The sequence below is a fragment of the Protopterus annectens genome, chromosome 11.part0 (genome assembly GCF_019279795.1).
Source record: "Protopterus annectens isolate FY-2018-M chromosome 11.part0, PAN1.0, whole genome shotgun sequence".
Taxonomy (NCBI): domain Eukaryota; kingdom Metazoa; phylum Chordata; order Ceratodontiformes; family Protopteridae; genus Protopterus; species Protopterus annectens.
Window position 1 is genome coordinate 18,442,153 of NC_056745.1, and position 72,089 is coordinate 18,514,241.

A 72,089-nucleotide genomic window follows, 5' to 3' on the forward strand; every position below is an offset into this window, starting at 1 on the left:
CGAAGTTAGCCTTGGATGATTTTATGAGGGACCTTAGTTTCTTACTGATACTGATCAGGGATGTCTTTCCTTCTTGGGATTTGCTTTTTTTCTGAAGTAGTTTCCTCCTTCTATTGTATAGCCTGTTTATGGCAGGGGTCCACCAGACTGGTTTCCTTCTCTTAGGGGAGTGAGTCTTGGTTTTGCTAGGGATGGCATGATCCATGCATCCTTGAAGTTGCTAACAGAGTGCATTTGTAAAGGTTCCTGCATCTTGGACACTGTTATCCTTTAGCGTGGGGGCTGTGAAACTTACCATCTCTGTCTTAAGTAAGGTGAAGTTTGCTATAGAAAGGTTTTTCACTGTGGTTTCCTTGGTTGGGGATGGTGGTGTGGACATCCAGAGTGATTAGTTTATGGTCTGATCTAACAAGTGCCGGGTTGACCTCCGTTGCGGAACACCTGTCGCCCATCTTGGTGATGACCAGGTCCAATATATTTTCACCTGTGGTAGGGGAGTTTACCAGCTGATCCAGGGCATTTGAGTTGATAAATTCCAGGAAGCGCTGGACCTGGGAGTTTGTACTTGAGTAGTTTTCCCAGTTAACAGTAGGGTAATTTAAATCACCCAATATCAGGGTGCTCGGTAGGACCTTCATGTTTTCCAGTGTCTCCAGAAAGGCAGAGTGGTGGTCCTGGGTCATGGAGGTGATCTGCAGCAGGCCACAATTTGCATTCCAGATTTGCCTGATGTTAGTTGCACATGGATGATCTCTGAGGTATCATGCTGTGCCACTAACCTGGAGGTGTAGGTATCCTTGATGAATATGGATACACCCCCTCCTTTTATGTTTTGGTCCATATTCTGTGGCCGAAATGTGTGGTATGAGTTGTAGCCCAGTAGTGCTGGGGTGCTCTGTGGAACCTTGAACCAGGTTTCAGTTACTGCACAGATGTCAACGTTCTCCATACTGAGGAGTGCTTTGAGCATGTGCATTTTGAGATTTAAACTCCTGGCGTTGAGTAGCATAACCCTCATTTTTTTATTTGTGCTGTTTACAGGGGTGGGTTTGACTTTTGAGCCATGCCTAAAAAAGGCACTATGGGGGCAGCAAGAGCCTTGGCCTGTATTCAAAAGCCTAGGGGTGACAGGTGCAAACCGTCTCTTGCAAAGCAATGAGGCTTGTCGAGCATGTCATCCCAGGCTGACAGACACTGGATCCCCTTTGAATGACACCAGAAGCTTAGCCAATTGTTGAAATTTATCATTCTTTCTTTATACTGCGGTATCATTCTTGGTGAGGGCAGGATGCTACTCAGAGTCAGGGTCATACCCGCCTGGGCTACATGATCAGAGAGCTCTTCCATGTCTCTTTTCATGTAGTCCAGGGAGGTACATCTCAGGTCATTCACACCAACATGAACAATGACAGAGTCATATTTGTACTTGTTCTGGAGTAACCTGAGTGCTTGTGTTATGTGGTGGATTATGGCTCCCGACAGGCAGATAACAGTAACCTTCTCCTTGTCCAGCCTAGTGAGTGTGACATCAGTGTGCTTGACTATAGAGTCACCTATTACTAGTGTGTCAGGTATGTTATTTCGCCTTAAGGGCTGTGATTGTGCAGCACACTGATTTTGTGTTTTATGTGTTGTCTGGTTTGTGACGGGAGGTGCAGGTTTTTTGGGTGTCTGCTTTGGAGGTCTCTGATGCTTTTGCAGGTTTTTATTTAGAGCCTCCATGTATGATTTTGTGTATTTATGTGTATTTTTTGCCAGTGCTGGTTTAGTATGTCTGTGTGAGGCTGGAGGTGTGGTGCAAGTTTTAAACTTCTCCTCATGACTGCCTGTTCCAGTCTTGAGTGGAGAGAGCTTAGCCTCCAATTTAGCTATATAATTGCATGTCTCGCATATGTTAATGTTTTGTGGTAGGAGGAGAGGGTTGTCTGTGTACGTGAGGCAGTTGTAACATTGCCTCAGGATACCCAGGTTCACCAGCTGGACTGGAGAGTATACCTGAAATTGCCCTTTGGTCATGCCTGAATAGTAGGGTGAGCTGCTTAGTTGCTTTGTTAGTGAGGGGTGAATAATGAGCCTTGCCCTGCTGGGAAATCAAGTGTCAGGGTATATTAGTGCTTGCTATTAGGTCTGAGCAAGTGCTGGACTGTAGGATGCTTTCTAAGTGCTTAGGTTGAGCGTTAGACTACTTTCAAGGGAAAAACTGAAGAGGAGACTTGGTGGAGCCGGGAATACTTTAGCCCTAGCTAACTGGTGCTGCCTGGATGTGCAAAACCATGCAAATGCGTTTTTTACAGCAGGGAAGTGAAAGAGATAGAAATTAGCCCAAATGGCCTATAAACTACTAACTTCTGTGCTGGAACCACTCCGCCAGGAACAGATGGCTGCTCAAAGCTCCCTCTCTCACTGGTGAACAGAGAAACCTCCTTCTATCAAAGTAAGGTATGGGCAACTCAGAAACTTGTAACACAACCCTGAATTCAGCACTAGCCTGAAAACTGGACTATACTAGCTTAGAAAGGTGGGAAACAATGAAAAAAAAATTTTTGAAAAGATAAGGCAAAAACAGTAAAAAATACACTTAAAACAGCTTTAAATGACTACAAACAGTGAACAATACACTTAAAACAGCTTTAGATAACTACAAGAAATCAGAAAAGACATTTAAACAAATTACCCAATTAACCAGTAAAAAGAAATCTCAAAACCGAGCCCTGTTCCTGTAGTCTTCAATCAGACAAGTTCTAACTGCACACTCCTGCCACTGGGGTGCAGGTGAACTTTCTCCAAAAAAGAAGGTCTGGATTAGTGCTCAAGTTATACAAACAAAGCTACATTCATCAGGCCTGAATATAGTTAATGCAACGGCAAACAAGGCACACCAATTTCAGTAAGAAACAGTTAAAATGTGCAGGCACTATAAACCTCTAACCAGAAATTCCCAGCTCAGAAGGGCAGAGTCCAGCATATCCTCCCACAAGAGTGCAGACCACAAACCTTAGTGTAAAATAACTGGCCTGAAGCCCAAGTGCTTAAACCACAACTAACACACTTTTAGAATAACAGACACTGAGCCTTCATTCAGCAGTTCCCAACTTAGAGGGATGTAAGCTACCTGTCCTGCCACAACAGTGCAGACCACAAACCTTCTTAATGTAAAACAACTGGTCTGAAGCCCAAGTGCTTAAACCAAAAGGCTTAGAATGATAGCTACACTTTAATCAGGTTACTACCAAGTAGAAATAAATACAATTGAATACTTTTAAGAAGGGCTGGATTAGTGCTCAGCTTATATAAACAAAGCTAGATTCAGCAGGCGTGGATCTAGTCTATCCTACAGTAAACAAGGCGCACCAATTTCAGTAAGAAACAGTTCAAATATGCAGGCACTATAAGCCTTTAACCAGAAATTCCCAGCTCAGAAGGACAGAGTCCAGCCTCTCCTCCCACAAGAGTGCAAACCACAAACCTTAATGTAAAATAACTGCCCTGAAGCCCAAGTGCTTAAACCAGAACTAATACACTTTTAGAATACTAGACACTGAGCCCTCAATCAGCAGTTCCCAACTTAGAAGGGTGTAAGCTGCCTGTCCTGCCACAACAGTGCAGACCACAAACCTTCTTAATGTAAAACAACTGATCTGAACCAAGTAGTAATAAATACAATTGAGTACTTTTAAGATGACACAAAAACAAAATAAAGTAATAAAGTAGGAAGAAACACAAATACAGTGAAAGCAGATGAATAAAGTGCATTTTTTTAAGTGAGCAAATGAGATGGGCCGAGGAGGAGTATCCAAATGCAAATTTACAAGAGTGGCAGGCAGTTTCAAAGCCACCAAGATGAACACCAAAACAAAAGCAGGGAGGGTGGGTGGGAAACTAACTGAAAAAAACAGAGCCACAACTTCCAGTTAGTATTCAATGCAACACAAATAAATCAATTTAAATGCTGTATTATTTGAAAAAAGTGCAGATAAAGAATTACTTAAATTCACTTATACATCCAGTTGATTGCAGGTAGGTCTTAGCCGGCCAAAGCTCAGAGTTTAAGCAGAAAATAATCCAAAATGTACCACTTATATAAGGCAGAAACCGAATATCAATGAAGTGAAACTTCCCCACACTTATCACATGCTATGCAGAAATTCTAACTAGCACTAAATTCTAATAACCATAAACTAAAAAAACAGTGCCACAACTTCCATCTAGATAGTAGTCAGTGCAACACAAATAAATCAATTTAAATGCTGTTTTATTTGAAAAAAGTGCATATAAAGACTTACTTAAATTTACTTATACGTCCAGTTGACTGCAGGTAGGACTTATCCAGCCAAAGCTCAGAGTTTAAGCAGAAAATAATCCAAAATGTACCACTTATGTAAGGCAGAAACTGAATATCAATGAAGTGAAACTTCCCCCACGTATCACTGCCAATGCAGGAATTCTAACTAGCACTAAATTCTAACAAGCATTAACTAAAAAAACAGAGCCACAACTTCCAGCTAGATAGTATTCAATGCAAAACAAATAAATTTAAATGCTGCATTATTTGAAAAAAGTGCAGATAAAGATTTACTTAAATTCAATTATACATCCAGTTGATTGCAGGTAGGTCTTAGCCGGCCAAAGCTCAGAGTTTAACCAGAAAATAATCCAAAATGTGCCACTTATATAAGGCAGAAACTGAATATCAATGAAGTGAAACTTCCCCCACATATCACTGGCTATGCAGGAATTCTAACTAGCACTAAATTCTAACAAGCATTAACTGCAAAAACAGAGCCACAACTTCCAGTTAGATAGTATTCAATGCAACACAAATACATAAATTTAAATGCTGTATTATTTGAAAAAAGTGCAGATAAAGATTTATTTAAATTCACTTATACATCCAGCTGATTGCTGGAAGGTCTTAGCCGGCCAAAACTTAGAGTTTAAGCAGAAAATAATCCAAAATGTACCACTTATATAAGGCAGAAGCTGAATATCAGTGAAGTGAAACTTCCCCCACTTATCACTGCCTATGCAGGAATTCTAACTAGCACTAAATTCTAACAAGCATTGACTGAAAAAAACAGAGCCACAACTTCCAGCTGCATAGTATTCAATGCAACACAAATAAATCAATTTAAATGCTGTATTATTTGAAAAAAGTGCAGATAAAGATTTACTTAAATTCACTTATACGTCCAGTTGATTGCAGGTAGGTGTTAGCTGGCCAAAGCTCAGAGTTTAAGCAGAAAATAATCCAAAATGTACCACTTATATAAGGCAGAAACCTAATATCAGTGAAGTGAAACTTCCTGCACTTATCACTGGCTATGCAGGAATTCTAACTAGCATTAAATTCAAACAAGCATTATCTGAAAAAACAGAGCCACAACTTCCAGTTAGATAGTATTCAATGCAATACCAATATATCAATTTAAATGATTTATTATTTGTAAAAAGTGCATATAAAGATTTACTTAAATTCACTTATACGCCCAGTTGATTGGATATAGGACTTAGCCGGCCAAAGCACAGAGTTTAAGCAGAATATAATCCAAAATGTACCACTTATATAAGGCAGAAACCAAATATCAATGAAGTGAACTCACCCCACTTATCACTAGCTATGCAGGAATTCTAACAAGCACTAAATTCTAACAAGCATTAACTGCAAAAACAAAGCCACAACTTCCAGTTAGATAGTATTCAATGCAACACAAATCAATTTAAATGCTGTATTATTTGAAAAAAGTGAAGATAAAGATTTACTTAAATTCACTTATATGTCCAGTTGATTTCAGGTAGGTCTTAGCCGGCCAAAGCTCAGAGTTTAAGCTTTTTGTTTTTTAACAAAAAATGGCTAGCGAGAGCAAAACAATGAAGGAGTACGAAAATAGCATATAGCATACACTATCAAAATGGATAAAACCAGTAATCCAACGGAATCACTAAAGCAGTCAGCCAAATTAATGATAATCGAAGCAACAAATATGATGAAAGACGTAAATATATTTATTGAGTGCACATCAGGTGAGCGCTTTCGCCAGTAGCTTCATCAGACCTGAATAAAATTAAGACATAATTGCTTAAATACCCAACTAGGCGGGAAATTCAAGCTATTAAAAAACAATGATTCTATAAAAACAAAGGGCATTTGTCATAACACATATCACATAAAAATTCTCAAAAAACAATACAACATCAATATCAGAGACTGCAACGTATGTAAACAAGATATGTATATAATGTATATAATGACAAATGACGAATAATTTAAAATCACGTAGAGTCTCATCATTTATTCGTCATTTGTCACTGAAGATAGAGGTTTCAGAGCGGTGATATAGTTATTGGACATGAGGTAAGGAAACCCAGTACTTATGTGCCACCTGTCCAACCTTTAATAGCAGCTTATAGCAAATTGGTTGAGGATGACCTATATCACTTGAGTCAGAAAGATGTGAGATATGGAAAGAAGTTTACCAATATCACATATAGGGAGAGACAGGCATTATTCATGTTACGCAATAATCCTAATATTGTTATTAAATCTGCTGATAAGGGTGGCGGGTTGGTAATTATGGATGCTGTGAAGTATAATGGTGATATGATTGCCATGCTTAGAGATGAGAATTTTTATACCCCATTGTCCCTTGATGAAGTAAGACATATCACTGTGAGGGTATATAATATGTTGGTAGACCTTTTGAGAAGTGACATGATAGATTTCAAATTGTTCCAGTTTTTGGAAGTATTACATCCATTAGTGCCCGTGATACAAGGCCTGCCCAAAATACACAAAGATAGGTTAAATCCACCATTGAGACCGATTGTTGCTGGGAGGGGTTGGACCACTGAACCATTTTCAGTGCATATAGAGCACAAGTTGAGGCCAGTTGTTAATGACAGTATATATGTGTTAAGAGATACTAAACAGTTTTTGTTAGATCTCTATGGTTTTTTTAACACTGTGATAGTTGATAAAAAATATATATTTTTGTAACGATGGATGTCCAGTCCCTGTTTGCGGTCATCCCCAACTCAGTCGGTATTGAAATGGTTGGCAGTTATTTGGAGAGGGCGACAAGTTTTACAGCAGCTGATATAGAACTTATAACATGTTTTTTGGAGGTAGTTCTAGAATCCAGTGTTTTTTGCTTTGGTAATCATTTATTTCTACAGAAGGATGGTGTAGCTATGGGCACTCCTTGTGCCAATAGCTACGCCAACCTAGTTATGGCTGAATGGGAGCACAGACATATGTTTAAAATGAGTCACTACATTAGGTCTGTTCCCTTCTACAGGCGTTTTGTGGACGACCTGTTCTTTTTATGGTCTGGTACCCCTAGTGACCTGGAAGATTTTGTCAGAGATATGAATTCCACTACAAGTTTTCTTAGGTTTACCGTTGAGTGGGCCGAGGTTAAAATCCCATTTTTAGACATTTATGTTGAAAGGTTGGCAAATGGCATGGTTAATACTGGACTATACAGGAAATCTTGCCATAAGAACATGTTGCTACATCGTGAAAGTATGCACCCGGGGTATATCTATAGGAACATTGTCCGAGGACAAGCTATGCGCTTGTCAAGATACACCCCAGTAGAATCTGATTTTAAAGAAGGGATGATAGACCTTAAACAGAGGTTGAGGAAGCGTGGTTATAGTGATTTAGATCTGGAGAGAGGCATGGTGGATCTGGATCAGATGAGATTTGGAGCAGCCGCTCCTTATTTTTCTGATAGAGTCCCCAACCAGGTGAGACAGGAGAGTGCTGACAGAACAGGTGTTGGTTCTAATAGTATCGTCTATCCTATTTTTTATACTCGTGATGTGGGAGTTATTAAGGATATTATTAAGACACATTGGCATATCTTGTCAGTAGATCCCAAGATCAGGCAAGTTGTAGGGGATAGTCCGAGATTTGTATATAAGAACAAGATGCATCTCAAGAGGTTATTATGTTACCCTAGAAATAACCCTCTTGAAACACCTGAAGGTATATATGTCACCTCTCCTTGTAATTCATGTAACTTTTGCTCTTTTATAGATTCAGACCAGATATTTGTTCATCCATCTGGTCTTGGGAATTTTTAGCATATGCCAGTGGTAACTGTATGTCCCATGATGTGGTTTATTTAGCTTCCTGTGTGACGTGTCCTGCATTCTATGTTGGCAAGACCAACAGATGCCTTAGAGATAGGATGCGGGAACACATCTACCACATCAGAAAGGGTTCAGCCTCCAATGCATTGGCCAAACATGTTAGAGACTGTGGACAGGAACATCTATTTAAGTTTAAAATTTTAGAGAAGATATATACTACTATTAGAGGAGGAGATGTTGGTACCTTCACTGAGTCGAGGGAAACAACTTGGATCATGAGATTGAGATCTGATATGCCTCCTGGTTTGAATGGGAAAGTCCCGATTCAACCTTTTTTAAAAATGAGAAAATTGAAAATTTAGACACCTTTCATTTTGTATTTTTCTTCCTTTTTATTTTAATTAGTTATAGTACAGTCTTAACAATTCCATATATATATGTTTACATATATACATATACATATATATATATATACATTCTTATTTATTTATTTATATTGATTTATATATGCATTTTACATATAGGGTATTATATCATAATATACCCCTTATTTTAGTATAGGTAGAATAAGTGGTTTCATGTATTGATTCTTAAGTATTGTGTTTATATACATATCTTGTTTACATACGTTGCAGTCTCTGCTATTGATGTTGTATTGTTTTTTAAGAATTTTTATGTGATATGTTTTATGACAAATGCCCTTTGTTTTTATAGAATCATTGTTTTTTAATAGCTTGAATTTCCCGCCTAGTTGGGTATTTAAGCAATCATGTCTTAATTTTATTCAGGTCTGATGAAGCTAATGGCGAAAGTGCTCACCTGATGTGCACTCAATAAATATATTTACGTCTTTCATCATATTTGTTGCTTCGATTATCATTAATATGGCTGACTGCTTTAGTGATTCCGTTGGATTACTGGTTTTATCCATTTTGATAGTGTATGCTATATGCTATTTTCGTACTCCTTCATTGTTTTGCTCTCGCTAGCCATTTTTTGTTATTGGACTTGGTTACTGCTTTTACTAGTGAGAACATTAACTCCGCGTGAATTTATTTGTTTATTATTATTATTATTATTATTATTATTATTATTTTTGTTTTTTAAGTTTTTTGTGACTGGGAGGACTACAGATGTTCCATACATCAGTACTTTTGTGTGTTGTGACTGGGAGAACTACAGATGTTCCATACATCAGTGACATCAGTACTGTTGTGTGTTGTGACTGGGAGGACTACAAATATTCCATACATTAGTGACATCAGTACTATTATGTTTTGTGACAGGGAGGACTTCAGAAGTTCCATACAACAGTGACTTCAGTTCTGTTGTGTGTTGTCACTGGGAGGACTGCAGATGCTCCATACATCAGCACTGTTATGTGTTGTGACTGGGAGGACTACAGATGTTCCATACATCACTGACATCAGTACTGTTGTGTGTTGTGAGTGGGAGGACTACAAATGTTCCATACATCAGTGACTCAGTACTGTTGTGTGTTGTGACTGAGAAGACTACAAATGTTCCCTACATCAGTGACATCAGTACTGTTGTGTGTCGTGACTGGGAGGACTAAAAATGTTCCATGCATTGGTGACATCAGTACTGTTGTGTGTTGTGACTGGGAGGACTACAAATGTTCCATACATTAGTGACATCAGTACTGTTGTGTTGTGTGTCGGGACTTGGAGGACTACAGATTTTCCTTACATAACATAACAAAGTTTGCAGATGACTGCAAACTGGGAGCCATTATTGAATCCCCAAATGATGTGGATACTCTACAAAAGGGCCTTACAGAAACAGATGCTTGGTGCCAGAGCCATGGGCTCAAGCTCAATGCCAAGAAATGTATAGTTATCCCCTTTGGGAAAAAACATGTATCCGTGACTTACCATATAGGTGGCAGTACACTAAACACCGAAAGTTTGATAAGAGACTTAGGGACACAGGTGGACAGTGGTCTCACCTTCGATAACCACATCGCCACAACAGTCAGGAAATCCTTCTATGTGGCACACCTCATCACTAAGGGTTTTTCATCCAGAAAAAAGGAGGTCATTGTCCCACTGTACTCATCCCTCATTAGACCCATTATAGAATACAATGCCTCGTTTGGTATGTACCTCTCAAGACATCTGCAAAAACTGGAAAGGCCACAGAAATACCTCACTATAAGAATCACAGGCCTAAAGCGGATGCCCTACGCTGACCGCCTTAAAAAACTCCAGCTATACTCTGTTGCATATCGTCTACTCAGAGGCGATCTTTGCTTAACATACAAGGCCATGTCAAACCCAGAGCTGTTGGACATGCTGCACTTAAAGAAATCCCAATCCCTCAGAGGCACACGCTCCAGGGATCTAAACCTTGTCACCACAATAAGCAAAACATGCTGGAAGGATAGGTTCCTGACCCAGAGACTCCCCAGACTCTGGAATAGATTGCCCATACATGTCAAGCAGAGTGCCTCTTTGGTCCTCTTCAAAAGGAACCTTGACAATTGGATGGGAGAAAGGAAATTCACCCCGAGGATCACGTCAGTCGCACTTCTAGACAGGGGTCCAGGGAAGTAAATAGTGTGGGAAGAAATAGCCAGGGAATTGTTATGGCTAGGCTTGTATAGGCCCTAGGGCTGATAGCCTAGAACCAACCTATGAACATCGGTGGCATCAGTACTGTTGTGTGTTGTGACTGGGAGGACTGCAGATGTTCCACACATCAGTGAAATCAGTACTGTTTTGTGTTGTGACTGGGAGGACTTCAGATGTTCCATACATCAGTGACATCAGTACTGTTGTGTGCTGTGAATGGGAGGACTACAAATGTTTCATACATTAGTGACATCAGTACTGTTGTGTGTTGTGACTGGGAGGACTACAAATGTTCCATACATCAGTGACATCCAAATTGTTGTATTGTGTGTTATGATTTGGGAGGACTACAGATGTTCCATACATCAGTGACATCTGTACTGTTGTGTGTTTTGACTGGGAGGACTGCAGATGTTCCATACATCAATGACATTGGTACTTTTGTGTGTTGTGACCTGGAGGACTACAAATGTTTCATACATCAGTGACATCAGTACTGTTGTGTGTTATGACTGGGAAGACTACAAATGTTCCATATATCAGTGACATTAGTACTGTTGTGTGCTGTGACTGGGAGGACTACAAATGTTCCATACATCAGTGACATCAGTCCTGTTGTGTGTTGTGACTGGGAGGACTACAGATGTTCCATACATCAGTGACATCAGTACTGTTGTGTGTTGTGACTGGAAGGACTACAAATGTTTTATCCATCAGTGACATCAGTACTTTTGTGTGTTGTGACTGGAAGGACTACAAATGTTTTATCCATCAGTGACATCTGTACTGTTGTGTGTTTTGACTGGGAGGACTGCAGATGTTCCATACATCAATGACATTGGTAATTTTGTGTGTTGTGACCTGGAGGACAACAGATGTTCCATACATCAGTGACATCATTACTGTTATGTGTTGTGACTGGGAGGACTATAAATGTTCCATACATCAGTGACATCAGTACTGTTGTGTGTTATGACTAGGAAGACTACAAATGTTCCATATATCAGTGACATCAGTCCTGTTGTGTGTTGTGACTGGGAGGACTACAGATGTTCCATACATCAGTGACATCAGTACTGTTGTGTGTTGTGACTGGAAGGACTACAGATGTTCTATCCATCAGTGACATCAGTACTTTTGTGTGTTATGACTGGGAAGACTACAAATGTTCCATATATCAGTGACATTAGTACTGTTGTGTGCTGTGACTGGGAGGACTACAAATGTTCCATACATCAGTGACATCAGTCCTGTTGTGTGTTGTGACTGGGAGGACTACAGATGTTCTATCCATCAGTGACATCAGTACTTTTGTGTGGTGTGACTGGAAGGACTACAAATGTTCTATCCATCAGTGACATCAGTACTTTTGTGTGTTGTGACTGGGAGGACTACACATTTCCATACATCTGCAAACTGGGTGCCATTATTTAATCCCTAAATGATGTGCATAATCTACAAAAGGGCCTTACAGAAACAGATGCGTGGTGCTAGAGCCATGGGCTCAAGCTTAATCCCAAGAAATGTATAGTTATCCCCTTTAGGAGAAAACATTTACCCATGAATTACCGCATAGGTGGCAGTACATTAAATACTGAAAGTGTGATGAGAGACATAGGGACACAGGTGGACAGTGGTCTCACCTTCGATAACCACATCGCCACAACAGTCTGGAAATCCTTCTATGTGGCACACCTCATTACTAAGGGCTTTTCATCCAGAAAAAAAGGAGGTCATTGTCCCACTGTACTCATCCCTCATTAGACCCATTATAGAGTACAATGCCCTGTTTGGTATGGACCTCACAAGACATCTGCAACAGCTGGAAAGGCCGCAGAAATACCTCACTAAAAGAATCACAGGTCTATAGCAGATGCCCTATGCTGAGTGTATAAAAAAAACTCTACCTATACTCTGTGGCATATCATCTACTCGGAGGTGGTCTCTGCTTAACATACAAGGCCATGTCAATCCCTGAGCTGTTGGACATGCTCCACTTAAATAAATCCCAATTCCTTAAAGCCACACACTCCAGGGATCTAAACCTTGTCATCAGAATGAACAAAAGAAGCTGGAGGGATAGGTTCCTGACCCAGAGACTCCCCATATTCTGGAAAAGACTGACCATACAAGTCAAGCAGAGCGCCTCCTTGGCCCTCTTCAAAAGGAACCTTGACGATTGGATGGGAGATAGGAAATTCACCTCGGGGATCACGTCAGTCTCCCTGCTAGACAGGGGTCCAGAGAAGTAAATATTGTGAGAAGAAATATCCAGGGAATTGTTATGGCTAGGCTTGTATAGGCCCTAGGGGCGATCGCCTTGTACCAACCTATGAACCTATAAATGTTCCATACATTAGTGACATCAGTACTGTTGTGTCTTGTGAATGGGAGGACTACAAATGTTCCATATATTAGTGACATCAGTACTGTTGTGTGTTGTGACTGGGAGGGCTACAAATGTTCCATACATCAGTGACATCAGTACTGTTGTGTGTTGTGACTGGGAGGACTACAGATGTTCCATACATCACTGACATCAGTACTGTTGTGTTGTGTGTTGTGACTGGGAGGACTGCAGATGTTCCATACATCAGTGACATCAGTACTGTTGTGTGTTGTGACTGGGATGACTACAGATGTTCCATACATCAGTGACATCAGTACTTTTGTGTGGTGTGACTGGGAGGACTGCAAAGTTCCATACATCAGTTACTTCAGTACTGTTATGTGTTGTGACTGGGAGGACTACAGATGTTCCATACATCAGTGACATCAGTACTGTTGTGTGTTGTGACTGGGAAGACTACAAATGTTCCTTACATCAGTGACATCAGTACTGTTGTGTGTTGTAACTGGGAGGACTACAAATGTTTCATACATCTGCAAACTGGGAGCTTTTATTGAATCCCCAAATGATGTGGATATTCTACAAAAGGGCCTTACAGAAACAGATGCTTGGTGCCAGAGCCATGTGCTCAAGCTTAATGCCAGGAAATGTATAGATGTTAAGTTGTCAATCTCGCCTTCATTCTTGCTGGATGGGTTCGGAGCCGATCCTCGGCTCCGACTCGGCACTTGCTAAGCTCGAGAGCTAATTTTACCAGCTCGAGGCAACCCTATATCCCATGATGCAAGGCGGAGATTACTCAGATCTCGTTTGCCACTTCGCTAACGAGGTGCCTTCTTTTACTAGCTCTAGGTAAGTGAACTTTTTAGAGACTTTTTGTCTACCCCCTTTAACTTTATATATATAAATATTATATTTTGTTAATTACCGACTCACTTTAACCCTATTCCTGTCAGTGTTCCCTTCTTTTTGAGTAAATATTCCCTTGCCCCTAGTTAGGCCTTAGGCCTTCCCCTCCCTACATTTTTCCTGTCAGGGATTTTTTGTGTGTGACTGTCTGTTATCCCTGTTTAATTTAATTTAATTTAATTTAATTTGTTGGACTGAGTGTTTTTGTGTGTGAGTGTGTTACTGGTGTTTCATCGACACAGTTATGTCGAAGGACACTAAGGTCTCAGACTTCAAGAAGTGTGACTCGTGCTGTCAGAAGATGTCTCTGACAGATGGTCACACTTCTTGTGTTTATTGCCTGGGACTTTCGCACCTGCAGGACTCTTGTGCTATCTGTCATGCTTTCAGCCCAAGAGTCCTGCAGGAACGAAAAAATAAACTCATATTAAGGGGCTTATTAAAGCCAGAGAGCTCCCTGACTAAGTCGGCGCCGGGGAAGCCCTCGAAACCTGTTAAGCCTTTGGCTCAGGCTTCCAAGCCGTCGGCTTCAGGTTCTTCCTCACCAGGCTTGAGATCGGCTCCGGCCGGAGCCGATCTTTCCATACCAGTCTCAGTATCGGCTCCATCCGGCGCCGATACTGTCAAGTCCAGACACTCAGTGTCGGCTCCAGCTGGAGCCGAAGTATCTTCGGCTCCGATGGCTCCATTGATCTCAAAAAAGAGATCTCGATCCCCTTCAGTGGAATCTATTCATTTGACTCCGAGATCACCCTTGCTCTCGGAGCGGAGCCATCGGAGCTGATCTTCTCGGTCATCCAGGCTATCTGATCATGACCTTGAAAGAGTGGTGAGTAGACTATTAAAGTCTCAGGCATTGGCCCAAATACTCCATAGCCCATCTCAACAGACGGTAGCTATATCACATCCACCGAACATTCCTCCTTCGACTCTCTTACAGAGCTTGGAGCAGGAGCTCCTCAGAACCGGTACCATTGTGACTTCAGAGCCGATACCACCCCTTTCGGCTCCGTCGTCCTCTGCTCCGATTTCCTCCTTGAGACCTTCATTGGAGGGATCCGGGCATCTAGTCTCTCTCATCGGCTCCGAGGGGGTGAGTGGCATTGGACCCTTGTCCGATCCCGTTCTCCCTCTCGGAGCTTCGGTGTTGGTGAGCTCGGCCCCGACATCTGCCTCGGAGCCTTCCCTCTCGGTGAGGCCTGGGGTTCCTATCTCTTCGGAGCGGGAACTTTCTGGTCTCTCTGACGGGGGAGCCTTTGAGATGATGAGGAGTGTACTAGCCCCTGGGTTTAGTCAACGGACAGTTCCATCAGCTCCTCCCACTACAGTGCCTGTTGACGTCTCTTCCCACTCTCTTGCTCCCGGACCCAGAGATCCAACGCCTCAGATTTCCCCATTGGGAATATCTTCCTCTTCTGAGGCTTCTCCTGATCCATCAGGAGAACCCCCCCCTAAGAGGACATGTAAGAGGAAACATTTAGACTCCCCTGAGTCTACTACATCAGATACTGACTTGGATGAGTCGGAGGGATCCCCAAGGTCCTCCTCTGAGGATGTCTCATTTTCAGACATCCTTGAAATCCTTAAACAGAAGGGGAACTGGCCTTCCCTTAATCCCTCCGAGGACGAGTCAGTATACCTGGAGGCGTTCGGATCTCAACCCTCCAGCTCCTGGGTGTCTCCGCCTTTCGACCCTCTCATGGAGGTAGTGGCTCGGAAGGAGTGGATGGCTCCAGATTCGGTGGAACCTATCCCCAGGAGACCTTCAAAATTTATTACTGCCCCACAAGATAGACAATATTTAACAAAGGGTGTCCCAGTTGATGCCATGGTGGTGGCTGCTTCCACCAAGAAGGAATTAGCTGATCCTTCAGTACCTGCCCATCCTCCTAATAAGGATTCTAGGACTATGGACAGATACGGTAAGCGGATTTTTTTCTTCAGCGACTTTTGCCATGAGATCGCTGAACTACTTATGCCACTTCACCCGCCTTCAAAGAGATGTTCTTAAAGAGTTGGGAGAAGTTTTACAGGATCCGTCAGCTGCTGGGTCTCAGGATAAGATTAGCTCACAGCTAGGAATCCTTAACTCCATTGCTAACTCCTCCATGAGGCTCATTTCTTATGCAGCCAATGGAGCGAGTAGGGCCGCAGGCACAGGAGTGGCTTTAAGGCGTCAGTCCTGGATGCGGCTTTGTAATTTTGCAGACCCCTTCAAGGTGTCTTTCACAAACTCCCCCTTTGATGGCTCGACCTTGTTCGGTCCTCAAGTAAAAGACACTTTGACTAGATGCGAACAAGATGGCAAGATTCTTTCTGCCGTAGGAGTCTGTTTCTCCACCCCTTCTAGACCTTACCCCAAAGGACAGAAGGGAGGGAAAATGTGGTTCCGCAAATCTCAAGGAGTCACGCCTGACACACGAAGTCAGTTTACCCCCAGAGTCAGAGGGGGTAACAATAATAGACACCACCCTAGGGGCAGAGGTGGTCTGCAGAATCAGGGTAGCAGAGAGCCTCTTTCTGACAAACCCTTCCAGCATCCCTGAGATGTTGCCCGATTGTCCGCCTTCGGAGGCAGTCGGGGGAAAATTATTGCTGTACCCAATAGCCTGGCTTTCCCTTTCTCAAGACAAATGGGTACAGTCAATTATATCCGAGGGTTACAAAATTCCCTTTATTCAAACCCCAATTCAAAAAAAGGGAAGGAACCCTTCCAGACGTTCCACCCGGTCTAAGGGAACTAGCAGTACTAGAAATATCAAAACTGCTAGTAAAAAGAGCCATCCAGCCAGTCCCAGCGGACCAAATAGGATCCGGAATCTACTCAAGGTTCTTTTTAGTTCCAAAAAAGACAGGGGACTGGAGACCAATATTAGATCTGAGCAAACTCAACAAGTTTGTAAAGAAATCAAGATTCCGGATGGTCACGCTTCAGTCCATTCTGCCCTTTCTGGGCAAGGACAATTGGATGTGCTCGATAGATCTTCAGGATGCGTACTATCACATAAAAATTCACAGACGCTCCAGAAGATTTCTCTGCTTTCAGCTGGGGACCAGTCACTTCCAATTCAGAGCCCTGCCCTTTGGACTCACTACAGCCCCCAGAGTGTTCACCAAATGCATGGCAGTGGTTATGGCTCACCTGTGATGTCAAGGATTCCAGGTGTTTCCATATCTAGACGACTGGCTCCTCACTGCCACCACCAGGCATCAGCTTCTCCAAGCCAGAAATTACACTATTCACACTTGCAGAGGGCTAGGAATTTCTATAAATTTCGAAAAATCTGCCTTGTCGCCTTGTCAATATATTACTTTTATAGGCGCAAGATTGGACACCGTACAACTTTCAGCAAGGTTGACAGACCAAAGGATCTTGGACATTCAAAGACATGTCCAAGTGATTCTATTCAGCAACAAAATTCAGGCCAGATTTGCTCTGAAAGTACTGGGTCTTATGGCGGACACCATAACACTTCTTCCCCTCGCCCGCTTTTACATGCGGCTTCTACAATGGATGCTATTCACCCAATGGTCCTTTCAACAACTTCCCATGCGTCATGAGATCATAGTAACTCCAACTTGCAAAAGACATCTGACTTGGTGGATATCGTCCCCTCAAATCCATCAAGGCAGACCTCTTGCCCCGGTTGCCACGGTTACATCGGACGCCTCCCTGATCGGGTGGGGGGGGCATTATCAGGGCAGAATGGTCCATGGCACTTGGCAACCTTTCGAGTACCATCTGCACATAAATGTTCTGGAGATGAGAGCAGTGCTTTTAACGTTGCAAGCCCTCAACGACTCTCTTCCTCTGGGAACTATTGCAGTCCAAATGGACAATATGTCCGTAGTGTGGTACATAAACAAACAGGGCGGAACCAAGTCCTATCCACTGTGTCAAGAGGCTCTCAGACTTTGGCAATGGGCAATCTCCTCTCACCGGTTTTTGATAGCAATGCACATCCCCGGGAAATCCAACATCATAGCGGACAGATTGAGCAGAGCTATTCTCATGCCTCACGAGTGGTCTCTCAAACAGTCAGTGACGGAAGAGATTTTTCAGAAGTGGGGCCTTCCTTGCTGCGACCTTTTCTCTACACCTCAAAACATCAAATGCCCAGACTTCTTCTCTCTCTTCCCCCTTCCAGGCCATCCCCCCAGAGACGCTCTAACCCAAGATTGGCCCCGGGGACTTCTTTATGCTTTTCCTCCTTTTCCGCTGATACCTCAGCTAATTCAGAAAGCAACCGCCTTGAGAGCCAAGTTGATTCTCATTGCCCCTTATTGGCCTCGACAGATATGGTTTCCATTCCTACATCATTACCTCTTGGTACAGCCATGGCATCTGGACCCGGTTCCAGATCTTCTGACTCACCAGTCGGGTCAACTGCACCAATCCATACCTTCTCTCAACCTCACTGCTTGGTTGCTCCACTTCCATCCTTAGCCAGGCTTCCTATGATTTCTAATTCTGTACGGGATATCATAGTAGCTTCCCTAAAATCTTCTACCAGAAAGATCTACACTAGTAAATGGCGACGTTTCTCTTTCTGGGCAAAAGCTAGGAACATAGACCCCTATACTGCTTCAATTCATTCGGTATTGGACTTCCTAGCTGACATTTTTAATTCAGGATCCTCTTCTTCCACAGTGAAAGTTCAACTGGCAGCCATTTCAAATTTTCATATAGGCTTTTTGGACCACAACATTATGTCACATAAACTTTGCAAGGCATTCCTTCGAGGTATCTTTTTATTGAAACCTCCGATTAGAGACCCCCCACCACAGTGGGATCTAAATTTAATTTTAACATCCTTGATTCTTCCCCCTTTCGAACCTGCGGCTGCCTGTTCTTTGAAATTGCTTTCTTGGAAGACACTTTTTCTAGTTGCCATTACATCTGCCAGGAGAGTATCTGAGCTTCATGCTCTCTGTGTTCGCCCTTCCTATCTAATATTCCACAAAGATAGGGTATCCCTAAGAACTAATCCGTCCTTTTAACCAAAGGTGGCATCACAGACTAACCTAAATCAATCCATTGATCTTCCAGTATTTTTCCCGAATTATTCTGATAGAGCTGAACAAAAGTTACATTATCTCGATGTTCACCGTCAGCTCAGATATTATCTGGATAAGACAAAAATTTTCAGGAAATCTGATCAACTTTTTCTATCCTATGCAGAGAACAGGAAATGCCTTCCAGTTTCTAAGGTAACTTTATCTAGGTGGCTGTCTTCCGTGATCACTTACATTTATCAGCTCAGAGGCAAAGAGTTGGTTTCTAACCCAAAAGCTCATTCTACCAGAGCTCTAGCTACATCTACAGCTTTTCAAGCTAGACTTCCAATAGACACTATTTGTGCAGCAGCCACATGGGCCTCTCCTCATACCTTTGTTTCACATTACAAATTAGATTTGGTCTCCAGAGACAGAGCAAATTTTGGTTCCACCGTTCTCAAGAGTCTGTTCCATTGAGCCACCCAGGATAGAGGTGCTAGGGACGCGGTCCCATCCAGCAAGAATGAAGGCGAGATTGACAACTTAACATTTAGAAGTTATGTACCTACCATAACGTTCCATGTTAGTTGTCTTCTCTCACCTTCTTTCTTGTGTCCCGCCCTCCTTCCCCCTAGCCTGGTCAGACCGAGAAGATTATACATCTTCTATTAAGAGGTTATTACCTTTTTCTAGCTGTTTCAACTCCTAGTGTCACTAGATTATATGGATCCTTTCTAGAGGGTTATGATGTTATTTAGTATTTCTTATTTTCTTCCTCCTAAGTTGGAAGAAAATACTGCTATTTCTTTAGCTACCAAATGAGATCTGAGTAATCTCCGCCTTGCATCATGGGATATAGGGTTGCCTCGAGCTGGTAAAATTAGCTTTCGAGCTTAGCAAGTGCCGAGTCGGAGCCGATCCCATCCAGCAAGAAAGAAGGCGAGAGAAGACAACTAACATGGAACATTATGGTAGGTACATAACTTCTAATTTTCTCCTTTGGGAAAAAAACATGTACCCATGAATTACCACATAGGTGGCAGTACACTAAACACAGAAAGTGTAATAAGAGACTTATGGACACAGGTGGACAGTGGTCTCACCTTCGATAACCACATCGCCACAACAGTCAGGAAATCCTTCTGTGTGTCACACCTCATCACTAAGGGCTTTTCATCCAGTGAAAAGGAGGTCATTATCCCACTGTACTCATCCCTCATTAGACCCATTTTAGAGTACAATGCTCCTTTTGGTATGTACTTCACAAGACATCTGCATCAGCTGGAAAGGCCACAGAAATACCTCACTAAAAGAATTCCACGCCTAAAGCAGATGCCCTATGCTGACCATCTAAAAAAACACTTATACTCTGTGGCATATCGTCTACTCAGAGGCAATCTCTGCTCAACATACAAGGCCATGTCAAACCCTGAGCTGTTGGATATGCTCCACTTGGGAGGACTACAAATGTTCCATACATGGGAGGACTACAGATGTTCCATACATCAGTGACATTAGTACTGTTGTGTGTTTTGACTGGGAGGACTACAAATATTCCATACATTAGTGACATCATTACTGTTGTGTGTTGTGACTGGGTGGACTACAAATGTTCCATACGTCAGTGACATTACTGTTGTGTGTTGTGACTGGGAGAACTACAGATATTCCATACATCAGTGACATCACTACTGTTGTGGTTTGTGACTGGGAGGACTACAAATGTTCCATACATTAGTGACATTACTACTGTTGTGTGTTGTGACTGGGAGGGCTACAGATGTTCCATACATCAGTGACATCAGTACTGTTGTGTTTTGTGACTGGGAGGACTATAAATGTTCCATACATTATTGACATCAGTACTGTCGTGTGTTGTGACTGGGAGGACTACAAATGTTCCATACATTAGTGACATCAGTCCTGTTGTGTGTGTGACGGTGGATTATGTTAGGAATGGAGGAGAAACAAATGGCAATATATTTTGGCAGTGCTTTACTTTTATTGTAGGAGTGTCAAGGGCAATGTTAAATGTGTGGGTCTAGGAGGGTCAGGGTCAGTGTTAAATGTGTGGGAATAGGAGGGTCAGGGTCAGTGTTAAATGTGTGGGTCTAGGAGGGTGAGAGTCAGTGTTAAATGTGTGGGTTTAGGAGGGTCAGGGTCAGTGTTAAATGTGTGGGTCTAGGATGGTCAGAGTCAGTGTTAAATGTTTGAGTCTAGGAGAGTCAAGGCCAGTGGTAAATGTGTGGGTCTAGGAGGGTCAAGTTCAGTGTTAAATGTGTGGGTCTAGGAGGGTCATGGTCAGTGTTAAATGTAGTACAGGAAATTCATTACCTAAAAAGGTTGCGCATCCCCACAGGTGGGTGGGTAGGGGTGTGTATTCAGTGCTTCTACTATTCTCTGCTGTACAAAGGGGGCTGTTTATACTGATGTAATAGATGGGGGTGACAATGAAGAACACCTTTCAATTACTTAAAATTTTGGGCTTAATAAAATGTTTGAAATTCTTGTATGAACAAGACATTCAAGGACTATATGTGATACTGTGTCCCATTCCTAAAAAAAAAAAAGATAAGTAAAAATAACCATGAGGGGCAGAAAAATCTAGCGTGACAGAGTACAAAGGCTTGTTCATTCTATTCATTCCTTAAGAATAAACAGAGATCATCGGTTTTTGAAGTTGAAAAAGCTTAAATTTTTGAAGTTAAAAGAATTAGTGTCCATGTTTCAATACAGACTGTTTCTAACTAGTACCAAATGTTAAATTTCAAGGCAAACTTAAAACAGCTGCACCTAATCATGGTTTGCTGATATCCACAGTACCTCATGTCAAAGTAATGCTTGGAGTAATGCAACATTCCTCATAAGGACAATCAAACAAAAAACTGCTACACCTATTTTAAATTCACAAGTTTCAAAATACCAAAAATGAATGCATAAAATGGAAATATGCTTGTGCAGGCCTGTGCCAGATAGTAGTGAGGGGAATGCTGTTAAAACACAGACGGGAAGTGCAGAAATGAGTTGCAATTCCCTTACTTCATTGGCACATTGGTGTTGATGCTGTGGGAAAGTCCACTTCAATAAGGATTATCTAAATCATTCACACTGATATTAATCATAATGCCACTCTTTGCCAAGAAATGAAACAGACAGTTCATGAAGGGACAAGTTAACAAAATAAAGAATGCTAAACATGCATACGTTGCACAAAAATGAAACTCGCACTTAATCAGTCACCATCCTAAAAGAAGCGTTGACAGATCTCACAAAAAAAAAAAAAAACAACTTTGATTTAATGGAGCACATCGTACTACAGAATGCCCTCCTTTTTACATGAAATAGCCCAACAGGCATCCTCTAGTTTAATACTTATTGTCTGCGACAGATACGGCAAGTTAAGGATAGGAATCTTCTCCTGCAACCCATCATATCTCAGCCAAGCCTCAGTCCCTTAACCTGTTACTTCTTCCATCTTCATAAACAAATTTCACACTGATTTTACAAACCTTCCTTGGATTCTTTATTCAGATGCTGTGGTCACCTACACATACAGCCTGTCTCACTCATGCATAAAGGAAGAGCTTGAACATAATCTTAAAATAACCAAATCCTTGCACTAGTTTCACATTACTGCCATATACGGCCAAATGTTTATAATCAAGGAAAAACAAAGCATTCTAATACCTTGGCTTCTAGCTTGACCCAGTACTAAATTTCAGACCTATACAAGGAATACACAAAATGTAAAATAAATAAGTTTCTATACTGGCCTTGGAAGAGCTCACATTTCCTAAGAAACCACTTGAGGCATTGCGCAGATACTAAAACAGTGGGTTCTTACATACATGCACTGGTTGACTCCAGAATGCTTCATTTTTCTTTAAGCGAGTACAGGAAAACAAATAATTAGGGCTGTGTGAATGTTAGTCGATATTAGTCAGTAGGTCAGGCATATATTACTAATCTATGAACCTATGAAGCACTGATATAAATGAAAGAGGTAGAAAGGAAAGGATGATATCAAAATAATAATGGGGTGGCCGTGAATACAAGAAAGCATTAAGGAAAAGGCCAGAAATAGTTAAATCGTTTAGGGTTGGGAGGGTGGCCTAATGGATAAGGTGTTTGCCTTACAAACACAAGGTGCAGGGTTTGAGTCTCACAAGGGATAATTGGCTAGGCTTACAATGGCCCGCAAGGGCAGTTAGCTTAGTACTAATCTATGAATCTATGAATCTATGAATCTATGAATCTATGAATCTATGAATGTTAGAATAGCATAGAATAGCATTAAGCGTTGGTCAGTGCCTTTTTATGTGACTGAGTTCCTGATTTTTCTTCAAGAAATTAGAGCCATGAAAAATGAGATCAGAAATGATCTACAGATCTGAGCAGCTTAGACTGCTTAAAACTTAGCAAACACAACATAATATTTTTAAACTAAACAAAGTAGTGGCACATAATGTTAGGCCAAAGCATGTAATAATATAACAGTGCAGTTAAGCTGACTTCAGAGCACGTCTGTCATAGGCTGGAGCATATGATGTATATTATAATGCAATTAAATTCACTGAGGTGAATGTCTTGATAGACTGGAATATGTGACACAACAGAATGTAATTAAGTACGCTGAGAAGGGTGGCTCTCATGACAGGGAGAGAGCACATGATATAACAGAATGTAATGAAAGTCAGTGAGGCAGGATCCTGACATAATAGGCTGGAGCATGTATTACAACAGAATGTAAGTAAGCTAATGGGGAGGGCTGTCACAATAAGTTGGGAGCATGTGATACAAAATGTAATAAAGCTGAATTTGATGGATTTGTTATGATAGGCCAAGGCATGTGTGGTACCGTAAAACAGTGCAATTAAGCTGACTGAGGTGGATGCCTGTCAGCATGGGTCAGAATAAAATTAAATTCACTGAGGTGGATAGTTATTATGATAGGCTGGAGCATGTGACATAACAGAATGTAATTACACTGGCTGAGGTGAATGCTCATCATGACAGGCCGGAGCATGTGACATAACAGAATGTAATTACACTGGCTGAGGTGAATGCTCATCATGACAGGCCAGAGCATGTGACATAGAATGTAATTACATTGGCTGAGGTGAATGCTCATCATGACAGGCCGGAGCATGTGACATAACAGAATGTAATTACACTGGCTGAGGTGAATGCTCATCATGACAGGCCAGAGCATGTGACATAGAATGTAATTACATTGGCTGAGGCGAATGCTCATCATGACAGGCTGGAGTAGAAGGAGGTGGTAGTGCAACAGTTGGGAGAATGTGCCATTAAAGGAAATGTTAGATGGTACACAGAACCAGGCCTGGCAGAATAATTCAATATTATGGTTGCCAGAGGGAGAGAGGACCATTACAAGGCTGTCTACAGCACTGATTTAAAGATTTTTTTTCTATATAAAAAGTTGGTACCTCTTGCTAAAGAAAATACCCACTGATTGCTTTCTGAGATAACCCAGATCTCAGAGAACAATTACAGTGTTATTCAGCACCTACCCAAGAAGGATATGTATTTACTTATGTATTGATTGATTTAATGTACTCACATTTGATGATACAGCATCCTACTGGGCAGTGCCCATTTTCAATGGAGTCATGGGGAAAACTCCATTGTTAAACTCAGTTTTTACAAAGGAATAATCAGAAACAGAATATAAAGAGATTAGATATAAACATCATGAGTCAAGTTAAAAGTTTTAATCACAAACAGTACATTCACAGTATAACCACAAAGATAAAATAAACAAATTATGTACTTAATAGATACTGGAAAAAGTCACCAACTAGTAATGAAACTCATTAGTGGAAGTTTTGTTAACAGAAAACAGAGCTCACTAAAGAAGAGTGGCTTTGCTGTTTCATTTTTTATTTAATACAAAATATTTCAGATGGATTCTTTTAATCTTTTTTCATATTTTATTAAAGGTCACACTTTTCAGAGTTATACTACTACTATCCGTCTATATATAGATTTGTTATGAAGCAGCAGTTTCAAACAGAGCCATGAGGCATGCTTGGATGTGACCTTGTGACTTTGAAGAGCCATTTAAGTCTTCATTCATCGACGGATCATCCTTGTTTGGCCCAAAGATTAGAGGAACATTATCCAGGTGTGAGAAGGATGGAAAGACCCTTTCTGTTGTGGATGTGTGATTTTCCACTTCTCAGGGATCCTTTTTCAGGAATAAGAGAGTTGGTGGGAAAATGTCGTCCAAAAAAACCAAAGGGGCTTTTCAGGACACACATGTGGAAGTTCACCTAGGGGCAGGGGGACTCTAATGGAAGACACCGCCCCCATGGTAGAGGTGGCCCACAAAAGCAGAGTTTAACAAATTCCTTTTCTGGAAAACCTTATCAGCATTCCTAAATGGAGGCAGTCAGAGGGTGCTTGTCCCTGCACCAAAACACCTGGCTAGAAATCACATCAGATACTTGGGTGCAGACAATTATATCCAGAGCTTATACCATTCCCTTTTCTTATACCCCTCCTATTTTTAAAAAAATTCCTGATGTTCCACACAGTCAGAGGGAACCAGCAGTCAGAGAGATCCAAAGACTGCTAGAAAAAACGAGTCATCCAAGAAGTCTCACCAGACCAGATAGAGTTTGAAACTTAGTCAAGATTATTTTTAGTGCCAAAAAAGACGGAACTGGAGACTAATTTTGGATCTCAGCTTATTGAACAAATAAGTTCGGCAAACAGAATTAGAGATGGTTACAGTACAGTCCATTCTTCTGTTTTTGGAGAAAGCCAACTGTATGTGCTCAATAGACCTTCAGGATGCATATTAGCACATAAAATGGACAAGCACACCAGAAGGTTCCTACACTCTAGGCTGGGAGCCAGTCACTATCAGTTCAGAGTTCTGCCCTTTGGTCTCACCACAGCCCCCAGGGTGTTTACCACATGCATGGCAGTAGTAGCAGCTCACTTGAGATTGCAAGGATTCCAGGTATTTCCATATTTGGATGACTGGCTCATTATCACTGTGACCAGACATCTGTTGACAATAGCAAGAGACTATGTTCTCCAGACTGTCAATTACTGTGAAGTACGAAAAATCTCAATTGACTCCAACTCAAAGTTTAGAGTTCATAGCAGCAATGCTAAATACGAAAACTTTCTTAGCCTCCCTTCCACCAGTGAAATAACAAAAAAATCAAGGAACAAGTTCAAAAGATACACTGCAACAAGAAAGTACCTGCCTGTCTAGTCTTACCAGCCCTAGGCTCAAAGGCAGCTGCAATAACTTTAGTTCCCCTGGCAAGATTTCAGATGCAAATTCTTCAATGGCTACTTGCATCTCATTAGTCAGTACTTCACCAGCCAATGTTGGATCAGATTTTGATCACCAATCTTTGCAAAGATCTAGCTTGGTGGATGCACTCAGAAAAGATTCTTCTAGGCAGTCCCTTTGTCCCACCACAACCCAAGGCCATAGTAATCATGGACACCTCCCAGATGGAGGGGGCATTATCTGGGCAAGATTGTCCAAGGCACTTGGTTCCCCACTGAGTCCAGTATGCATTCTAGAAATGAGAGCAGTGCTTTTAGCGTTGCAAGCCTTTCAAACTGTTCTCCTTCTAGGAACTATTGCTATTCGCATAGACAACATGTTAGTAGTTTGATGCATCAGCAAACAGGGAGGAACCAAGTCTTACCCTATTTGTCAAGAAGCACTAAGAGTGTGGCAGTGGCCAATTTCTTCCAAGCAATTTCTGATAGTAACACATATTACAGGGAGCTCCAGTGTGATAGCAGGCAAACTGAGCAGGTCTGTTCTTCTACCTCACAAGTGGTTTCTCAATCCCAAAGTGGCAGAAAGGATTTTTGATCAATAGGGTCAGCTGTGTTGTGACCTTTTCACCTTGCCCCTGAACAACAAGTGCAACAACTACTTCACCCTAATCCCCCCACCATGGGAGTCATCCTGGGATGCTCTTCTGTACAACTAGTCCCCCAGACTTCTGTATGCATCCCCCCCCCGATTCCTTTAATTCCAAAATTCCTACAGAGAGCCATCAGATTGAAGAGCAGAGTTATCCTCATTCCCCCTTACTGGCATGAACAAATGTGGTTCCCCTTTCTCTGACCTTACCTAGTACAAAAATCTTGAACTCTGGATCCAGCTCCAGACCATCTCCGTCATCCAGAGGACATGATACATCCAAACCACCTGAACTTCAAGCTGACAACATGGTTCCTCCAGTTCTGTTAATTGCCAGGCAACTTAATCTTCCTTCCCCAGTTCGTAGAATTCTCTTAGCCTCTCATAAGCCATCTACCCGTAAACTCTATACTAGTAAATGGAAGAGATTCACCTTTTGGTCCTCCAAAAGGAATATTGACCTCCCTTTCAGCACCCATAGAAAAGATCTTAGAATTCTTATCCACTTTTTTGAAGCAGGAGCCTCTCCTACTATTAAAATCCAGCTGGCAGTGATTTCAAATTTTCATAATGGTTTTGGGGATAATTCCTTAGCTTCTCAAAAGCTTTGTAAAGCATTTTTAAAAGGAACTCTTTTGTTGAAACCCCCTTTAAAGGATCCCATTCCTCCCTAGGATCTTACCCTAGTATTACAGTCCATTGTTCAGTCCCCCTTTGAACCTTTTGCCGAATGTGACCTGAAATATTTATCTTGGAAAACCTTATTCCTCGTAGCAATAACTTCAGCCAGAAGAATTTCTGAAATTCAAGCTTTGCCTTGTAAGTCACCATCCTTGCTTTTTCATAAACACAGAGGACGAATCCCTCTTTTCTTCCTAAGGTAGTGTCAGACACTAATATTAATCAACCAAGCAAACAATCCGTGGTGAAGTACAGCTGACCAGGTGAAAAGAGACACTGTTGATGTATAAAAAACTTTTAATCCAACGTATTGTAACACACACAATACATATATAGATGCAGTCGATAAGCGCTTTCACTCAGAATGAGCTTCCTCAGATCGTAATACTGCTACTCATCAATTCTATATTTATAGTAACACAAGCATCTCAATTACTCAATAATTCAATGAAACAATCATTCTCCTTAAAGGTATATATAAAACATTCAACACCACATCACTATACTGCATTATAACTGTTATGTGGAAACTCTCTGTCAAAGCTTAAGTTTATGTACACTTAAAAAACTGTTTATGGTGTTGAAAATAAAACAGACATACATAATTGTAAATGTATATATGTTCATATGAATATATATATATATATAAACAAACATTGTGTATTAGTTAAAACTTGAAACATCTATCTATCTATAAATGTATGGAAATATGACACAGATATCAATCTCCTTATTAGCATCACTCACTATTCATACATTATTATATGACATTGTTGTCCTAAGATATCTCCTAAAAAATGTGTGTGTACACATTAACAAAAGTCTCCAAAGGATCAATAGTTAAAAAATCAAAAATCGAAGAATCAAACATCTAATAATATTATGCATGGTACCAAAAAATGTATAAAATGTATTAGAAACATCTATTAAGATAAATCCAACGTATAAAAAATGCATAAGAGACATATTTAAAGAACATATAAACCTAACATGAGACTACCTTAATTTAAGATTGATGTTCCTCCGCTTCTTCAGAGCCGGTTTTATAGAGGCTCGCTCATTCAACCCTGAGCCCCTATCAGCTCTGAGCCTCACAATCCATTTGCTCTCTCTTTCTTCGGTGTGATTTCTAATGTCCCCACCTCTACTATTAGGTTTAATAACTTCTAATACTCTAAAAGAGAAGTAATGTGTGTTACCTGCCTCTACTACATGCTTAGCAAGAGCATTGTATGTGTTACCTTTCCTCATGTGATACACATGCTCACGTATTCTGTCTTTAAATTGACGATTAGTTTTTCCAACATAGAATGCCTTGCATACTTGGCAAACTGCCAGATATACGATATGCATGGTCATACATGTGGCCTCTACCTCAGTTCTAAATAACACCTGTGAATCAGGGTGGGTAAATGATGTTCCATGGTCAATATACACGCATTGATTACAATGCCCGCAGGCCTTCGTGTGACTTGTTACTGTTATATGTTGATCTTTCTTTGGATAACATAACATTCTCCTGAGGTTTAACTTATTTCTAAATAAAAATCGTGGTTCTTCTCCTATCGTTTGTCTGATTCTATCATCTGTGCACAGAATTGACCAATGTTTATTAAAAATCTCTTTAAGAGCCATGTGATCATTAGTGTATGGCATAGTTATCTTCAAATCTTTCTTAACAGTTGGCATTCTCCTAACCGTCTCTCGTTCAGGCCCATAATAGGGTGCTGCTCTCTCTTGTCTCAATTCATATATCAATTCATATATATCAGATAATTGGTTGTCTATCTCTCTATGATTGTAACCACGTTCCATCAACCTATCCCTTAGGTCATCAATTCCTGAACTAAAGCCTGTGTCTGTGGCATTTAGTCTCGAAATACGCATGCCCTGCCCTCTTATGATGTTTCTAATATATATGTTGCGGGTGCATACTATCCCTGTTTAGCATGGTGTTATGATGGCAGGACTTGCGATAAACACCTGTGTTCACCAAGCCATTTCCTAATTTCTCAACAAATAAGTCCAAAAACTCTATCTTGTTTGTGGAGTAGTTCATTGTAAAAACCAGATAGCTGGTTAGATCATTAATCATCTCATGAAATCCCTTCAACAGCTGTATATCACCTCTCCATAACAAAAAGACATCGTCTACAAAACGTCTGTAGAATACTACAGAATCGTTGTATTCGATGGTTTTAAACAATACCTCATTCTCCCAATGGGCTAAGAACATATTCGCATAGCTGTTAGCGCATGGTGTACCCATGGCAACTCCAGCTTGCTGTTGATAGATCACGTCATCAAAGATGAATACATTATTGCCCAATACTATGTCCATGAAATGTACTAATATATCAATCAGTTTCGATGTATATGTACTATGTTTCAATAGGTACTCTTTGATATATAGTTCAGGAATTGATGACCTAAGGGATAGGTTGATGGAACGTGGTTACAATCATAGAGAGATAGACAACCAATTATCTGATATATATGAATTGAGACAAGAGAGAGCAGCACCCTATTATGGGCCTGAACGAGAGACGGTTAGGAGAATGCCAACTGTTAAGAAAGATTTGAAGATAACTATGCCATACACTAATGATCACATGGCTCTTAAAGAGATTTTTAATAAACATTGGTCAATTCTGTGCACAGATGATAGAATCAGACAAACGATAGGAGAAGAACCACGATTTTTATTTAGAAATAAGTTAAACCTCAGGAGAATGTTATGTTATCCAAAGAAAGATCAACATATAACAGTAACAAGTCACACGAAGGCCTGGGCATTGTAATCAATGCGTATATTGACCATGGAACATCATTTACCCACCCTGATTCACAGGTGTTATTTAGAACTGAGGTAGAGGCCACATGTATGACCATGCATATCGTATATCTGGCAGTTTGCCAAGTATGCAAGGCATTCTATGTTGGAAAAACTAATCGTCAATTTAAAGACAGAATACGTGAGCATGTGTATCACATGAGGAAAGGTAACACATACAATGCTCTTGCTAAGCATGTAGTAGAGGCAGGTAACACACATTACTTCTCTTTTAGAGTATTAGAAGTTATTAAACCTAATAGTAGAGGTGGGGACATTAGAAATCACACCGAAGAAAGAGAGAGCAAGTGGATTGTGAGGCTCAGAGCTGATAGGGGCTCAGGGTTGAATGAGCGAGCCTCTATAAAACCGGCTCTGAAGAAGAGGAGGAACATCAATCTTAAATTAAGGTAGTCTCATGTTAGGTTTATATGTTCTTTAAATATGTCTCTTATGCATTTTTTATACGTTGGATTTATCTTAATAGATGTTTCTAATACATTTTATACATTTTTTGGTACCATGCATAATATTATTAGATGTTTGATTCTTCGATTTTTGATTTTTTAACTATTGATCCTTTGGAGACTTTTGTTAATGTGTACACACACATTTTTTAGGAGATATCTTAGGACAACAATGTCATATAATAATGTATGAATAGTGAGTGATGCTAATAAGGAGATTGATATCTGTGTCATATTTCCATACATTTATAGATAGATAGATGTTTCAAGTTTTAACTAATACACAATGTTTGTTTATATATATATATATATATTCATATGAACATATATACATTTACAATTATGTATGTCTGTTTTATTTTCAACACCATAAACAGTTTTTTAAGTGTACATAAACTTAAGCTTTGACAGAGAGTTTCCACATAACAGTTATAATGCAGTATAGTGATGTGGTGTTGAATGTTTTATATATACCTTTAAGGAGAATGATTGTTTCATTGAATTATTGAGTAATTGAGATGCTTGTGTTACTATAAATATAGAATTGATGAGTAGCAGTATTACGATCTGAGGAAGCTCATTCTGAGTGAAAGCGCTTATCGACTGCATCTATATATGTATTGTGTGTGTTACAATACGTTGGATTAAAAGTTTTTTATACATCAACAGTGTCTCTTTTCACCTGGTCAGCTGTACTTCACCACGGATTGTTTGCTTGGTTTTTTATATATGTGACATTTTTGCCGTGTATCGTGAGGTATTTATCCGTTTAGGACAATCGTTGGTATTTTTATTTGGACTAATATTAATCAGACTGTTAATCTTCCAGGATTCTTTCCTAACTTTTCCCATAAAGGAGAATACTCCCAACATTTACTAGATGTTCACAGAGAGAGATATTTTTACCCACACAGAACAAAAGATATTTGAAAATCAGACCAATTGTTTGTTTTCCTTCTCAAGCACCAAAATTGGCAGACCAGTCAGCAAACTAAATTTAGTCAGATGGCTAAAAGACTGTATATCCTTCATTTATGACAAAAAGAAAATTGATTTGCCTAGATCTGTAAAGGCTCACTCTAGAAGATCTGGGTCTAGGACTATTCACTGAAAGCACATTTCACTGAAACTCAAATGACTGTGCATAAATCACTGAACGCACAATTCACTGAAAACACAATTCACTGCAACACATTTCACTGAAAGTTATATATGGCCTTTTCCCCACTGTAGTGTGACCCTGGAGTTAGAATATATAGTAAGGGGGGATGAGGGGGCACCGCCCCCCACATTGGGAGGTGTGGGGGTGTAGGCCCCCACATAGTTTGGATATATATTAAATTTAGAAAAGAGTAAGTTATTGAAATTACAACTATCCATGTGCATAGTTCAAAATATTAAAAATAGGTCCCAATGTGGGGTGCGGTGCCCCCCCTTACTATATATTCTAACTTCAGGGTCGCACTACAGAGGGGAAAAGGGCATATATAACTTTCAGTGAAATGTGTTTCAGTGAAATGTGCTTTCAGTGAATAGTCAAGATGTATGCCTACATGAGTAGTTTTTTAATCTCGAGCTTCAATAGATGACATTTGTGCAGCAGCAACTTGGGCTTCTCCTCATACCTTTATTACTCATTACAAATGTGGCCTGATCGCCAGGGGAAGAGCAGCATTTGACTCAATGGTGCTCAGGAATATTCTTCCTTGAGTCTGCCCAAGATTTAAGGCAGATGGGGCCTCTGTCCCACTGGTTAAGGATAAAATGAAGATCGACAACTTCAGATAAAGAAGTTATGTACTCACCATAACATTCCATCTGAGTTGTCCATCTTCAGTTATCCTTGACTCCCCTCCTTCCCCTGGCTTTTCGAATACCCTTTGGTGGAATGGATATGGCACATACCTCTCTGTTTTGACTTGTGTTACTTAGCAGACATGGTTTTCATCGGGCATTGTTTTCTTAAGTCTATTTATCTGTAATGCCCAAACTCTATCTGAGGTAACTAGAAGAGATGCATTACAGGTAGGGTTGAAGCTTGGTGAGTTTTGGTCAGCGCAAGCTGTAGAAATGGTCAACTCAGTTCTGATTCTCTGAACCAAACCCATTGGTGAAGGATAAATGAAGATGGACCACTCAGATGGAATGTTATGGTAAGTACATAACTTCTTTTTCATCACTTTTTATGCATATGCAAACCTTTTCATTCATATTTTCATCAGTGAAAACATTACATAAGATTGGGAGACAGAAAATATGGCAACCATCTGAAATGCTGTGACCAGCATGAACAAATCCCGAAACATGGACACTGAATGGCTGAAAAAACAAACTTAGATATGCCATATGCAAGATGGACATTTCTCAGAATGATACTTTTTCTCCAAGGTATGGTGATCTTGGAGTTGGTATATGTTTCGGGGTGTGTGTGGGGGGATTGCCCCCTGCATAAGCGAAGTTTACAGGAGAAGAGCAATGTTAGAGACTCGTTCTTCTCCTGGAAGTTCAGTTTCCACTACTTCTTCTGAAAAGGAAGCCATTTAATGATTAGCGAGATTAAACATTCATTGAAATGTTATGTTTCAGCCTGGGCAGTAAACACGATTACAAAGACTGGGAAAAATTATAAAATGAAGATAAGAAATGTTGTCACAATGAAAACAAATGAGGTATGGAATAACAGCCACATAGGTATGTAGAGGGCTTAAAAACATAAAGGATTTACAGAAATAAAAATGAAAATGTGGCAAGAGCCCTCACCAATCTTTTTCTCTGTTGAAGCTGATTGCAAAAGGTATTTCACCTAGAGCCAAGGAAGTTCTTACTCATCTATATTCTGCATTTGTGATTAGCTTCACTATCAAATACAATGCTCCCTTTTGGGATTCATCTTACTAGGCTGATCACGCATCACAGTTTTAAAGGACAAGAGCTACCAGGATAGGCGGGAAGCACTGTCCCTTTATTCTGTGTCCTACAGATGCCTTAGGCACAGTCTGTGCTTTGCCTTTTAGGCCAATAGGGATCCAGCATTCCAAGACCTCATATCCTCATAATTCAGACAGCCCCAGTAACATGCTAACCAGGAATCTAAACCTGCTTCAGCAAACCAAACAACACAGATTTGTCATGTAACATTTACCCCATTCTCTGGTACAAATGTCCACTCCAAATTAAACAGTTTAACATGCCGTCTTTCTTCCATTCTTTAACTCTTTCTTTGTGGCTTCTTCCACCACCCAGGCCTTTATAAATCTTTTATTTTTCCCGTTTTCCCCAATTCTACTATGGGGTTTCCTTTCACTTCTCTCCATTTTTTTTTCTTTTCCTCGGTTTATCTTTCCTCCCTCTTCTCCAGGCATGTTTTCTTTCAGTCTAGTACATGTCCAGCATTCATTTTGTCTTAATTCAAATTCCTGGATTAATTCTTCCAGGGTCTTAAATATTATTTGTCCTCCCACTTTTCTCTTATCTCCTTTCCTTTCCATTTACTTGTTCCTCTCTGATTTTTCACAAGTAGTCCTTCCTCTAAATATGACTTGTTTCCACTGCACGTGTTACCTTCCCCTTCTAGTTCAGTTTGTATTACCAGTCTCTGTCCTTAGTGTTTCTCTGTTTCCACCATTTTTTCCTAAATTCCCTTTGTATCTTGCTCAGTTCTCCTCCCATCCCCTCCTCATCCTGTCTCCCTTACCACCCATCTCTCATTCTTTACTCCCGATTGCTATTTTGATTCCATCCTACTAGTACTGCGTCATATCTGTCTTGTCTGTAGTTTTCCCTTCCACTGTCTCCTCTAACAGTTTTTGCAACTGTTACTTCCTTTCCTGGTCTTACTACTTGCAGTTTGCCTATCTCCATCCCAAACCCTCCCATTGTTGCCCCTCACTGTTATTCTCACTGTTATCACGGTATGGTTGTTGACAAGTATCTCATGTATTTTAGCTCTCTCGCCCTTTTTACACAGTTTCCTCTTTCCCCTAGTATCCCATCTCGTTTACTGACTTGAAACAAGCAGTTTCTGGTAAATCTGCACTCCCTCTTTTCAGGGTGTGTTTCCCCCCATATATCCTTCCACTCTCTCTGTTTCATGTAACTTTCTAAGTCCCTTTTCACCTTTATACAGTGCTCTCCTTTACCCAAGAGCCTGTCTTTCTTGGGATCTTGTTTGACGCTCTGAAGATTCTCCCTCCATCTGTTTTCATTGGATTCCATGCAGAATCTGTTGTAAAAGTCCTATATATCCTTGTTTGGGGTAAACAGGTTCCCTGTTGTTCATCTCCTTCATGTCTTTTTCACTGTGAAATGATTCATCTTCAGTCCCCACTTTTCTGCATTATTTCAATCATAACATGTACTCCACCTCTAGAAAGGGTGGTCCATCCCCTCTTGCCCCTCCCTTACTTTTTTGTTTGTTTTTCCCTTGGGGTACTGTGGAATCATCATTGTCTCTTCCTCTGTTACCTTTAATTTTGTGTACAGCAGTAACACCACATCCCCTTGCATCCTATTCTTTCTTTGTTTACTGCTTTCATTTTTATCAGGTGCAAAGCCCCTCCCCTGTGTTCCAGGTTACAACTTTCTTTCTATGTTCATTCTCTTCTGTTCTTTTTGGATTTGTTCCCCTAACATCACTGTGTTTGACTGGCTCCCCTCTCCTGAGTTTCACCTGCCAAGCTGGACATTCTATCCTTTGATCTTCATCTATGCTCCACACATACACACACACACACACACACACACACACACACACACACACACACACACACACACACACACACACACACACACGTATTTGTTGCCGTCCTTATCTTGCCCAGAGCCTGACAGCATAGCGGTTAAGGCACAGTATTACCAACTGTTATATCTGGGTTTGAAACATAACTGGGTAGCAGCAGTATCTGTGTGGAAGAAAGGTCTGGCAAACAACTTCTGTAATACATCCCAAGAAAACCCCATGTGATATTCCCATAGAGTCGCCATGAGTCGATTTTGACTTGTGGCAATTGTTTGCTTGCTTGTACTTATGTCATTCCTCTTTGTCCTTTTTATGTCTTTTGGCTTTGTCTTCACTTCTCCCTGATTGTCTTCTACCTTTTATTTGCTCCTTTTTTCCCTACCTTTTCAAATACTTGCAGCTTTTTCCTTTGCATTTAAGCTTACCTTTGTGACACCTTCATGCATTCCATTTCACTCTGCTCTAATACAGTGCATTCAAATCTAAGGTTGGTGTTTCCATAATTAATATTTTTTTCTGTGCTTCCTCCATTTTTTGTTTGGCTAGCAGAGCACTTCTGCTCAGTGCTTCACAGAGAAAGCCTACTTTTACATAAAAATGCAAAAATTATAAAAGGTGGTCATTATAAGAAAGACCATGTAATCACAATCTGCCTATTTGTGCCCCCTCACTTTACCTTGTACCTTTTACTATCAACCTTGGTCAGGAAGGTTCAGTCCGTAAAACAACTTGATACTAGCCATCTACCCATCTATCATCTATCTATCTATATCTATCTATCTATCTATCTATCTATCTATCTATCTATCTATCTATCTATCTATCTATCTATCTATCTATCTGTGTTGGAACACAGTGAATTAAAATAACATTTACTTTTTAATACTGACTAATCTTCATAGAAATCATTAGTCCTTTTCAGTCTCATTTACTACTTTTGTCTTCCCATATCCATAACTTTAGTCTGTCAGTTCCTTTGACATGCAGCCATGATACAAGGCCTGCACACCACAGAATTTACAAAGTACATCTAGTTATTTTCCCTCATGCTGTCTACTGTTTCTTCTCTGATCTTTCCTTGTTTAACCAGCCTGTCCAGTTCTTGATGGCTTCCCTCTAATTGACTCCACCTTTAGTCAAACTTTCCTGCTACTGTTCCATTTCACTTTTCTTTCTTCTCCTTTGACCAGTCCAGCATGCTCAGACTCACTGCAGCCCAGCACATGGCTTCTGAATCCACTGAGTTTCAATTGTACCATCTCCTCTTTGATGGTGCACTGTTGTTCTTTTGATTCTTGTATGTCTATCCCTGTTTCTGCTGTGTTTGCTCTTGGACTCCCCTTATCAGCTGGATTTCCTCTTTGACCTGCTTCTTGTTCTTCTTATTGTATCTTTTTTTCTACACTTCATTCATGTTTCCTTTGTTTACTCTGTTTCCCTCCATTTCTGTAGTCTGCTATGCCCAGAGTCTTGTCCATATCACTCTGTTTACCTGTCTTGGCAACATCTGTCTGTGTACCATTTTTTACATCTTTTTAATACATTTTACCACAGTTGTATGTAGTTCCAATGCCCTCCAAGATTCTTGTAATTGTACCTCCTGCATGACCCTTGTAAACCAATCTCCTCTCTGTCCCTTCATAAGTTTATGTGCAAATCCATTTCTAGTGGGATATTTGAATTTTATTTCTTTGTGTCTGTTGCTCCCACTTCCACTGTGGACTCTTTCTGCAACAAAAGTTTGTGCTTCTCTCTCTCTGTGAAACCTGCATTTGTTTCCATTCCACACTACAGTTGAGATGGCACAGTAGTTGATGCAGGGATTTCCTGGGCAAACAATGGCTCCAACAAGTCAAACATCCCTTTTCTTAGTTTACACAGTGAATTGGACATATTGCCCCCCCCCCACCATCACCAGTTTTACAAACATACCATTAATAAGTATCATTTGAAGGTATGTGGCTTGTTTTGGTTTCTTCTTTAAGGTTATAGAAGTCTGGGCACATTCGTGTGTGTGTGTCTCATATGTCCTCCTCTTACATCTGTAATTCTGCTTTCTCTGTAGGTTCCTTCTATTACACCTTCTTCTAATTTGGGTAAGTGAGATCATGTTTTCAGCAATTTCAGCAGCAATTCTTTCCAGTTCTTTATCCAGGACTTGCTCCGATGCCACAACCATCCTTATGTTGTTTCTCCTAGATTCTAGACCTGTTTTCTAGGTCATCCAGGTTTCTTTTTTGCCACTGTAGCTTTTTGCTACTTCTGAAAGCTTTTTACTGTGTTCCTAAATCTCTGTTCTCTGTGCTGCTCTGTTCTTTTCCAAAAGTGGATTATTTAAGCTTATTCACTTTATCTTTGCTGACTGCTTATCGCTTCCTTCACTATGCCTACATCAGCTACTCCCAACAGATTTTAGAACACTTTACAACATTGTTTCTTCTGTGGAGCCACTTTAAACTCTACCAGCAGTTGTTCCCTTTTCTCCTTCTCCTCCACCCTGTGATGTTTTTTTAACCCGAAGCTGGTTGATTAATTTGTTTTGACCCCTTTGCGCTGAGCTGTAAGCCCAAATAGTCATTTTGCTTGGGATATGGGGTGCCATCTCCAGAACTCACACGTTTTACCATACAGGCAGCATTTCACATTTGCAGGACATAAGCTTCTTTCCCTTATGCTTAAGGGGCACTTTGCAGAATGCCTTTGTTCTTCAGCCATGGTTACCTGGAAACTAATCTTCAGATCAGTCTGCCTCCCTGGATAAAAAGATCAGAAATTCAGTGACCATGAAATTCACCCAGAGACAGCTGCTCTATGTGGAAGTGACCATGGCGTACACCCACAGACAGCTCCTGTATATTAGTCACCATGGTGAGCTGCGTCTCTCCGGCTCACCGTATGTGTATTTCCCTTACATGACATAACACTTTAGTAAAGGCAACGCTGCATAAAAAAACTCACTATGAGCAACGTGTATTCCAGGCACATCAGTTATGATGCCACAATACAAATACACACAAAAACACATACAATTATAAATTATATATATATATATATATATATATATATATATATAAACATACATATATACTATACATTTAAAAACACACAATGTAGAATTTAAATAAAACACTGCTTTGCAATGTAGATTAAACAATACAGTTGTTAACAATGTAAGCACAAGAGGCCATATTTTGATGTGCTACTCTGACGACAATATACAAATCTGAGATACGTGATATTTCTATAAAATATAACCCCTGCTGCTAACTGTTTTAAAAGCAGCTGGTACTTTTCTAGGATATGACATTATCAAAACAAAAGGCTGCAGCTTGTTAGTAATAAAGAGCAGTCTGACCCGTGATTGTAAATTAAAGTCAGATGCCGTGTATAAGAATGCTTGCAAAATGTTTGCAGATAACAGACAACTGCCCAAGAACATCATGTTATATATGTTCCCCACCACCACCAAGCATGTTATATCTGTGCCCTACCACCATGTTATATCTATGCCCCACCACCATTATGCTATATCTGTGCCCCACCACCATCATGTTATATCTGTGCCCCACTACCATCACGTTATATCTGTGCCCTACCACAACCATGTTACATCTGTGCCCCAACACCATCATGTTATGTCTGTGCCCCACCACCATGTTATATCTGTGCCACACCACCATGTTATATCTCTGCCTCATCACCATCATGTTATATCTGTGCCCCACCACCATTGAGCATGTTATATCTGTGCCGCACCACCATGTTACCTATGTGCCCCACCACCACTGAGCATGTTATATCTGTGACCTACAACCATCATGTTATATCTGTGCCCCACCACCATTGTGTTATATCTGTGCCCCACCACCATGTTATATCTGTGCCCCACCTCCATGTTATATTTGTGCCCCACCACCATGTTATATCTCTGCCACCCACCATCATGTTATATCTGTGCCCCACCACCATCATGTTACATCTGTGCCCCACTACCATCATGTTACATTTGTGCCCCACCACCATTGTTACATCTGTGTCCCACCGCCATGTTATATATGTGCCCCACCACCATCATGTTATATCTCTGCCCCACCTCCATCATGTTATATCTGTGTCCCACCACCATGTTATATCTGTGCCCCACCCCCATGTTATATCTGTGTCCTACCACCATGTTATATTTGTGCCCCACCACCATACAGCATGTTATGTGTGTGCCCCACCACTATGATATATCTCTGCCACACCACCATGTTATATCTGTGCCACACCACCATCAAGCATGTTATATCTCTGCTCCACTACCATCATGTTATTTCTGTGCCCCACCACCAAGCATGTTATATCTCTGCTCCACCACCATGTTATATATGTGCAACATCACCATCAAGCATGTGATATCTCTACTCCACTACATCATGTTATATGTATACCCCACCACCATCAAGCATATTATATCTGTACCCCGCCACAATCAAGCATATTATATCTGTGCCCCACCACCATCATGTCATATCTGTGCCACACCACCATCAAGCATGTTATATCTCTGCTCCACCACCATCATGTTATATCTGTGCCCCTTCACCACTGAGCATGCTATATCTGTGCCCCACCACCATCATGTTATATTTGTGCCCCACCACCATCATGTTACATCTGTGCCCCACCACCACCATCATGTTATATCTGTGTCCCACCACCATCATGTCATATCTGTGCCACACCACCATCAAGCATGTTATATCTCTGCTCCACCACCATCATGTTATACCTGTGCCCCTTCACCACTGAGCATGCTATATCTGTGCCCCACCACCATCATGTTATATCTGTGCCCCACCACCATCATGTTACATCTGTGCCCCACCACCACCATCATGTTATATCTGTGTCCCACCACCATCATGTTATATCTGTGCTCCACCACCATCATGTTATACCTCTGCCACCCATCATGTTATATCTGTGCCCCACCACCATGTTACATATGTGCCCCACCAACATCATATTATATCTCTGCCCCACCACCATCATGTTATATCTGTCCCACCATGTTATATCTGTGCCCCACCACCATGTTATATCTGTGTCCTACCACCATCATGTTATGTGTGCCCCACCACCACAGAGCATGTTATGTGTGTGCTCCACCACCACCATGTTATATCTCTGCCCCACCGTCATCATGTTATACCTGTGCCCCACCACCATGTTATATCTGTGCCACACCACCATCATGTTATATCTGTGCCACACCACCATCAAGCATGTTATATCTCTGCTCCACTACCATCATGTTACATCTGTGCCCCGCCACCAAGCATGTTATATCTTTCCTCCATCACCATGTTATATCTGTGCCACACCACCATCAAGCATGTTATATCTCTGCTCCACTACATCATGTTATATTTGTGCCCCACCACCATCAAGCATATTATATCTGTGCCCCACCACCAAGTTATATCTGTGCCACACCACCATCAAGCATGTTAAATCTCTGCTCCACTATCATGTTATATCTGTGCCCCACCACTATCAAGCATGTTATATCTCTGTTCCATCACCATTGTTATATCTGTGCCCCATTATCATCATGTTATATCTGTGCCCCACCACCATCATGTTATATCTGTGTCCCACCACCAAGGCAGCAATGGGCTGCCAGAAAGACTTGAGCAAACATTTAACAGTCATGAGCGCACACAAGTTGTTGCAAAAGAAGTCTGGATATTCTTTTCGGTTTCAGTAATATTAATCCTGCAGCCACAAATGTTGTACCTCCTGAGATGATCATGAACAGATGTCCTGGATTAAGATTAGAGAAGACCAATTGCACATCAACCAGTTTTACTATATGAATTAGAGGGCTTTGCAATGTTTTACCATAGAACAACATTTGCCCATAAGAAGCCAAAGAATTAACAAACAGCTAATGGGCCAAGATGTGTGAAGAACATGGCCCTTGATATCCACCACTAACACTGTACATATTTATTTATTTATTTTATTTATTTTATTTATTTTAATTTTGTTTACCGGGAAGGTCCGACTGGACAAGGTCCATTTACAGCGGAGGCCCGGGGAGAAAAGCTCCAGTTACATTAGGATAACACATTACAGAAAATAAGCATATAATACAATATGTAGGCAATAGTATCTATTGAACAAGAAATTTCTAGACGGAGGTCAAAAGAGTAGACATTTGCAATAATAAAAAAAAAGCAATTTACGTATATACATTTAGTTAGCAAAGAGCACAGTCAGATTTTATTAGGTACATGTTTTCCATGTAAAATATTTTGAGGACATATATATGTATTGGGCATGAAAAGACAGATAGAAGTAGGTTGTAGAGGTAACAGATTGTGGTCTATGTGATACATGGACAGAGCCAAGAACTTGTGAGATGGGCCTTAAGTGAGTTTTTGAATAGAGTGGTGCTAGCTGCAGAAGTCACAGATGGGGGGAGATTATTCCAAGTTTTGGCTATAGTGTGTGAAAAGAGAGATTTTCCTGCTGTATTATTTGCTGAGGTAATAGCGAGGAGTGACTTGTTGGCTGAGATATGACATATACGGAAGATGTGACATATACGGAACATGTGCAGAACAGGACCCCTAATGTACACCACTGGTACTGGACATACATGCAGCATATGCCAAACAGGGCTCGTGATGTACACCACTGATACTGGACATACATGGAACATGTGTAGAATTGGGCCCTTAATGTACACCAAGGAACATGTGCAGAAAAGGGCCCTTGATGTACACCACCAATACTGGACACACATGGAAAGTGCAGAACAGGGCCCTTGATGTACAGCTCTGATACTGACATACATGGAACATGTGGAGAACAGGGCCCTTTATGTACACCACTGATACTGGACATATATGGATCACATGCAGAATAGGGCCCTTGGTTTACAGCACTGATACTGATATTGATGGAACATGAAGACAGTACACAGACCAAATACAATGTCTGGTACATGCTGCAGGGAAGTTGAATTTCAAAGAAATTCATTTTGAGGTCTGTGAACATTGCTGTTACCAAAGTAAGCCAAGTGCATGAATAATTCTACACCACATGTAGCTTTGCAACCATCTTACTTACTTAATGGAACAATGTGCTTACACTTATAAACCAGTACCTCCCTGTGTAACTCTAGGACCTATGTGCTTATCCAGTTACACCATGTGCCCATAGTTCTGCATCATAACCACCTGTGTGCTTATCAAATTACACCATGTGCTCATAGTTCTATATCATAACCACCTGTGTGCCTATCCAATGGGGTCTACCTGAAAACACCGACATGCAAAAACACCGACAACAAGATAACTGACACCACAAAACCGAAAGTTTAAAAACATGAAACATCAAATGCCCGACAATCAACAGAATAAAACAAATACCTTCTCCGTAAAACACACACACAACACAAGCACACTAAAAAGCTTACAAACCTACACTAAACCTTACATACAAAACTATCTATGCACTAACCTTAACCCAAACCCTAACCCTAAGGTCCGTCACTATCGCACACTCACCTAATTCGCGCCCTAACCCTAACTCACTTAACCTGCCCCTAACCCTAAAGTCTGTCACTATCGCACACTTACCTTACCTGCACCCTAACCCTAACTCACTTAACCCACCCCTAACCTTAAAGTCTGTCACTATCACACACTTACCTTACCTGCACCCTGACCCTAACGTCCATCACTATCACACACTTACCTTAACATGTCGGTGTTCTCAGCGTTGGGATTTTCAATCGTTGGTCATCTCCATTGTCAATCTTCTGGTGTCGGTTATCTCATTGTCGGTGTTGTCAGCATTCAGTGTTTTCAGGCAGGCCCATCCAGTGACATTCTGTGCTCAATGGTTCTGTATCATAATCGCCTGTGTGCTTATGCAGTGACACAATGTGCTCATAGGTCTTTATCATAACCGCCTGTGTGCTTATGCAGTGACACCATGTGCTCATAGGTCTTTATCATAACCACCTGTGTGCTTATCTAAAGACACCATGTGCTTATACTTCTGTATCATAATCACCTGTGTGTTTTTATCCAATGACACCATGTGCTCATAGTTCTATATCATAACCACCTGTGTGCTTATTCAAAGGCACCATGTGCTTATAGTTCTGCATCATAACCACCTGTGTGCTTATTCAGTGACACTGTGCACTCATAGTTCTGTATCATAACCACCTGTGTGATTATCCAATGACATCATGTGCTCATAGTTCTGTATTATAACCTTCTTCTGTATTTTGTAGCTCCGTCTCCAATGTCCTTAACCAAATTACACGGCACACTGCATCCCGTCACTGAACCTACATTAAGTGTACCAATTCTCCGTTCATGTTTGGCAGGTTAATTGATTTTACATCCAGCTTTCACTCAACAGAGATATCCCAGGTAACCCAGGGTGAGCAACTAGACACCAGCTGGCCAGTAGTTTATTGACCCAAGGCTGCTGGGCTTAATGGTGGGCACACACTGGCCAACAGGGGCACATACACCCCTCCTACCATTAGTATAGGTCCCTGGCATAGGTTGGAGTTTCCTCAACCCACTTTTCACTGGTAACTACCAATGTCCATTTTGGCAACATTAATCAACATGAACGATTCACCTAGAGCCATATATTACACTACTGAGTTGCTAGCTGTGCCACAGCGCACAGTCTGTGATCTGTGTTCTCCTATCTTGAAGATACTGTGCACCACAGTAGATGCCCAAAGTGGTTGGTCTGTACAACTCTCCCCCATAGGGCATATAGAGTCTGTGATGCTGTCCACAGCTCCATTCATTGGTGATTTTCAACATCTAAGCACAATAAATTATGCATGTAAATAAGCCAGACAGTATCCTAAATTAAAATTAAAGAACATAAAAGTGTTAGTTTTAAAGATGTCAGTCACACCATGTGCTCATAGTTCTGCACCATCACTTCCCTGCATAGCTCTGTGACCACCCTCCTTACCTAATGAATCCATGTGCAAGGAATTCTGTGCTGTCACCTGCCTGACTAGCCCAGGGACATTCTTCTTTACTGACACTATATGGTCATACCTCTGTATTTTCTCCTCTCTGTGTAAATCTGACACACTTTCCCTTACCTACTGACACCATGTATTCATAGTTCTGTGAAAACACTTCCTTGTGTAGCTTAGATATGATTCCTCCTTACTTACCTAGTAATACCATGTGCTCATAGTTTTGTGACATCACTTCATTGTACAGTTTTTTTTTTCCTGATCACTCAGCATCTTCCACTCTTCTTTTGAAAAATAAACATCCACATCTTCAAAGGTTTCTGGTACCTAAAAGTACAAGAGATTCAATTAATGTGCCTTGATACCCATTACCACATGAAAATTCAAATTTTCAAGAAAAAGTTAAAACTTGTACCTGTTGCCTAAATTATACTAATGCTGTATCTTTTTTGGCAGACAACATCTTTTCTTCTACAATCTAGCAATAAATAATCATTCATACTAAGCTAGCTGCCCTTGCGAGTCATTTTAAGCCTGGCCAATTATACCTTGTGAGAATCAAACCCTGCAACTTGTGTTTGTAAGGCGAACATCTTAACCATTACACTGCAGAGTGCTACATGTCAGGCCGTGTAATTTATTGATAAACTAAGCTAGCTGCCCTTGCAAGCCATTTTAAGCCTAGCCAATTATCTCTTGTGAAAATCAAACCCTGCATCTTGTGTTTGTAAGGTGAACACCTTAACCATTAGGCCACCCTCCCAGGTCTTTTATTATGGTAAGGTGTAGGATTAGGGTTGGAAAAGAGGCAGCATTAGGGTTAGAGCTAGCACCCAGTAGTAAGGTGGCACAGGGGTTGGGGCTCAGTTAGAGTTTATTTTTCCTACAGGTCATGAACTTTGCACACTCTTGTAACAGAAATGAAGAAAATCTCTCCTATGTCCAGACTGTCTTCATGAAATTGCAAACATAAGAGCTTAGATGCTTCAGTACTAAAGTCCTGAAGAAGGTAAGCATTCCAGGTGGAAATGTTCTGTTGAGCAGTTAATTTATTGATAAACTTTGCATCCAGCTGAAAAGATTTCGAATGTAAAAATAATGTCTACAAAAGTCTTTATTTCTAAGTAGATTATGAAATGAAGATGCCACAAGACCAAGTAGTTAAACTATTTCTTCATATATCATATTGCACAAAGAGAGTATTAGATTTAACCAAACATCTTACCAATGTCTGTTGCACAGCAAAGCATTGATTACATTGTTCGATAATAACAACTTAAATATGAGATAGCAGCAGCATACAGTTTCCTGGGGTAAACTGAAGTCTATTTGGGTAACACCTGCTTGCCGTCATATTATTCTGAAGTCTTTCTGGAAATAGGAACATCATGAGGAATGAACGATTCATTAGAAGATCGCATCTCTGTAGGAGAAAGCCAACTACGGGCAGAAGTCTGACAAAACTGTGATACTGGATCTACACCATCCCCTGATTTGCTTAAGTCTTTACTGCCCTCTCTACAGTCTTTGGAGTAATTATCAATTACAAAAGTAATCTGAAAAGCCATTTTGATGAAAAGTAGTAATCTGAACTTCTCCTGTCACCATTTTTCTTCCAACAATACAGCACAGGAAACACAGATATAACCTACTTGCCCCTGGAAGGGTTGGAGCTAGTAGGAGACACTTCTCCGCTGGGCAAGTATCCATAATTGCTGTTGTTTAATATTAATTGGAATCCGTTTTTTCAGTGGGATCAGTCAAGTTTGAAGTAAAATTCCCATGAAAAATACTTGTTATCTCAAAGATAAAAACTTAAATGAAAAAAGTAAATGTAGGAGCCTGTTCTTTTTCAAATCACTCTTAGACGCAGATGAGTGTGATTTGACAAAAGAGTCACTGTAGCAGCCTGTATTAATTGCAGACATGTAGAAGCATGTTGGGGCATGTTCATCAGTAGGCCTTCCTTGTGGGTGTGTCCCTTATGCAGGAGGGCCTGAGAGGTTGGCCCACTGAGTAAACATAGCCCATCTTAAAACTGTTTGTGGGAGTTTGGTGCAAACCCACCCCACAAACATAATTGTCAGTTTTAAAACACTAAAATATTCTATATCAGCTCTCATACCAAAAACAATTCCATAAGCATAAAGCACAAACTTAAACCTAGAAGTAAAAGACATACAAATGAGTAAAAGCATAACAAGTTTGAACATAATGGCTTCCATTTTAACAAGAGAAATATGAATCTTTATTAGCGCTTTCACTGTAAAGCTTCATCAGATCTGACCTTTATTTAACCCAAACCTGAAGGATAATGTAGAAAGTCCTAAACAACTCCTAGCAGGAGTCCTTCAACCTAACCTTTTCTGGCAGGGCAGGCCTTTATGTTATTATTTTTTATTTTAATTTCCATTTACAAACATAGGAACATACCAGGCAAGTGACTACTGGGATGATAAGATTCCTAGCCATACATACCTTTAATAAGACCCTTTTCAAGCACTTAATTGTGCTCACCTCAGAAACTGAGCAGGGCCGTACATAACACTAGTATAAATTTGTTTCTACCCACTGGCAATTTTTTGGTTGGTTCCAAGTAGCATTCCTTTTGTTTCTGTGGGATTGAGGATAGCCTCCTGGCCTATTAGCCATTGGTTGAGGGTTTGGAGGTCATCTTAGAGCTGAGTTTGAATAAAAGAGTGGGATTTGTTTGACATCTAGATGACCATGTCATCTGCATAAAAAATTAGAAATATTTGAGGGTGATCAGATGGGAGTTTGTTGATAAATATGGAACCTAGCATAGGGCTAAAGTGGAACCCTGGAGCACTCTTTTCATAAAAGGAGCTTTTTCAAGGTGATGGTGCCCACTTTCACACTGGAGGATTTATTGGTAAGGAAATCTACAAACCAATGTTTTGAATTATCACTAATTCCTATTTCAATTAGTTTGTCAAATAGGAAGTTATCCTCAATTAGATCAAAAGCTTTTATGAGGTCAGTGAAGACACTTCTGGCAGGTTGCCTTTGCCCATATCATAAAAAACAAAAAACACAAGTTTCTTTTATGAAGTAAAAGGTCCAAGACACCATAACATGAGTCCAAGTAAGGTTATTAGTGCGTTAGTTCTTTTTATTCACAAATTCCAAAACAGAACTTCATCAGATCCCATATCAGATAGGATATCATCTGCAAAGCAGTAGAGGGCTATTATGGTGCTGCACCCTGTCCAGAAACCATGTTTCTTCCTGGATAGAAGATTGTATTAATGTAAATAAGCAGTAATTTGGTTGCAGAGAATTTTTTCTACTATTTTACTTAAAATGGAAAGTACCAACATAGAACAGTATTGCAAAGCAGTAGCTGGCTTGAAGTTTTGGAATAGAAGTGACTATAGCTTTTTTATATATCTAAGGCATAATTTTATTAGTTAAGCAGAGGGTGAATATATATGTTAGAGGGTGGGAAATGAAGTCCTTACAAAGGAGAATGAACCAAGGGATTAGGTTATCTGAGCCTGGGGGAGTATATGTTTGAATTTGGTCCATTTGTGTTTCTGTCTCTTTGGTTATAATCTTTTTGAAGTAGAACAGTGGACTGTAAATGGGGGGTAGCTGTGGGAGTGGTATGTTTGTGTTGTTGATATGAGGCAAGTTACTGAACTCATGGAGGAAATCAGTGCATGAGAACTTGTTTGTAGTGCTGCTAGAGGGTTTCAGGAGAGTGGAGTTGTGTTGAGTTTTTCAACCAGTCAACAGACTGATTTCTCTCTAGAATATTTTAAGTTTGGCTAAAAGCAAGATTTGTTTATTTTGGCAGTGGTTGTTTTTGTGTCTGCTGATGGATTGCTTGGCTAATTTGCATAGGGAGGTATGTTTGCTTCAGGAATTTGTGGAGGGGTTGCATTTCCAGGTGTGCCACACTCCATCACATAATTTGAGTAGGTGTTTGAGTTTATTAGATACCTAGTTACATTTATGAGATCAAAGTAGCCTTTGTACTAAGGCAAATAATTTGCTTTTCAAGTGCGGTAGGGTACTGGTAAGTTTGTTAGCTACTCTGTTGGAGTCTTTTTTGTCAAGTAAGTGAGACCAAACAATGGTGGAAAGGTGTTTAAGATTAATAATATTCTGAATGTTTTTGGGTCTGAAGATGATATTCTTAGGTTTATTTTTTAATGTTAGATTTTGTGCTGAGAAAGTTATGGGACAGTGATCACTGAAGGAGGGTGCATGTAGGGTGAGGGTAGATAACACTGTAGGATTATTGATTACTACAAGATCTACTAAGGTGTACCTGTTGGATTGGAGTGTTTGTCTAGTGGCTTCTGAGTTGATTTGGGTAAGACTTAAGCTGCCCAGAAATTCTGATATATTGATGGCTTTTGGTCGTATATAATTGAAATTAAAGTCTCCAAGAATGATTTTGTTTCAGCTTCTGGGGGCTTTGGCATGTGTTTTTTTTTTTTTTTTTGGATGAGGGTATTTAATTTTTGTAATGAGGCTGGAGGTATCTATGCACTGGCTATAAGAAGGAGATTTTTTTGGTTGTTGAACATTTTAAAAGGATCCAGTTAGGATGCAGTTCTGAGTTACTGTTAGCTTGTGCAATAGTCCTGTAGGTATGAATAGTTTGGTCTGATGTGGTGAAGACTAGGGGTATCAGGTTTCAACCAGGATTATTATGTTATATGGAAAAGGCATTGATTTCATTGATTTGTTCTTGATGTTGTGGGTGTTAAAGAGGCAGCAGGTAATATGACGCTGTTTACTGATTTGAGTTGAGGCATTATTGGTAAGTGGTGAGGACGAATCATAATAAGCATCCATCATGAACAGCCTACACTCATCCTAAAATTTTCTGATAGTAACAAAAAGTCAAATTAATGGATGGCCCAGATAAACAGGCCAAAGATAAACTTGTCATAGACTCAAGGGTTATAGACAATATTCTAAATATTCTAAATGAGGCTTTCTCTGTTATCTTCATCAAAGGTGGAGTACAAACTCAAGAGCCCACTAAGGATTTACAAATCTGGACAACATTTTCTCACCACATGCCAGTTGTAATGTCCAGCGAACACGCATTCACCACCTGTTAGACTCCAGTCTTTCAAAAGAGGGTGACCCAGGCTTTGATCCCATGTGCCTCACCCTAGAACTATTCATTTTCTGTAGAAGATCTTTCTCCAAGTTCAGACAGGAAAGCAGCAAATAATCCTAAGGAAACCAGTCAATGGTATAATACAAGAAACGGTCTATTCAGCAATGTCACACCACATGGCAGTTATATCATAAGCATATTTACAGTGCTATATCACACCACATGGTAGTTACAATGTAACCAGATTTACAGTGCTATATCACACCACATGGTGGTTATAGTGTAACCAGATTTACAGTGCTATATCACACCACATGGTGGTTATAGTGTAACCAGATTTACAGTGCTATATCACACCACATGGTGGTTATAGTGTAACCAGATTTACAGTGCTGTATCACACCACAAGGTTGTTATAGTGTAACCAGATTTACAGTGCTGTATCACACCACATGGCAGTTATAATGTAACCAGATTTACAGTGCTATATCACACCACATGGGGGTTATAGTGTAACCAGATTTACAGTGCTATATCACACCATATGGCAGTTATAGTGTAACCACATTTACAGTGCTATATCACACCACACGGTGGTTATAGTGTAGCCAGCTTTACAGTGCTATATACCACCACATGGTTTTTATAGTGTAACCAGATTTACAGTGCTATATCATACCACACGGCAGTTATACTGTAACCAGATTTACAGTGCTATATCACACCACATGGTGTTGATAGTGTAACCAGATTTACAGTGCTATATCACACCACATGGCGTTTACAGTATAACCAGATTTACAGTGCTATATCACACCACATGGCAGTTATAGCATAGCCAGATTTACAGTGATATATCACACCACAAGGCAGTTATAGTATAACCAGATTTACAGTACTATATCACACTACATGGCAGTTATAGTGTTACCAGATTTACAATGCTATATCACACCACATGGCGGTTACAGTGCAACCAGATTTACAGTGCTATATCACACCACAAGGTGGTTATATTATAACCAGATTTACAGTGCTATATCACACCTCATGGTAGTTATAGTGTTACCAGATTTACAGTGCTATAAAACATCACATGGCGGTTATAGTGCAACCAGATTTACAGTGCTATATCACACCACATGGCAGTTATAATGTAACAAGATTTACAGTGCTACATCACACCACATGGCGGTTATAGTGTAGCCAGATTTACAGTGCTATATCACACCACATAGTGGTTATAGTGTAACCCGATTTACAGTGCTATATCACACTGCAAGGCGGATATAGTGCAACAAGATTTACAGTACTATATCACACCACATGGCAGTTATAGTGTAACAAGATTTACAGTGCTACATCACACCACATGGCGGTTATAGTGTAGCCAGATTTACAGTGCTATTTCACACCACATGGTGGTTATAGTGTAACCTGATTTACAGTGCTATATCACACTGCAAGGCAGTTATAGTGTAACCAGATTTACAGTGCTATATCACACCACATGGCGGTTATAGTGTAACCAGATTTACAGTGCTATATCACACCACAAGGCGGTTATAGTGTAACCAGAATTACAGTGCTATATCACACCACATGGCAGTTACATTGTAACCAGATTTACAGTGCTATATCACACCACATGGCAGTTATAGTGTAACCAGATTTACAGTGCTATATCACACCACATGACAGTTATAGTCTAACCAGATTTACAGTGCTATATCACACCACACTGCAGTTATAATGTAACCAGATTTACATTGCTCTTTCACACCACAAGGTGGTTATAGTATAACAAGATTTACAGTGCTATATCACACCACAAGGTGGTTATATTGTTACCACATTTACAGTGCTATATCACACCACAGGGCAGTTATAGTGTAACCAGATTTACATTGCTATATCACACCACATGGTGGTTATAGTGTAACCAGATTTACAGTGCTATATCAGACCACATGGTGGTTATAGTGTAACCAGATTTACAGTGCTATATCATACCACATGACAGTTATACTGTAACAAGATTTACAGTGCTACATCACACCACATGGCAGTTATAGTGTAGCCAGATTTACAGTGCTATATCACACCACATGGTGGTTATGGTGTAACCAGATTTACAGTGCTATATCACACCACAAGCCGGTTATAGTGTAACCAGAATTACAATGCTATATCACACCACATGGCGGTTACAGTGTAACCAGATTTACAGTGCTATATCACACCACATGGCAGTTATAGTGTAGCCAGATTTACAATGCTATATCACACCACAGGATAGTTATAGTGTAACTAGATTTACAGTGCTATATCACACCCAAGGCGGTTATAGTGTAACCAGATTTACAGTGCTATATCACACCACATGGCAGTTATAGTCTAACCAGATTTACAGTGCTATATCACACCACACTGCAGTTATAGTGTAACCAGATTTACAGTGCTATATCACACCACAAGGTGGTTATATTGTTACCACATTTACAGTGCTATATCACACCACAGGGCAGTTATAGTGTAACCAAATTTACATTGCTATATCACACCACATGGCGGTTATAGTGTAACCAGATTTACAGTGCTATATCACACCACATGGTGGTTATAGTATAACCAGATTTACAGTGCTATATCACACCATACGGCAGTTAAAGTGTAACCAGATTTTCAGTGCTACATCACACCACATGGCAGTTATAGTGTAGCCAGATTTACATTGCTATATCACACCCCATGGTGGTTATTGTGTAATCAGATTTACAGTGCTATATCACACCACATGGCGGTTATAGTGTAACCAGATTAACAGTGCTATATCACACCCAAGGTAGTTATAATGTAACCAGATTTACAGTGCTATATCACACCACATGACAGTTATAATGTAACCAGATTTACAGTGCTATATCACACCACACTGCGGTAATAGTGTAACCATTTTTACAGTGCTCTATCACACCACAAGGTGGTTATAGTATTACCAGATTTACAGTGCTATATCGCACCACAAGGCGGTTATATTATTACAACATTTACAGTGCTATATCACACCACATGGCAGGGATAGTGTAACCAGATTTACAGTGCTATATCACACCACATGGCAGTTATACTGTAACTGGATTTACACTGCTATATCACACCACATGGTGGTTATAGTGTAACCGGATTTACAGTGCTATATCACACCACATGGCAGTTATAGTGTAACCAGATTTACAGTGCTATGTCACACCACATGGTGGTTATGGTGTAACTAGATTTACAGTGCTATATCACACCACATTGTGGTTATATTGTTACCACATTTACAGTGCTATATCACACCACATGGTGGTTTTAGTATAACCAGATTTATGGTGGTATATCACATGACATGTGGTTATAGTGTAACCAGAGTTACAGTGCTATATCACACCACACAGCAGTTATAGTGTAACCAGATTTACAGTGTTACATCACACCACATGGCGGTTGTAGTGTAGCCAGATTTACAGTGCTATATCACACCAGATGGTGGTTATGGCGTAACCAGATTTACAGTGCTATATCACACCACATGGTGGTTATATTGTAACCAGATTTACAGTGCTATATCACACCACATAGCGGTTATAGTGTAACCAGATTTACAGTGCTATATCACACCATATGCCGGTTATATTCTAATCAGATTTACAGTGCTATATCACACCACATGGCGGTTATAGTATAACCACATTTACAGTGCTATATCACACCACATGGCAGTTATAGTGTAGCCAAATTTACAGAGCTATATCACACCACAAGGTGGTTATAGTGTAACCAGATTTGCAGTGCTATATCACACCCAAGGTGGTTATAGTGTAACCAGATTTACAGTGCTATATCACACCACGTGGCGGTTATAGTGTAACCAGATTTACAGTGCTGTATCACACCACAAGGTGGTTATAGTATTACCAGATTTACAGTGCTATATCACACCGCATGGCAGGTTCATAGGTTCATAGGTTGGTACTAGGCTATCAGCCCTAGGGCCTATTAAAGCCTAGCCATAACAATTCCCTGGCTATTTCTTCCCACATTATTTACTTTCCTGGACCCCTGTCTAGCAGGGTGACTGACGTGATCCCTGGGGTGAATTTCCTTTCTCCCATCCAAACGTCAAGGTTCCTCTTGAAGAGGTCCAATGAGGCACTCTGCTTGACATGTATGGGCAATCTATTCCAGAGTCTGGGGAGGCTCTGGGTCAGGAACCTATCCCTCCAGCATGTTTTGTTTATTGTGATGACAAGGTTTAGATCCCTGGAGCATGTAGCTCTGAGGGATTGGGATTTCTTTAAGTGTAGCATGCCCAACAGCTCTGGGTTTGACATGGCCTTGTATGTTAAGCAGAGATCGCCTCTGAGTAGACGATATGCGACAGAGTATAGCTGGAGTTTTTTAAGGCGGTCAGCGTAGGGCATCTGCTTTAGACCTGTGATTCTTTTAGTGAGGTATTTCTGAAGCCTTTCCAGTTGTTGCAGATGTCTTGAGAGGTACATACCAAATGGGGCATTGTATTCTATAATGGGTCTAATGAGTGATGAGTACAGTGGGACAATGACCTCCTTTTTTCTGGATGAAAAGCCCTTTGTGATGAGGTGTGCCACATAGAAGGATTTCCTGACTGTTGTGGCGATGTGTTTATCGAAGGTGAGACCACTGTCCACCTGTGTCCCTAAGTCTCTTATCACACTTTCTGTGTTTAGTGTGCTGCCACCTATATGGTAATTCATGGATACATGTTTTTTCCCAAAGGGGATAACAATACATTTCTTGGCATTGAGCTTGAGCCCATGGCTCTGGCACCAAGCATCTGTTTCTGTAAAGCCCTTTTGTAGAGTATCCACATCATTTGGGGATTCAATAATGGCTCCCAGTTTGCAGTCATCTGCAAACTTTGTTAGCCAGAGTCCCTTAGTGTTGACCTGTACTTCAGAGAAGTAGATGCCAAACAAGAGCGCCCCAGGACTGAACCCTGAGGTACTCCACTTGTCACTTGTCTGGAGCTGGATTTGGAGTCGGCTACTTTTACAGTGTGGGTTCTATCAGTAAGCCATTTAGCAACCCATTGGGTGACATAGGGATTAATACCCAACTTAGTAAGTTTATCTATGATTCCAGAGTGGGGATGGTGTCAAAGGCCTTGGCAAGGTCTAGATAGGCTGTGTGGACCACCTTACCCTTGTCCATGGCTCTGGAGACTGATTCAAAGAAGTCAATCAGGTTCAGGAGACAAGATCGGCCCTTCACAAACCCAAACTGGGTGGGGTCCAGTGTTTGAAGGTTGCCAATGTCTTTGTTTATAAGTTCCATGATAATACGCTCCATGGCCTTGCAGATAAGGCTTGTCAGACTGATGGGACGGTAGTTTCCGGGATCCAAGGTGGATCCCCTTGTGGATTGGGATAACTGTAGCTCTGCGCCACTCAGTGGGCACGAAACCTGAGGTGAGGCTATGATTAAACATGACACTTAGGTGAGGTGCCAGTTCATATTGTAGTTCATGTAGTACACAGCCTGGGATGTCATCTGGTCCCATGGATGCTGTATTCTTGGCTTTAGAGAGTGCGTTTTGTACCTGTATGGCCGTTATTACTGGAATTTGGCAATCTTCCGGTATTGAGATGGGCCATTTAGGGGGTGAGAGGGGGGTGAAGTTAGCACTGAATTGATCTGCCAGGATATTGGCAATATCCTTTGGATCAGTATATTTATTGCCATTCTGTTTTAGCTCAGAGCAGATCTGAGCATTGCCATTTAGATTCTTGACATAGTTATAGAATGCTTTGTGGTTGTCTTTGGAATCTTTGGCAATTTTATTTTCATAACTAGCTTTGGAGGATTTTATGAGGCATCTCAGTTTCTTACTGAGGCTAGTAAGGGAGTTTTTTGCATCCTGGGATTTTCCTCTTTTCTGCAAAAGTTTCTTCCTTTTGTTGTAAAGTTTGTTTATGGCAGGGGACCACCAGATTGGCTTCCTTTTTTTGGATGAGAGCATTTTGGTTCTATTTGGGATGGCACGATTCATGCATGAGTGGATGTGCTCGTACAGTGCCTAAGTGTAGGATTCAGCAGTTGAATGTTACAAGATTTACAGTGCTATATCACACCACATGGTGGTTATAGTGTAACCAGATTTACAGTGCTATATCACACCATATGGATATTATATTGTAACCAGATTTACAGTGCTATACCACACCACAAGGCATTTATAGTATAACCAGACTTAAAGTGCTATTTCACACCAGAAGGCAGTTATAGTGTTACCAGATTTACAGTGCTATATCACTCCACATGGCAATTATAGTTTAACCAGATTTACAGTGTATATCACACCACATAGTGGTTATATCATAACCAGATTTACAGTGCTATATCACGCCACATGGCAGGTATAGTGTAACCAGATATACAGTGCTATATCACACCACATGGTGGTTATAGTGTAACCAGATTTACAGTGCTATATCACACCACAAGATAGTTATAGTGTAACTAGATTTACAGTGCTATATCACACCCAAGGCGGTTATAGTGTAACCAGATTTACAGTGCTATATCACACCACATGGCAGTTATAGTCTAACCAGATTTACAGTGCTATATCACACCACACTGCAGTTATAGTGTAACCAGATTTACAGTGCTATATCACACCACAAGGTGGTTATATTGTTACCACATTTACAGTGCTATATTACACCACAGGGCAATTATAGTGTAACCAAATTTACATTGCTATATCACACCACATGGCGGTTATAGTGTAACCAGATTTACAGTGCTATATCACACCACAAGGTGGTTATATTGTTACCACATTTACAGTGCTATATCACACCACAGGGCAATTATAGTGTAACCAAATTTACATTGCTATATCACACCACATGGTGGTTATAGTGTAACCAGATTTACAGTGCTATATCACACCACATGACAGTTATAATGTAACCAGATTTACAGTGCTATATCACACTACTTGGCGGTTATAGTGCAACCATTTTTACAGTGCTCTATCACACCACAAGGTGGTTATAGTATTACCAGATTTACAGTGCTATATCACACCACAAGGTGGTTATATTATTACCACATTTACAGTGCTATATCACACCACATGGCAGGAATAGTGTAACCAGATTTACAGTGCTATATCACACCACATGGCAGATATACTGTAACTGGATTTACACTGCTATATCACACCACATGGCAGTTATAGTGTAACCAGATTTACAGTGCTATATCACACCACATGGCAGTTATAGTGTAACCAGATTTACAGTGCTATATCACACCACATGGTGGTTATGGTGTAACTAGATTTACAGTGCTATATCACATCACATTGTGGTTATATTGTTACCACATTTACAGTGCTATATCACACCACATGGTGGTTTTAGTATAACCAGATTTACGGTGGCATATCACACCACATGATAGTTATAGTGTAACCAGATTTACAGTGCTATATCACACCACACAGCAGTTATAGTGTAACCAGATTTACAGTGTTACATCACACCACATGGCGGTTGTAGTGTAGCCAGATTTACAGTGCTATATCACACTACATGGTGGTTATGGTGTAACCAGATTTACAGTGCTATATCACACCACATGGTGGTTATATTGTAACCAGATTTACAGTGCTATATCACACCACATAGTGGTTATAGTGTAACCAGATTTACAGTGCTATATCACACCACATGGCAGTTATAGTGTAACCAGATTTACAATGCTATATCACACCACATGGCAGTTATAGTGTAACCAGATTTACATTGTTATATCACACCACAAGGCGGTTATATTCTAATCAGATTTACAGTGGTATATCACACCACATGGCGGTTATAGGATAACCACATTTATAGTCTATATCACACCACATGGCAGTTATAGTGTAGCCAAATTTACAGTGCTATATCACACCACAAGGTGGTTATAGTGTAACCAGATTTACAGTGCTATATCACACCCAAGGTGGTAATAGTGTAACCAGATTTACAGTGCTATATCACACCACATGGCGGTTATAGTGTAACCAGATTTACAGTGCTGTATCACACCACAAGGTGGTTATAGTATTACCAGATTTACAGTGCTATATCACACCACATGGCAGTTATAGTGTTACCAGATTTACAGTGCTATATCACACCACATGGTGGTTATAGTGTAACCAGATTTACAGTGCTATATCACAGCATATGGTGGTTATATTGTAACCAGATTTACAGTGCTATATCACACCACAAGGCATTTATAGTATAACCAGATTTAAAGTGCTATATCACACTTGAAGGCAGTTATAATGTTACCAGATTTACAGTGCTATATCACTCCACATGGCAATTATAGTTTAACCAGATTTACAGTGTATATCACACCACATAGCAGTTATATCATAACCAGATTTACAGTGCTATATCACGCCACATGGCAGGTATAGTGTGACCAGATTTACAGTGCTATATCACACCACATGGTGGTTATAGTGTAACCAGATTTACAGTGCTATATCACACCACATGGTGTTTATAGTATAACCAGTTTTACAGTGCTATATCACACCACATGGTGGTTATAGTGTAACCAGATTTACAGTGCTATATCACATCACATGGCATTTATAGTATAACCAAATTTACAGTGCTATATCACACCACATGGTGTTTATAGTATAACCAGTTTTACAGTGCTATATCACAGCATACAGTGGTAGTAGTGTAACCAACTTTACAGTGCTATATCACACCACATGGCAGTTATATCATAACCAGATTTACAGTGTTATATCACACCACATGGCAATTATAGTGTAACCAGATTTACAGTGCTATATCACACCATATGGCAGTTATAGTGTAACCAGATTTACAGTGCTATATCACATCACATGGCATATATAGTATAGGTTCATAGGTTCATACTAGGCTATCTGTCCTAGGGCATTTACAAGCCTAGCCAGATTTGTTTGGCTTTCACCCCCTTTGAATTGAGTTTACTGTGCCAGATTTACACTGCTATATCACCCCACATGGTGTTTATAGTATAACCAGATTTACAGTGCTGTATCACACCACATGGTGGTTATAGTGTAACCAGATTTACAGTGCAATGTCACACCACAAGGTAGTTAGAGTGTAACCAGATTTACTTTGCTATATCACACCACATGGAGTTTATAGTATAACCAGATTTACAGTGTTGTAGATGTAATATAGTTGACGCTTAAGGACTTTCGAAGAAGCAGTCACTTTTAGTACTCAGCAAAAACAGTAGCTTTTATAAAATTAAAATTAAACCAACATAAATATGCTGAAAAAGAATTTGGTAAACCTGACTAGCAGAGTATTTCCCGCACCTAGAGCTTTCTTTCTATGCATGTAACTATTGCATCTAGTTCTACTGGACTGAAGCAGATGTACAAGTCAAAAATGGTGACAGATCCTGGAAAATCTGCTGCTGTACAAGCATCTCAGACTGGCAACCTAGATAGCCCATGTAGTGGTAACGATCAAGGCACAGAAGTGTGAGCCCTACAGAAGTTGGTGCATAAGGAGATGGCAAGACAATTGATTGACATTCCCATGCAAAACAGCTTTTCCCCAATGTTAGAAGAGGATGCCAGAGGTACTTATGTTCCCCACCATTAGAAGAGGATGCCAGATGTACTTACATTTCCCACTGCTAGAACAGGATGCCAGAGGTACTCCCATTCCCCACTGTTAGAACAGGATGTAAGTGGTACTCACATTCCCCACTGTTAGAAGAGGGTGCCAGAGGTACTCACATTCCCCACTGTTAGAAGAGGGTTCCAGAGGTACTCACAGTCCCCACTGTTATAAGAGGATGCCAGAGGTACTCACGTTCCCTACTGTTAGAAGAGGGTGCCAGAGGTACTCACGTTCCCTACTGTTAGAAGAGGATGCCAGAGGTACTCACCTTTCTACTGTTAGAAGAGAGTGCCAGAGGTACTCACATTCCCCACTGTTAGAAGAGGGTGCCAGAGGTACTCACATTCCCTACTGTTAGAAGAGGGTGCCAGAGGTACTCACATTTCCTACTGTTAAAAGAGGGGGCCAGAGGTGTTCATGTTCCTTACTGTTAGAAGAGGGTGCCAGAGGTACTCATGATCCCCACTGTTACAATAACATGCCAGAGGTACTCATGTTCCCCACTGTTAGACGAGGTTGCCAGAGGTAATCACATTCCCTACTGCTAGAAGAGGGAGCCAGAGGTACTCACATTTCCTACTGTTAGAAGAGAATGCCTGAGGTACTCATGTTCCCCACCATTAGAAGAGGATGCCAGAGGTACTCATGTTCCCCACTGTTAGAACAAGATGCCAGAGGCACTCATGTTCCCAACTGCTAGAACAGGATGCCAGATGCACTCACATTCCTCACTTTTAGAAGTGGGTGCCAAAGGTACTCACATTCCCCACTGTTACAAGAGGGTGGCAGAGGAACTCACATTGCCCACTGTTAGAAGAGCTACTCATGTTCCCTACTATTAGAAGAGGATGCCAGAGGTACTCACATTCCATACTGCTAGAAGAGGGTGCCAGAGGTAGTCATGTTCCCTACTGTTAGAAGAGGCTACCAAAGGTACTCACATTCCTTACTGGTAGAAGAGGGTGGCAGAGGTACTCACATTCCCCACTGTTAGAAGAGGGTGCCAAAGGTACTCACATTCCCCTACTGTTAGAAGAGGGTGCCAGAGATACTCATGTTCCCTACTGTTAGAAGAGGGTGCCAGAGGTACTCACATTCTTTACTGTTAGAAGAGGGTGCCAGAGGTACTCATGTTCCCTACTGTTAGAAGAGGGTGCCAGAGGTACTCACATTCCCTACTGTTAGAAGAGGGTGCCAGAGGTACTCACATTTCCCACTGTTAAAAGAGGATGCCAGAGGTACTCACATTCCATACTGTTAGAAGAGGGTTCCAGAGGTACTTACATTCCCTACTGTTAGAAGAGGGTGCCAGAGGTACTCACATTCCCTACTGTCAGAAGAGGGTGCCAGAGGTACTCACATTCCCTACTGCTAGAAGAGGGTGCCAGAGGTATTCACATTCCCCACTGTTAGAAGAGGGTGCCAGAGGTACTCACATTCCCTACTGTTAGAAGAGGGTGCCAGAGGTACTCATGTTCCCTACTGTTAGAATAGGATGCCAGAGGTACTCACGTTCCCTACTGTTAGAAGAGGGTGCCAGAGGTACTCATGTTCCCTATTGTTAGAAAAGGGTGCCAGAGGTACTTATGTTCCCCACTGTTAAAAGAGGGTGCCAGAGGAACTCACATTCCCCACTTTTAGTAGAGGATGCCAGAGGTACTCATGTTCCCTACTGTTAGAAGTGGGTGCCAGAGGTACTCACGTTCCCTACTGTTAGAAGAGGGTGCCAGAGGTACTCACGTTCCCTACTGTTAGAAGAGGGTGCCAGAGATACTCACATTCCCCACTGTTAGAGGAAGGTGCCAGAGGTACTCACGTTCCCTACTGTTAGAAGAGGGTGCCAGAGGTACTCACATTCCCTACTGTTAGAAGAGGGTGCCAGAGGTACTCATGTTCCCTATTGTTAGAAGAGGATGCCATAGGTACTCATGTTCCCTACTGTTAGAAGAGGGTGCCAGAGGTACTCATGTTCCCTACTGTTAGAAGAGGGTGGTAGAGGTGCTCATAATACCCACTGTTACAACAAAATGCCAGAGGTACTCACATTACCCACCATTAGAACAGGATGCCAGAGGTACTCCCATTCCCCACTGTTAGAACAGGATGTCAGAGGTACTCACATTCCCTACTGTTAGAAGAGGGTGCCCGAGGTACTCACATTCCCCACTGTTAGAAGAGGGTGCCCGATGTACTCACATTCCCTACTGTTAGAAGAGGGTGCCAGAGGTACTCATGTTCCCTACAGTTAGAAGAGAATTCCAGAGGTACTCATGTTCCCCACTGTTAGAAGAAGATGCCAAAGGTACTCACATTCCCCACTGTTAGGACAGGATGCCAGAGGTACTCCCATTCCCCACTGTTAGAACAGGATGTCAGTAGTACTCACATTTCCCCACTGTTAGAAGAGAGTGCCAGAGGTACTGACATTCCCCACTGTTAGAAGAGCGTTCCAGATGTACTCGCAGTCCCCACTGTTAGAAGAGGATGCCAGAGGTATTCACGTTCCCTACTGTTAGAAGAGGGTGCCAGAGGTACTCATATTCCCTACTGTTAGAAGAGGATGCCAGAGGTACTCACATTCCCTACTGTTAGAAGAGGGTGCCAAAGGTACTCACATTCCCTACTGTTACAAGAGGGTGCCAGAGGTACTCACATTCCATACTGTTAGAAGAGGGTGCCAGAGGTACTCATGTTCCCTACTGTTAGATGAGGGTGCCAGAGGTAATCACATTCCCTACTGTTAGAAGAGGGTGCCAGAGGTACTGACATTTCCTACTGTTAGAAGAGAATGCCTTAGGTACTCACATTCCCCACTGTTAGAAGAGGATGCCAGAGGTACTCATGATCCCCACTGTTACAACAAAATGCCAGAGGTACTCACATTCCCCACTGTTAGATGAGGGTGCCAGAGGTCATCACATTCCCTACTGTTAGAAGAGGGTGCCAGAGGTACTGACATTTCCTACTGTTAGAAGAGAATGCCTTAGGTACTCACATTCCCCACTGTTAGAAGAGGATGCCAGAGGTACTCATGTTCCCCACTGTTATAACAAGATGCCAGATGTACTAATGTTGCTCGCTGTTAGAACAGTATGCCAGAGGTTCTCACATTCTCCACTGTTAGAACAGGATGCCAGAGGTACTCACATTCCTCACTTTTAGAAGTGGGTGCCAGAGGTACTGACATTCCTGACTGATAGAAGAGGGTTGCATAGGTACTCACATTCCCCACTGTTAGTAGAGGTACTCATGTTCCCTACTGTTAGAAGAGGTTGCCAGAGGTACTCACATTCCGTACTGTTAGAAGAGGGTGCCAGAGGTACTGATGTTCCCTACTGTTAGAAGGGGGTACCAAAGGTACTCACATTCCTTACTGTTAGAAGAGGGTGCCAGGGGTACTCACATTCCCCACTGTTAGAAGAGGGTGCCAGAGTTACTCACGTTCCCTACTGTTAGAAGAGGGTGCCAGAGGTACTCACATTCTTTACTGTTAGAAGAGGATGCCAGAGGTACTCATGTTCCCTACTGTTAGAAGAGGGTGCCAGAGGTACTCACATTCCCTACTGTTAGAAGAGGGTGCCAGAGGTACTCACATTTCCCACTGTTAAAAGAGGATGCCAGAGGTACTCAAATTCCCTACTGTTAGAAGAGGGTGCCAGAGGTACTTACATTCCCTACTGTTAGAAGAGGGTGCCAGAGGTACTCGCATTCCCTACTGTCAGAAGAGGGTGCCAGAGGTACTCACATTCCCTACTGCTAGAAGAGAGTGCCAGAGGTATTCACATTCCCCACTGTTAGAAGAGGGTGCCAGAGGTACTCACATTCCCTACTGTTAGAAGAAGGTGCCAGAGGTACTCATGTTCCCTACTGTTAGAATAGGATGCCAGAGGTACTCACGTTTCCTACTGTTAGGAGAGGGTGCCAGAGGTACTTGTGTTCCCTACTGTTAGAAAAGGGTGCCAGAGGTACTCACGTTCCCCACTGTTATAAGTGGGTGCCAGAGGAACTCATATTCCCCACTTTTAGTAGAGGATGCCAGAGGTACTCATGTTCCCTACTGTTAGAAGTGGGTGACAGAGGTACTCATTTTCCCTACTGTTAGAAGAGGGTGCCAGAGGTACTCATGTTCCCTACTGTTAGAAGAGGGTGCCAGAGGTACTCATGTTCCCTACTGTTAGAAGAGGGTGCCAGAGATACTCACATTACCCACTGTTAGAGGAAGGTGCCAGAGGTACTCACATTCCCTACTGTTAGAAGAGGGTGCCAGAGGTACTCACGTTACCTACTGTTAGAAGAGGGTGCCAGAGGTACTCACGTTCCCTATTGTTAGAAGAAGATGCCTTAGGTACTCATGTTCCCTAGTGTTAGAAGAGTGTGCCAGAGGTACTCATGTTCCCTACTGTTAGACGAGGGTGGTAGAGGTGCTCATAATACCCACTGTTACAACAAAATGCCAGAGATACTCACATTACCCACCATTAGAACAGGATGCCAGAGGTACTCCCATTCCCCACTGTTAGAACAGGATGTCAGAGGTACTCACATTCCCCACTGTTAGAAGAGGGTGCCCGAGGTACTCACATTCCCCACTGTTAGAAGAGGGTGCCAGATGTACTCACATTCCCTATTGTTAGAAGGGGGTGCCAAAGTTACTCATGTTCCCTACAGTTAGAAGAGAATTCAAGAGGTACTCATGTTCCCCACTGTTAGAACAAGATGCCAGATGTATTCACATTCCCCACTGTTAGAAGAGGGTTCCAGAGGTACTCACAGTCCCCACTGTTGTAAGAGGATGCCAGAGGTACTCACGTTCCCTCCTGTTAGAAGAGGGTGCCAGAGGTACTCACGTTTCCTACTGTTAGAAGAGGATGCCAGAGGTACTCACCTTTCTACTGTTAGAAGAGGGTGCCAGAGGTACTCACATTCCCCACTGTTAAAAGAGGGTGCCAGATGTACTCACATTCCCTACTGTTAGAAGAGGGTGCCAGAGGTACTCACATTTCCTACTGTTAGAAGAGGGTGCCAGAGGTGCTCATGTTCCCGACTGTTAGAAGAGGGTGCCAGAGGTACTCATGATCCCTACTGTTACAATAACATGCCAGAGGTACTTATGTTCCCCACTGTTAGATGAGGTTGCCAGAGGTAATCACATTCCCTACTGCTAGAAGAGGGTGCCAGAGGTACTCACATTTCCTACTGTTAGAAGAGAATGCCTGAGGTACTCATGTTCCCCACCATTAGAAGAGGATGCCAGAGGTACTCATGTTCCCCACTGTTAGAACAAGATGCCAGAGGTACTCCCATTCCCCACTGTTAGGACAGGATGCCAGAGGTACTCCCATTCCCCACTGTTAGAACAGGATGTCAGTGGTACTCACATTTCCCCACTGTTAGAAGAGAGTGCCAGGGGTACTGACATTCCCCACTGTTAGAAGAGCGTTCCAGATGTACTCACAGTCCCCACTGTTAGAAGAGGATGCCAGAGGTACTCACGTTCCCTACTGTTAGAAGAGGGTGCCAGAGGTACTCATATTCCCTACTGTTAGAAGAGGATGCCAGAGGTACTCACGTTCCCTACTGTTAGAAGAGGGTGCCAAAGGTACTCACATTCCCTACTGTTACAAGAGGGTGCCAGAGGTACTCACATTCCATACTGTTAGAAGAGGGTGCCAGAGGTACTCATGTTCCCTACTGTTAGAAGAGGGTGCCAGAGGTACTCATGATCCCCACTGTTACAACAAAATGCCAGAGGTACTCACATTCCCCACTGTTAGATGAGGGTGCCAGAGGTAATCACATTCCCTACTGTTAGAAGAGGGTGCCAGAGGTACTGACATTTCCTACTGTTAGAAGAGAATGCCTTAGGTACTCACATTCCCCACTGTTAGAAGAGGATGCCAGAGGTACTCATGTTCCCCACTGTTATAACAAGATGCCAGATGTACTAATGTTGCTCACTGTTAGAACAGTATGCCAGAGGTTCTCACATTCTCCACTGTTAGAACAGGATGCCAGAGGTACTCACATTCCTCACTTTTAGAAGTGGGTGCCAGAGGTACTGACATTCCTGACTGATAGAAGAGGGTTGCATAGGTACTCACATTCCCCACTGTTAGAAGAGGTACTCATGTTCCCTACTGTTAGAAGAGGTTGCCAGAGGTACTCACATTCTGTACTGTTAGAAGAGGGTGCCAGAGGTACTGATGTTCCCTACTGTTAGAAGGGGGTACCAAAGGTACTCACATTCCTTACTGTTATAAGAGGGTGCCAGGGGTACTCACATTCCCCACTGTTAGAAGAGTGTGCCAGAGTTATTCACGTTCCCTACTGTTAGAAGAGGGTGCCAGAGGTACTCACATTCTTTACTGTTAGAAGAGGATGCCAGAGGTACTCATGTTCCCTACTGATAGAAGAGGGTGCCAGAGGTACTCACATTCCCTACTGTTAGAAGAGGGTGCCAGAGGTACTCTCATTTCCCACTGTTAAAAGAGGATGCCAGAGGTACTCAAATTCCCTACTGTTAGAAGAGGGTGCCAGAGGTACTTACATTCCCTACTGTTAGAAGAGGGTGCCAGAGGTACTCGCATTCCCTACTGTCAGAAGAGGGTGCCAGAGGTACTCACATTCCCTACTGCTAGAAGAGAGTGCCAGAGGTATTCACATTTCCCACTGTTAGAAGAGGGTGCCAGATGTACTCACATTCCCTACTGTTAGAAGGGGGTACCAAAGGTACTCACATTCCTTACTGTTATAAGAGGGTGCCAGAGGAACTCATATTCCCCACTTTTAGTAGAGGATGCCAGAGGTACTCATGTTCCCCACTGTTAGAAGTGGGTGACAGAGGTACTCATTTTCCCTACCGTTAGAAGAGGGTGCCAGAGGTACTCATGTTCCCTACTGTTAGAAGAGGGTGCCAGAGGTACTCACGTTCCCTACTGTTAGAAGAGGGTGCCAGAGATACTCACATTACCCACTGTTAGAGGAAGGTGCCAGAGGTACTCACATTCCCTACTGCTAGAAGAGAGTGCCAGAGGTATTCACATTCCCCACTGTTAGAAGTGGGTGCCAGAGGTACTCACATTCCCTACTGTTAGAAGAAGGTGCCAGAGGTACTCATGTTCCCTACTGTTAGAATAGGATGCCAGAGGTACTCATGTTCCCTACTGTTAGAAAAGGGTGCCAGAGGTACTCACATTCCCCACTGTTAGAAGTGGGTGCCAGAGGAACTCATATTCCCCACTTTTAGTAGAGGATGCCAGAGGTACTCATGTTCCCTACTGTTAGAAGTGGGTGACAGGGGTACTCATTTTTCCTACTGTTAGAAGAGGGTGCCAGAGGTACTCATGTTCCCTACTATTAGAAGAGGGTGCCAGAGGTACTCACGTTCCCTACTGTTAGAAGAGGGTGCCAGAGGTACTCACGTTCCCTACTGTTAGAAGAGGGTGCCAGAGGTACTCACGTTCCCTATTGTTAGAAGAGGATGCCTTAGGTACTCATGTTCCCTAGTGTTAGAAGAGTGTGCCAGAGGTACTCATGTTCCCTACTGTTAGATGAGGGTGGTAGAGGTGCTCATAATACCCACTGTTACAACAAAATGCCAGAGATACTCACGTTACCCACCATTAGAACAGGATGCCAGAGGTACTCCCATTCCCCACTGTTAGAACAGGATATCAGAGGTACTCACATTCCCCACTGTTAGAAGAGGGTGCCCGAGGTACTCATATTCCCCACTGTTAGAAGAGGGTGCCAGATGTACTCACATTCCCTACTGTTAGAAGGGGGTGCCAGAGGTACTCATGTTCCCTACAGTTAGAAGAGAATTCAAGAGGTACTCATGTTCCCCACTGTTAGAACAGGATGTCAGAGGTACTCACATTTCCCCACTGTTAAAAGAGAGTGCCAGAGGTACTGACATTCCCCACTGTTAGAAGAGTGTTCCAGAGGTACTCACAGTTCCCACTGTTAGAAGAGGATGCCAGATGTACTCATGTTCCCTACTGTTAGAAGAGGGTGCCAGAGGTACTCATATTCCCTACTGTTAGAAGAGGATGCCAGAGGTACTCACATTCCCTACTGTTAGAAGAGGGTGCCTAAGGTACTCACATTCCCTACTTTTACAAGAGGTTGTCAGAGGTACTCACATTCCATACTGTTAGAAGAGGGTGCCAGAGGTACTTATGCTCTCTACTGTTAGAAGAGGGTGCCAGAGGTGCTCATGATCCCCACTGTTACAACAAAATGCCAGAGGTACTCACATTCCCCACTGTTAGATGAGGGTGCCAGAGGTAATCACATTCCCTACTGTTAGAAGAGGGTGCCAGAGGTACTGACATTTCCTACTGTTAAAAGAGAATGCCTTAGGTACTCACGTTCCCCACTGTTAGAAGAGGATGCCAGAGGTACTCATGTTCCCCACTGTTATAACAAGATGCCAGAGGTACTCATGTTGCTTGTTGTTAGAACAGTATGCCAGAGGTACTCACATTCCCCACTGTTAGAACAGGATGCCAGAGGTACTCACATTCCTCACTTTTAAAAGTGGGTGCCAGAGGTAATGACATTCCCGACTGTTAGAAGAGGGTTGCAGTGGTACTCACATTCCCCACTGTTAGCAGAGGTACTCATGTTCCCTACTGTTAGAAGAGGTTGCCCGAGGTACTCACATTCCGTACTGTTAGAAGAGGGTGCCAGAGGTACCGATGTTCCCTACTGTTAGAAGAGGGTACCAAAGGTACTCACATTCCTTACTGTTAGAAGAGGGTGCCAGAGGTACTCACATTCCCCACTGTTAGAAGAGGGTGCCAGAGTTACTCACATTCCCTACTGTTAGAAGAGGGTGCCAGAGGTACTCATGTTCCCTACTGTTAGAGTAGGATGCCAGAGGTACTCATGTTCCCTACTGTTAGAAGAGGGTGCCAGATGTACTCCTGTTCCCTACTGTTGGAAGAGGGTGCCAGAGCTACTCACGTTCCCCACTGTTAGAAGAGAGTGCCAGAGGTACTCACATTTCCCACTGTTAGAAGAGGATGCCAGAGGTACCCATGTTCCCTACTGTTAGAAGAGGGTGCCAGAGGTACTTACATTCCCTACTGTTAGAAGAGGGTGCCAGAGGTACTCACATTCCCCACTGTTAGAAGAGGGTGCCAGAGGTACTCACGTTCTGTACTGTTAGAAGAGGGTGCCAGAGGTACTCATGTTCCCTACTGTTAGAATAGGATGCCAGAGGTACTCACATTCCCTACTGTTAGAAGAGGGTGCCAGAGGTACTGATGTTCCCTACTGTTAGAAAAGGGTGCCAGAGGTACTCACGTTCCTCACTGTTAGAAGAGGGTGCCAGAGGTACACACATTCCCCACTTTTAGAAGAGGATGCCAGAGGTACTCATGCTCCTTACTGTTAGGAGAGGGTGCCAGAGGTACTCATGTTCCTTACTGTTAGAAGAGGGTGCCAGAGGTACTCATGTTCCCTACTGTTAGAAGAGGGTGCCAGAGGTACTCATGTTCCCTACTGTTAGAAGAGGGTGCCAGAGGTACTCATGATCCCCACTGTTACAACAAAATGCCAGAGGTACTCACATTCCCCACCATTAGAACAGGATGCCAGAGGTACTCCCATTCCCCACTGTTAGAACAGAATGTCAGAGGTACTCACATTCCCCACTGTTAGAAGATGGTGCCAGAGGTACTCACATTCTCCACTGTTAGAAGAGGGTGCCAGAGGTACTCACATTCCCTACTGTTAGAAGACGGTGCCAGAGGTACTCATGTTCCCTACTGTTAGAAGAGAATGCCAGAAGTACTCATGTTCCCCACTGTTAGAACAAGATGCCAGAGGTACTCACATTTCCCACTGCTAGAACAGGATGCCAGAGGTACTCCCATTCCCCACTGTTAGAACAGGATGTCAGAGGTACTCACATTCCCTACTGTTAGAAGAGGGTGCCAGAGGTACTGACATTCCCCACTGTTAGAAGAGGGTTCCAGAGGTACTCATAATCCCCACTGTTAGAAGAAGATGCCAGAGGTACTCACGTTCCCTACTGTTAGAAGAGGATGCCAGAGGTACTCACGTTCCCCACTGTTAGAAGAGTATGCCAGAGGTACTCATGTTCCCCACTGTTAGAACAAGATGCCAAATGTACTCATGTTCCCCGCTGTTAGAACAGTATGCCAGAGGTACTCACATTCCCCACTGTTAGAACAGGATGCCAGAGGTACTCACATTCCTCACATTTAGAAGAAGGTGCCAGAGGTACTCACATTCCCCACTGTTAGAAGAGGGTGGCAGAAGTACTCACATTCCCCACTGTCAGAAGAGGTACTCATGTTTCCTACTGTTAGAAGAGGATGCCAGAGGTACTCACATTCCATACTGTTAGAAGAGGGTGCCAGAGGTACTCATGTTCCCTACTGTTAGAAGAGGGTACCAGAGGTACTCACATTACCTACTGTTAGAAGAGGCTGCCAGAGGTATTCACATTCCCCTTTGTTAGAAGAGGGTACCAGAGGTACTCACATTTCCCACTGTTAGAAGAGGGTGCCAGAGGTACTCACATTCCCTACTGTTAGAAGAGGATGCCAGAGGTACTCATGTTCCCTACTGTTAGAACAAGGTGCCAGAGGTACTCACATTCCCCACTGTTAGAACAAGATGCCAGAGGTACTCACATTCCCCACTGTTAGAACAGGATGCCAGAGGTACTCCTGTTCCCCACTGTTAGAACAGGATGTCAAAGGTACTCACATTCCCCACTGTTAGAAGAGGGTGCCAGAGGTACTGACATTCCCCACTGTTAGAAGAGGGTTCCAGAGGTACTCGCAGTCCCCACTGTTAGAAGAGGGTACCAAAGGTACTCACATTCCCTACTGTTGGAAGAGGGTGCCAGAGTTACTCACATTCCCTACTGTTAGAAGAGGGTGCCAGAGGTAGTCATGTTCCCTACTATTAGAAGAGGGTGCCAGAGGTACTCATGATCCCCACTGTTACAACAAAATGCCAGAGGTACTTACGTTCCCCACTGTCAGATGAGGGTGCCAGAGGTAATCACATTCCCTACTGTTAGACGAGGGTGCCAGAGGTACTCACATTTCCTACTGTTAGAAGAGAATGCCTGAGGTACTCACGTTCCCCACTGTTAGAAGAGGGTGCCAGAGGTACTCATGTTCCCCACTGTTAGAACAGGATGCCAGAGGTACTCACATTCCCCACTGTTAGAAGAGGGTGCCAGAGGTACTCTCATTCCCTACTGTTAGAAAAGGGTGGCAGAGGTACTCACATTCTCCACTGTTAGAAGAGGTACTCATGTTACCTACTGTTAGAAGAGGGTGCCAGAGGTACTCACATTCTGTACTGTTAGAAGAGGGTGCCAGAGGTACTCATGTTCCCTACTGTTAGAAGTGGGTACCAGAGGTACTCACATTCCCTACTGTTAGAACAGAGTGCCAGAGGTACTCACATTCCCCACTGTTAGAAAAGGGTGCCAGACGTACTCACATTCCCTACTGTTAGAAGAGGGTGCCTGAGGTACTCATGTTCCCTACTGTTAGAAGAGGGTGCCAGAGGTACTCACGTTCCCCACTGTTAGAAGAGGGTGCCAGAGGTACTCACATTCCTCACTGTTAGAAGAGTATGCCAGAGGTACTCATGTTCCCTACTGTTAGAAGAGGGTGCCAGACGTACTCATGTTCCCTACTTTTAGAAGAGGGTGCCAGAGGTACTCACGTTCCCTACTGTTAGAAAAGGGTGTCAGAGGTACTCACATTCCCTGCTGTTAGAAGAGGATGCCAGAGGTACTCACATTCCCTACTGCTAGAAGAGGATACCAGAGGTACTCACGTGGCAGATGACAATCTCTCTCTCTCTCTGGGTGTTATGATTGATGTGTTGATCATAGGACAGACTCCCTCCCATAGAGCTAAGATAGTGCACTCTTTTTTATCAGGGGATCAGATAATGAGGGGAGGCAGCAATGTGGAAATACAATAGTAATCTAAAACAAAAACCATAAAAAATTATTTCATTACATTTTGTTGTTTAGATGTTACCTGAGGAAAAGCACCAGTCACCCAATGACACTTCAAAGGGTTGTGACTGGATGAAGGGCAGGATTGATACTTCATGGTTAGGCCAAGGCTGTTGGGTTGTAATTAGTCTTGTATTGAACCTCTGTACGTTTTGTGTAGTTTATTACACACTGCATTGGGAGTGTTTTCTGGTACATCCTGGGTTGCATTTGGCTTAGATTTGTTTTGTAATTTTGAGTGTGGGTTGCCAGTGTGTTACATTACTCTGTTTTGAAAATTCTCTTTTATTGGTTATTAGATAAGAAGTACCTACTTATTGATTCATGCGTACAGTGAAGGTGGTGATATTAAATGCTAGGGATTGGGTTCTAAAATCAAACAAGATGTTCCAGGAAAGTGCTTATATAAGTTAAAGGTGGGTGTAGTTGTTGTGTAAAAGAGGCAAAGTGAACAGGAAGTACAGAAAATGTCTGGGTCACATTATGAGAGACCAACTAGTTCCTAAGTTGTCTACATGAAAGATTAGAGTGGCAATCTTTGTGCGCCAGGACATGGAGTGGATTATTATGGATAGTAAAAAGACTTCAAGGAATGGGT